Here is a 72,089-nt window from a genome sequence, read left to right on the forward strand (position 1 = left end):
GGATCAAAAGATTGAGTTTTGACTTTCACTGATTCAGTACTATATATCCCCTTAAATGGGCATAGAGGCTTCAGATAAATTTTATAAGGATATTTTTATTGACTTTCTCATTATAAAACTTATCGTAACATATTTCAAAGAACACATCATATATCAATGTCACTAAAAAAGCCACCACAACCACCCTCATTTTCATTAAAAGTTGTTGACAAATTTGGTGATAATTGTTGATTCTCTGATCAGAGATCAGGAGGAGTTGCCAGTAGTAACTGGCAGTGAGAGAAGAGAGACCATTAGACCCAGAATGGGTGAGTGGCACTGAGATTGGCACATACTTTCCATCACAAATTAGATAATATTCCTCTGCACAGACCCTGAGAAAGGTCAGCAAAGGTCCAGCATCTCTTATCATTCATCAATTGAGGAATATAGAGTCTATCTTCATTTTGAGTTTTTTTCATAAAATAAATTTTTGTTCTCTGATGTTCTGGTTCCCAGGCTCTGAGGACAACAATGCACAAATCCTTAGGGAAATTCAGGCTCCACTTATTGGCCCATCTCTGCACACAGCCTTCAGTACAGTCATGCTTTACAAACATGAAAACTACTTTTAGTATCATGTATCTTGAACTCCTCCTACTCCTTCTCTAACGTGTCATGATGGGATAGTAAAATTATTAATTTATGTGGAAAATTATTTCATGAATATCTCTTATACGAGGCCTGAGACAAAATGAGATTGACTTATTCACTTTATTGATAAAATTGTAAATAAAGGACTGGAGTTGTGGCTTAGTGGTAGAGCATTTCCCTAGCATGTGAGGCACTGGGTTCTATTCTCAGCACCACATATAAATACATAAGGTCCATAAACTAAACAAAAAGTGATTTTAAGAAAATTGTAAATTAAAAAAAGTTTCAAAAATTTAAAATAGATTCCTACACATTAAGGCAAACTTTTAGAGAACTGCATAAAGTTAATTTTGTGCCTGCTGAAACTTAACAAAGAACCCTGAGGAGGTTTTATTCACTTCAATGTCATAAGCAGTCTTCAACTTCCAAAGGGTCTGTTCACTTATTCCAGTTGAACTCAATCTGTAGAATGATGGAAGTGGTCTTAATTCCTTAAGACCATTATGCTTTGCTTTGCTCTTTGGGAATCTCCTCTTGGCTTCTAAGCCCAGTGGAAATGGGGGAACTTCTGAGCCCTTCAGTGTTTTGACTAAATCCTCATGCCATTTCCAGAATCACTCCACAGGGCTGGGGGGATCTCCAACAGAGTACTCTTTTGCTCTCAGTAAGAAGCAAATTATTGTTTAGATTGAGAAGACCAGCCTGGAGAAGACAGAGCTTGCAGAAAGTATCTGCCCCATTCCTGGTGTGTCAGAGAACTCGTTTATATCAGCCAATTGGCCCTGAAACCATCTCTACCCTCCTCTCTCATGTAGATGGCACACTGAGAAGGAAAAGTTGCATATTAAACCCACAAGTCCTGGAAGTGAACCACTATCAATAGGGAGGTTGTGTAAGTTCCAGTGAGGAGAGCTTCACTCAAACATCATAATCCTGAGGTAACCACACCTTATGACTGTGCACAGGGTGCCTCCAGGAGACTTAAAGCTGAATTTACTCTATGCTCAAGTTCACAGTCCACACATACACATGTCACACTAATCTGCATTGAGCCCATATGTTTTTTATACTTGGGTCTTCATAAAGCCATAGACTTAGAGCCCCCACAGTGAAGAACTCTAAAATCTCAAAGATGATGCAAAAGAGACTCATTGGACTATAGATCTAAGAATTAAGTTATGAATGAGCATATGTTTTTCTGTGACTAGGTCCCTCTGTTTGGAAAAACATCTTCAAGTAAAACATTTACATGAAAATCTACTGACCTGTGTTTCCTTACAAGGTTGAAAGGAGAAGTTCTGCATTAATCTGACAAGAGCAAGTTTCATGTTCATGAGAGCAAACCTCATGCCAATGCAATTTCGGGGGCCATTTCCAAAGGGCATGTACACATAAGGATCGATGCTGTCCTGGTTCTTCTTACTGAACCTGTTTCCACAATAGATGACAAGTCAACAAAACATTAAAACCACAACAGTTACTTGTTTTACAATGTCCCTTAGACACTCCCAAGCAATGGTGTAAAGGATGCCTTTCTGGGCTGATTTTTATTGAAATCCAGCTGTGGTTTTGCTATGAGAATTATTAAGCTACGGAATTTTTCCACCTACCCTCCTCCCTTAACCTATAGGATCTTTCAGTCATTTTGAGATGAGATTAATGCTGTTTAAAAGGAATCATGGTAAAATTGAGATAGTAAAGGAAACAACACAAACAAAAAATATAAGACATATAAAACATAAACACATAAAATGAAATGATATAGCAGTTATGTCAGTTTTGGCACATTCCATAAAATTTGAAAGCACACACACACACACACACACACACACATACACACACACACACACACACACACACACACACATGCATACACACAAACACAGTCATGGTGCCATATCTGAGGAGGATTAGTTTCAGCATCAGGCCACGACAAAATCTTGGGTGATGATGTCTCTTATAAAAATAATGAGGAAATATTTGTATACCCTAAGCACATACTGAAATATATTTTAAATCATCTCTGGATTGCATATAATAACTAATAAAATGTACATACTCTATAAACACTTATTGTATTAGACAGTTTATAGGGAAACAAGAAAAATGTTTATATTTAGTTGAAATCATAGATGCAAAACCTGTACATACAGAGTGTCATCAAGTGATAATGGAGAATTTACCATTTATTGTTAAACATTTGTTCAAAATAAAATAAATATCATACAATCTAGTTTTGCAAAAAGTCTATATTTATACAGAAATATGTTTCTGAGAACATAATCACATTATTAACTTGTGATTATTTAAAGAATTTGAGATACTGGATGGATATAGCATCCTTTTTATTCCTTGTCACAAATTTATAGCATTTTGCAAGAAAATGTCATGTTTGTAACATGAAAACAGCTTAAAATAAAAAGACATACATGAAAATGATTGCACAGTTACCTGTATGTCACCTATGCTAATAGATACAATGATATGCTTGAATCAGCCTAGCCCAGTTTGTTCCCTTTCCCGGGGTCCCTGTACCTTTCAGGGCGGAACTCCTCAGGCTCTGGCTAATACTTTGGGTCTTGATGAAGAACAAAGATTGGTATCATCACCAGTGTCCCCTTACTAATAAATACTCCATTGATTTCAATATCTTTCTTACAGATTCTGTCAATTCTGACACCAATTGGGTACAACCTGAGAGTTTCATTTACTACCATGTCCAGGTACTCCATCTGCATCAGGGTATCATAGATAACAGGTGCCTGAAGGGAAAAAATGCAATTTTGGGGAATTAAGGTTTGAAACTAACTTTAAACTCAGTCCATGCTGTATTATTAAAGTGTTAGAAGATCCCAAAATATACTCAGAATGGTGAAGGAGAGTAGTGCTTACAATTGACTAAGCATTGTAATAACAATCATGCCCATTTGACAACCATGTCCATGGCCCATTGAGAAGTGCAGAGCAGTTATGTACATAAGAGACCTTTGGGACAATCCCAAATTCAGTGTGTAATATTCTCAGCAGCATCATGTACTACTTTTTCTCATGTGAGGAAAAGTGACTAATAGCACCAAAAAGAGAATATGACAATTACACTCAGGCAAAATATGTGAAAGACACTGTCACCTTTCACTAGAAAACTCATGTATGTATTTCAAATAAATAGAACATAGAAAAAAGGAAATAACCATTCTACATCAGGTTTAGTTGAATAATCCTGCTTTGGTTATATATATATATATATATATATATATATATATATATATATATATATATATATATATAGAGATAACACTACATCATGTAAAAATGTGGGAGAAACTGGTAACTTCCACCCTAATATCATCAAAAGAAGGCTAAGTTTGGATGGCACCATGTCACACAATTTCAGTTCCAGAGAACATTCTAAGGAGGACAAGAAGCCACTCTCAGCCCCACCCTCTCTTGCTGGACCATTCTCCTTGTTGTTCTTCATGGCTTCATTGTGAGCTCTGAAGAAGAGGCTTTGTGCCCACTTCTCTGCCAAACCAGGCATGCCAGCCCCAGAGACCAGGTTTCTTCATATCCAATAGACTCTGTTTAGGAAGAGGTGTGAGGACAGCAGGCACAACATGTAGCTAATGCCTGTGTGTCACTGGAGAGGACACAAGGTAGAAGTAAAGAGTTTGTCTCAGGAGACAGAAAACCTGACTCATCCCGTGACTTCTTCTCTCTAATACATGACTAGAGTGTGAATATGTGTGGAGCAGAGCAGAGTTGGCCTGCCCACCAAGCCCAGGATCACTCAGCAGACAGCAGGGCAGGAGCTCATGCCACAGCTCAGCAGAGACAATGATCTGGACACTTGAGTGACACATGCTTACACTTCCTAGGTATCATCATGGTAACTGGTAATGGGTACAATTGAAATTTCATTCTTTTCAAAATTCCTTGTAGTTTTGTGAATAACATTTTCCCCAAAATGCTGTTTTCTTCTTCATTTGTTTCTTCAGAGCCTTTCCAAATAGAGCTGGTAAAAAGAATCAGTGACTATATTTTGGGTAAAGCCTCCTAGGAAGTGATGAGGAGGCAGTCTTGTTGAGGCTCTGCCTCTCTCCTCCCTCTCCAGGTACCATCTTCTCACCTTATTGGGCAAAGCCGCATCAATCTCCTGCTGCAGTTTGGTCTGGGCATCAGGATGGGTGGCCAGTTCATACAAAATGAAGGAATGAGCACTGCTAGTGGTCTCATAGCCAGCAAAAATGAAGATAATTGATTGGGCCACAAGCTCCAGATCAGACAGGGCTAATGGAAGAAGAAACACAATTTAGGTAAATCCAGAAAATCACAACATCAGGGTATAGGGCTGGGGATGTGGCTCAAGTGGTAGCGCGCTTGCCTGGCATGCATGCGGCCCGGGTTCGATCCTCAGCACCACATACAAACAAAGATGTTGTGTCTGCCAAAAAGCTGAAAAATAAATATTAAAAAATTCTCTCTCTCTCTCTCTCTTTAAAAAAAAACATCAGGGTATAGATGAAGAGAAATCCCATTAAAACCCACAGATCACCAGGCAGGACCATGGAAAAGCAGTTCAGGGTCATTCTCAGAGTGGTTTTCAGTCTAGTGTCTATCTGAAAGGGAGACAATGGAAAACTTTTTTTAATCCAGTTTTCTGAGGTCTACACCACACTTGGACTTGGCTACTAACTGTGCCATTCTCAGCACCACCAAAGATAGGTAATTTCAAGAGATACCATTTCTATCTAAGATACACAGTATGATCAATATGTCCCTTAGATTATCATGAATCTACTTTGTGTAAGTACAAAAGTGGATGATATTCTTGTGGAGGACAATTTTAATTATTCTAGGTAACATATAGCCTGAAATACTAATTTGATTGTTTCTAATACTAAGGTTTCAGTGTGTGGGAAATTGAAAAATCTTTAATCTAAGCATGTTGGAGGAAATGTACGGAAATATTGGGCAGTAAAAGGACTGTTGCTACTGAAAGCCTGGTTCATAGACAAGCAGCATCAATAGCATTTGGGAAATTATTAGAAACACAGAATCTCAAACCCATCCTAAAACTACCAAGTCAAAATATGAACTTACATTTTATGAACTTCCATAAAATGTGATGATTCTATTCTATTGAAAACTGTCAATAGAGCGGCAGTGGGCATCACATGTGGCGAAAAAGTGGGTCAGTTTTAGTAAAACACAACACTTATTCAGGCACGACTGAATTTCACCTTCCTTAGTACATTCTCTCTTTCTGCTCTACATCATGCACACCAAACAAATCTTCTCATAGAAGCTTACCTCTATGTTGATTTTTCTCTTGACAGAAGCTAAACACAATCATGAAATTAACTCATGTATCTTGGAATGCATCAGGACATTTAGATACCTGGGGCCCTGAAATTACATGGTCCCTATGCCAAACATGCAATTCAAGATAAAAACAGAATACACAAAACAAGTGTTTGAAAGGTATACAGAGTTCAGATTTACTGATTTTTTTTTCTATGATGTTTTTCTATGATGATGTCATGAGAGCATCTAATTATGAAATCTTTTATCCCAGTGAGTTTGAACCCCATGAAGTAGTACTATAAAGTCAATGTTTGGGCCAGGTGCTGTGGCACACACCTGTAATCCCAGTGGGAGGCTGAGGCAAGATATTCACGAGTCCTCAGCAACAACAAGGTGCTATATAACTCAATGAGACTCTGTCTCTAAATAAAATACAAAGTAGGGCTGAAGATGTGGCTCAGTGGTTGAGTACCCCTGAGTTCAATCCCTGGTACCCCACTCCCCAACGCAAAAAAAAAAAAAATTCAAGGTTTGAAGTTGGATGTTTGCATTTGTAGCTACCAACCATATGTGAATGTTTAAATTTTAATTAACTAAAGTCAATACACTTCAGTTCCTCAGTGGCACTAGCCACATGTCAAATGGTCAGTAGGCACATGTGTTTGATGGTTATTATATTGAAACAGTTAAAATATAGACTGTTTCCATCATCACAGAAAGCTGAATAGAACTAGGTAGATACATATAGGATAGATGAATGGATGGATGGATGGATGGATGGATGGATGGATGGATGGATGGATGGATGATAACACATGTGAACACAAAAATATGTACACTGGAGGGGCTGGAGTTATGGCTCAGTGGTAGAGTGCTCACCTCGCATGTGCAAGGCCCTGGGTTTGATTCTCAGCATCACATAAAAATAAATAAATAAAAAGAACATAATGTGTCCGTCTAAAACCCAAAAATGAATATTAAAAAAATTATGTACACTGGGGCTAGATTTGTGGCTCAGTGGTAAAGCACTCACCTAGCACACGTGAGGCACTGGGTTTGATCCTCAGCACCACATAAAAATAAAATAAAATATTGTGTACACCTACTACTAAAAAATAAAGATATTTAAAAAAATATGTACACTGGCAGGCTGTAGTAAGCCCAGCCCTCATCTCTAGAATTAATTGTTCAACATTCAGTAATTGTTTCATATGATTGTCAAGACAATGGGTACCAAAAATTAGAAGTGAAATGGGATCCATTGAAAAATCACCGATTCCAAAGCTGTCAGGAGAAACAGAGCAGAAACCTGGAATATCTTAAATCATAAAGCAAGAAAATACTTGGAAAATAAATGAAAAGGGCACAGAATATTCTGTATGTTCCTATAATGTAAATACATGTCAGAGAATGTACAAGACCAAGAGCAAACTCTAAGGAAATTTGTGGACTTTGAATGATAGAAGTGTGTCAATACAGGTTCCTGAACTGTGACAAATATAACTCTCTTGTGGTGGATATTAAGAGTGAAGCAGTGTATTCAAGACTACATGGAGAACCTCTATGTTTTCAGTTCAATATTGTTATGGATGTATAATTTCTCAGAATAAACAGAGGCTACTTTTTAAACAATCACAAGGAAAGGTGACAGAATAATAGAGAACTCAAGAGCCTACATGAAAGGGATTCCAGTGGACAAATAAGGGAGAAATTGAGCATCAAATAAAAATATTAAGAAAATAAGTTGAATAAAAATACCATGTGAGTGAAAGAAATACTATTTATATCAGCTTCAACATTGAATATGGCTCTAGGTGTCTTTCCAGAAAGTTCCTCAGGCTACTGTACATAATATCCAAGCATGGCCTTTCTGCAACTTGGTAGAAATGCTCTTCTTCCTGGGAAACCTGCTGAACATTTCAAGAACAACTCTTCCCACTGAGTTTCCCCATCAGTAGACAAGGTAGCAACCTTGGTTACCTTTATGAGACTCCACATCTTTGGAATTCTGAGAATTTATCATAAGCTGAAGAAAATCCACCCAATGCTAGAAACAGAGTGATTTCAAAGATAGAAGGTTAAGTATGAAGTCAGAAATAAATTAAGAGTGCAGAACTTATCTACCCTTCTGGGACTATGACTTCTTTAAGTACAGAAGTCCAGCTGGAGTTTCCTAAGCCATCAGTGAAGAAAAGTATCCATCTACAAACTTTGGAGATTAGGACGTTTCCCTGAGTGAAAACTGGCTGTGGTGTCCAACAGCTACTGGTCTTTGCTCTCCCTGCTTGTGAGCTCTGTGGATTCTGAACACAGCCTCCTGGCCAGAGAGTGGTTGGCTTTGTCTCCTGTTACATTTGTTTTCTCAGGGAGAAGTCCTTGACTGCAATATTTTGTTTTACTGCCTTAATTCTTCACCAAAGATGCCACAGATTAATCTCCTGCCATTTATAGAGCTTATCATTAGATTTTGGGCAAGCTTCTTGAAAGATCCCACCATGCTTGAAGCTATGAACTTGTACTGACACCTGGAGGGTCCATCCTGGCTCCCTGGCCTGCACACATCCTTGTGCTGGCCTTCATACATGAAACAAACCTTCACCTAAAGAACCCATGCCTGCTCCATTAGGGGCCAGACAGTACCTGCTACGCTGAGGATGCCTTCTGTGGAGAATTTGTAAAGTGAGAGGTTTGGAAATGCAATGATTCTTTGTCAATATAAAATCTGATAAAATTAAAGCACCAGGAAAAAATATTATGTTGAAATTTTATCTATTGAAGAGAAGGGATAAAATAAAATTTTTTTCCTCTAATTAAAAAATCATTTCAACTGATATATAAAAACATTAAGCTATACACATATTAACAAGGTACCTGATTACTTTGATATATATGCTGTTTGATGTTTATGTCAGTTTAGACACATCTTTAATTGCATTTATCATTTTCTGATAATGGATATTTCCAAAATCTATTTGGCTCAATTAATAGGAACAATTTTAAAATAGTGCAGCAATAAACATGGGAATACATATCTCTCTTTGACATACTGATTTCACTTTTTGTGGCTAGATAACCAGTAGTGAGATTGCTGGATCATATGATGGGCCTGTATTTGATTTCTGAGGGCCCTCCAGACAATTTTCCATAAAGGCTGTTCTAATTTACATTCCACTCAACAATGTACAAGGACTCATTTTTAGAGTATTTGGGACTTTTTCTATCAGCAATATTTTTGCCTTGACAAACTAAATTCCATGCCCATCATTTAATTGTAAATGTTTTCTCTTTGGTTCACTATTTTTCCAATATTTAAAATATATGATTTTATTTATTTTAATCTTTTTATTAGTTCTTTTTAGTTATGTATGAGAGTAGAGTCCATTTTGATGTTATTATAAAAGCTTGGAATACATCTTACTCTAAGTTCCCTCTCTGATTCATTCTTGTAACTCAATTACCAGATGCTAAATTCTTTATTCTCCCCAAATGAAAACCATCTACTATTCTCAACTAAGAGTTCTTCATCTACCTTTTAAAAATATGCAAAGAAGTATGGAAGTCAAACACCCACAGGCAAATAAGTTATCAAAAATTAACCTCCTCTGTAACCACCACCGGATTTTACCTGTTGTTTCTCTTGAAGGCGACTTTCTTTCATTCTGTTTATAGCTTTCTTTAAAACATTTGTGACATCCTTTGGAAATAGAGATATTCATTGCCTCATAAATCAGAGTAAGGAATGGAAAGATTGCTGAAGGGGAAAGAAAAAACAAAGGACACTTCAGTGAAAAATGTAAAATTTACCTGGAGCAATTACATCTTTTCTACCAATCAGAAAAGTGGAAGTCATAAGGGTTCCTAAAGAGGAACTGTTCCTGTTAGGACCACTGATTGGGCTCCAGGCCCCTGGCTGAGCAAGAGGAGGTCATATATAGGGCCAGCATCATAGCAGTGATATCAGTGGCCCCTTGTGCCTGTGTGGAGTGACCAAAGGAGCAAGATGAAAACCCTGACCCCTTTCCTCTTCATGTACTTGAATAGAGTGTCTTTGGATAATACTAGGCTTTAGTCTGGGACTGTGGTTAATCATGCTCTTCAAGAAAGAGCAGTCAGGATGGGATAAAGAGAATCCACCAGAGGAGGAATCCAGAAGGCATTATTAGAAAAAAAATTGGGAAACTCAATGTATGGGAAAATTGATCAATATTCACCTAAATAAACAGTGGATGAAAAAAGAAATATAAAGTGATATAGATAAAGTACAGAATGGAAAAAAGAAGGAATAATATATTAAACTTATGGACAGAAGAAAAAGCCATTATTGTGTAGCAGAAAATTGTTATGTATTAAATAAAAACAAAGATCGCAAATGAACAAACTTCACACAATAAATCATGAAAAAAAAGAGAACAAATTAAACGTAAAGAAAACAGAAGGAAGAAAATATTAAGGACCAAAGTGAAAGCTAATCAAAGAGAAAATAATGTCAATAGAAGAAATGAATAAAAACAAAAGCAATTATTTGAAAAATATCAGCAATGTTGCCACAGTAATAGCTAGACTGAGCCAGAAGTAAAGACTACAGTTACTAGTATTCAAAATGAAAAATAGGAAATACTGACATTATAAACATAGAAAGAAGTATAAAGATATTTTAACAATCAGATTATCACAACAACTATACAAATTACATAACTTAAATGAAATGGACAAATTCCTAGAAAAACACAAACAACAGAATCTGACAGAAAAAATAATAGACGATATACATAGACATACAACACATGATGAGATTAAAATAGAAATTAAGAACTTTTCTACAAAGAGCAGCTCAGGTCCAGATGTTCCATGGACAATTCCACCAAATATTCAAAGAACTAATACCAATTCTTTACTTCTTCACAAAATTTCATAGAAATATCTAGTATTTTCTAATATAGAATACAGTGAACACTTGTAAAAGATCCTAAAATGCCCATGTTAACCTAATCATAAGACTTAACCAAAGATAACACAGGACAACTACACACTGACATATCTTATAATTATGGATGCAAAATCTCAACTAGTATTAGCAAATTAAAACCAGTATCATATAAAAAGAATTATATACAACAAAAAAATCAGATTTGGAGGTCAGAAAAAATGGTGTATCAGCAGAACTCACAATAACCCAGCAGTCCCTGGAGACTGAATTAAAACAACAGTTCTGTGGGGAGATGGGAAGACTGTGGGGAAATGATAGCAAGCAACTCAGAAAACTAGCAATCAGGCAAAATCCAAAAATATCAACTTTTAGAATACAAAGAGAATTAATTCATGGGATAGATGGCAGCAGTTCTGGGTGTGCATTGGTTCCATGGGGGAGAGGAAGCTCCTCCCCAATGGGCCCAAATTACTCCCACCCAGTTTAAGATGAATGGTGCTGCTGTCCAACAAAATCATCATCTGAGAAGAAAATAAGCTCATCAGAGCTAGCTCAACAGAGAGACCAGGCACTCTCCAGCAGAGAGTAAAAGTGGGGAAGTGGCATCAGCTAAAGACATTCTCTGTTAGTACTTCCTGGGAGGGAGACTAGGAATCCCTGCCATTTACCCTTGCTTTTCATGTTTCACTCATTTTTCACTTTTTGCTCCTTTTTGTATTGTTTCTGGTATATTTTCTTTTTGAATACCAAGAAAAATGGCCACCTAATCCTTATCTTTTACTGTATTGGCGGGTGTCCAGATCATGCATCAATCTGGACACAGGAGTGGGACTACAACACAGAAAAGGAGAAGCTTTGTGGGGAAAGCTGCAGCTGTCTGACAGTCTGCAGAGTAAAATGTAAAGGGCACTTTGATTTGAAATTGGCAGTCTGACCATGGCTGCAGGAGATGGAAATAGGACAGATCAGGGTCAGGTTGAAAACCCTGGGCCTGTGATAGCATCCCACAGCACCTGTGCCACCTCCCCAAGCTCCAGAGGGTCTGAGGGATGGAGGGAAACATTTCACACACACAACCCAGCACAGGGACTCAGGCTTTCTGAAGGAGGGGTGTGAGACACCCACATCCTGTGCTGATTCTCTTTGTTTTCTAGAAGTTGACCAACAACCCTACCACACTCACATTCCTACCCCAGTCATAAGAACAAAGCCATTTTTAAACTGAAGTCTGCTCTGAATCATACAATACTCCCACAGCAGATGCTGCCAGGCAGAGGGGTCAGAGCTCAGCACACAGACTCCTCCATCAAGTTTGGCCAGCTTGGGCCAGAGCTGAAAAAAGACAAACAGCATGACATTGGTGTCACATAAAACCCTTTATAACTGGGAGATTCTAAAATCAAAACCCCACAAACCAATGTCTGCAAATTTAAAGCTTCAACAGGAATAAAACTGAAGCTCTATGAGTGGTCTTGCATTCACTATTGGAGATAAACTCCCAGTGTCTTCTCATTATGTATTTTTAGAATTCATATAATTTTATTTATTTTTTGAATGAAATGGATCCCATGTCAATTCTGCTTCTCTTTCACCTCCACTCCATTCTCCTGTGCTTCATTGTTTTTTCTCTCCTCCCTCTCCCAATTTTTCTTTATTTTTCTTTTTATTTTCTTTATGCTTTATCCTTCTAATACAGTTTGCCATACTATATTGCTAATGCTTAAGCTTTTCCACCTACTCTATGCTACTCCTCACTTACTTTTCTCTTTGGTTAATAGAGTTGCAGAGCTCATTACTAATAAATGCTATAGTATATGTTGATACATGATTTGCTATTAAGTTATTACTGTTACTGACACTGATTTTCTGAAAGTGGTACTTGTTCTTGAGCCCAAGACTGATTACATTGATTAGATGTGTTAAAGTTAAGATATATCTTCATATCGGGGCTTAAAATGATGAAATAAATATTCATTAAACTTCCCCACATACATGAGCAAAAGGAATCCATCTCAACATATACACAAATACAGAACCTCAGCAAACAGGCTGTCATCCTGTCTCCAAAAGCTTATTATCCTCCAATAGTAAATTCACAGATATTGCAGTTGATGAAATCCCAAGCAAATAATTTTAAAAGTTGATTGTTAACATTATCAATAAACTAAGACATGATCTAAGGAATGAACTCTGGGTGAGAACACAGGATGTGAAAGATATTCTGAAAAGACCAAACAAATTTGAGAAATAAAAATCTCAATAAATCAAATAAAAATTTAGCTGAATTCTTGCAAATATATTAGGTCACCTGGAAGATAAAACTTCACACTTGAAACATATAAACCTCAGTCAGCATTAAGGGAAACAAGAGGAAACCATGATCAGAATATCCATGAGCTCTGGGGTGACATAAAGGGGGCACATAATTCACCACAGTGAATTTCATCTTTTTTTTTATTTTTTTTATTTTATTTTTTTTATTGTTGGTCATTCAAAACATTACATAGTTCTTAATACATCATATTTCACAGTTTGATTCAAGTGGGTTATGAACTCCCAATTTTACCCCGTATACAGATTGCTGTATCACATCAGTAACCCTTCCATTGATTGATATATTGCCTTTCTAGTGTCTGATGTATTCTGCTGTCTGTCCTATTCTCTACTATCCCCCCTCCCCTCCCCTCCCCTCCCCTTTTCTCTCTCTACCCCTTCTACTGTAAATCATTTCTTCCATTTGTATTATCTTGTCTTACCCCTCCTTTCCTCTTATATGTCATTTTGTATAACCCTGAGGATCGCCTTCCATTACCATGCGATTTCCCTTCTCACTTCCTTTCCCTCCCACCTCTCAACCCTGTTAATGTAAATCTTCGTCACAAGCTCTTCGTCCCTACCCTGTCCTTGTTTCCTCCCCTTATATCAAAGGAGTCATTTGGTATTTGTTTTTTAAAGATTGACTAGCTTCACTTAGCATAATCTGCTCTAATGCCATCCATTTCCCTCCAAATTCTATGATTTTGTCATTTTTTAATGCAGAGTAATACTCCATTGTGTATAAATGCCACATTTTTTTTATCCATTCATCTATTGAAGGGCATCTAGGCTGATTCCACAATCTTGCTATCCTGAATTGTGCTGCTATGAACATCGATGTAGCAGTGTCCCTGTAGCATGCTCTTATTAGGTCTTTGGGGAATAGACCGAGAAGGGGAATAGCTGGGTCAAATGGTGGTTCCATTCCCAGCTTTCCAAGAAATCTCCATACTGCTTTCCAAATTGGCTGCACCAATTTGCAGTCCCACCAGCAATGAACAAGAGTGCCCTTTTCCCCGCATCCTCTCCAGCACTTATTGTTGTTTGACTTCCTAATGGCTGCCAATCTTACTGGAGTGAGATGGTATCTTAGGGTGGTTTTGATTTGCATTTCTCTGACTGCTAGCGATGGTGAGCATTTTTTCATGTACTTATTGATTGATTGTATGTCCTCATCTGAGAAGTGTCTGTTCAGGTCCTTGGCCCATTTATTGATTGGGTTATTTGTTATCTTATTGTCTAATTTTTTGAGTTCTTTATATATTCTGGTTATTAGGGCTCTATCTGAAGTGTGTGGAGTAAAGATTTGTTCCCAGGATGTAGGCTCCCTGTTTATATCTCTTATTGTTTCTTTTGCTGAGAAAAAACTTTTTAGTTTGAGTAAGTCCCATTTGTTGATTCTAGTTGTTAACTCTTGCGCTATGGGTGTCCTATTGAGGAATTTGGAGCCTGATCCCACAGTATGTAGATCATAGCCAACTTTTTCTTCTATCAGATGCCGTGTCTCTGATTTAATATCAAGCTCCTTGATCCATTTTGAGTTAACTTTTGTGCACGGCGAGAGATAGGGATTCAGATTCATTTTGATGCAGATGGATTTCCAGTTTTCCCAGCACCATTTGTTGAAGATGCTATCCTTCCTCCATTGCATGCTTTTAGCACTTTATCAAATATAAGATAGTTGTAGTTTTGTGGATTGGTTACTGTGTCCTCTATTCTGTACCATTGGTCCACCCGCCTGTTTTGGTACCAGTACCATGCTGTTTTTGTTACTATTGCTCTGTAGTATAGTTTGAAGTCTGGTATCGCTATACCGCCTGATTCACACTTCCTGCTTAGTATTGTTTTTGCTATTCTGGGTCTTTTATTGTTCCATATGAATTTCATGATTCTTTTATCTATTTCTACAAGAAATGCTGTTGGGATTTTGATTGGCATTGCATTGAACTTATAGAGAACTTTTGGTAATATCACCATTTTGATGATGTTAGTTCTGCCTATCCATGAGCAGGGTATATTTTTCCATCTTCTAAGGTCTTCTTCTATATCTTTCTTTAAGGTTCTGTAATTTTCATTGTATAAATCTTTCACCTCTTTTGTTAGGTTGATTCCCAAGTATTTTATTTTTTGGGGGGATATTGTGAATGGAGTAGTTGTCCTCATTTCCGTTTCAGAGGGTTTGTCGCTGATATACAGGAATGCCTTTGATTTATGCGTGTTGATCTTATATCCTGCCACTTTGCTGAATTCATTTATTGGCTCTAATAGCTTCTTTGTAGACCCTTTTGGGTCTGCTAGGTATAGAATCATATCATCTGCAAATAGTGATAATTTAAGTTCTTCTTTTCCTATTTTTATGCCTTTAATTTCTTTCGTCTGTCTAATTGCTCTGGCCAGTGTTTCAAGGACTATGTTGAACAGAAGTGGTGAGAGAGGGCATCTCTGTCTTGTACCAGATCTTAGAGGGAATGCCTTCAATTTTTCTCCATTCAGAATGATGCTGGCCTGTGGCTTATCATAGATTGCTTTTACAATGTTGAGGTATGATCCAGTTATCCCTAATTTTTCTAGAGTTTTGAACATAAAGGGATGCTGTACTTTGTCGAATGCTTTTTCTGCATCTATCGAGATGATCATATGGTTCTTATTTTTAAGTCTATTGATGTGGTGAATAACATTAATTGATTTCCGTATATTGAACCAGCCTTGCATCCCATGGATGAATCCTACTTGATCATGGTGTATAATTTTTTTGATATGTATCTGAATCCGATTCGCCAGAATTTTATTGAGGATTTTTGCGTCAAGGTTCATTAGAGATATTGGTCTGTAGTTTTCTTTCTTTGAAGTGTCTTTGTCTGGTTTCGGAATCAGGGTGATGTTGGCTTCGTAGAATGAATTTGGAAGTTTTCCCTCTTTTTCTATTTCCTGAAATAGCTTGAAAAGTATTGGTGTTAGTTCCTCTTTAAAGGTTTTGTAAAACTCTGCTGTATACCCATCCGGTCCTGGGCTTTTCTTAGTTGGTAATCTTTTGATGGTTTCTTCTATTTCCTCTATTGTTATTGGTCTGTTTAGGTTGTCTATATCCTCCTGACTCAATCTGGGCAGATCATAAGACTTAAGGAATTTATCTATGCCTTCACTATCTTCTATTTTATTGGAGTATAAGGATTCAAAATAATTTCTAATTATCTTCTGTATTTCTGAAGTGTCTGTTGTGATATTGCCTTTTTCATCCCGTATGCTAGTAATTTGGGTTCTCTCTCTTCTTCTCTTCGTTAGCATGGCTAAGGGTCTGTCAATTTTATTTATTTTTTCAAAGAACCAACTTTTAGTTTTGTCAATTTTTTCAATTGTTTCTTTTGTTTCCATTTCATTAATTTCAGCTCTGATTTTAATTATTTCTTGCCTTCTACTTCTTTTGCTATTGTTTTGCTCTTCTTTTTCTAGGATTTTGAGATGAAGTATGAGATCATTTATTTGTTGGTTTTTTCTTTTTTTGAGGAATGAACTCCAAGCAATGAATTTTCCTCTTAGAACTGCTTTCAATGTGTCCCATAGATTCCGATATGTTGTGTCTGTGTTTTCATTTGACTCTAGGAAGTTTTTAATTTCCTCCTTGATGTCTTCTAAAACCCATTGATCATTCAGCAACCTATTGTTCATTCTCCAAGTGATGCTTGATTTTTCCTTCCTTCTTTTATCATTGATTTTCAGTTTCATTCCATTATGATCAGATAAGATGCATGGTATTATCTCTACCCCTTTATATTGTCTAAGAGTTGCCCTGTGACATAATATATGGTCTATTTTTGAGAAGGTTCCATGTGCTGCTGAGAAAAAAGTGTAACTACTTGATGTTGGGTGGTATAGTCTATATATGTCAATTAAGTCTAGGTTGTTGATTGTGTTGTTGAGTTCTATAGTTTCCTTATTTAACTTTTGTTTGGTAGATCTGTGGAGTGGTGAGAGAGGTGAGTTGAAGTCTCCCATGATTATTGTATGGTGGTCTATTAGAGTCTTGAACTTGAGAAGAATTTGCTTGATGAACACAGCTGCACCATTATTTGGGGCATATATATTTATGATTGTTATGTCTTGTTGGTGTATGGTTCCCTTGAGCAGTATGAAGTGTCCTTCTTTATCCCTTTTGATTAACTTTGGCTTGAAATCTATTTTATTGGATATGAGTATGGACACTCCTGCTTGTTTCCGCAGTCCATATGAGTGGTATGTTTTTTCCCAACCTTTCACCTTCAGTCTATGAATATCTTTTCCTATCAGATGCGTCTCCTGTAGGCAGCATATTGTTGGGTCTTGTTTTGTGATCCATTCTACTAGCCTGTGTCTCTTAATTGGTGAGTTTAAGCCATTAACATTTAGGGTTATTATTGAGATATGGTTTGTTCTTCCAGCCATATTTGTTTATTAATGCTATTAAACCTGATTTGTTTTCCCCCCTTTACTGTCCTACCTCCCACTGTTGGTTTTCATTATTGTTTTCCATTTCCTCTTCCTGTAGTGTTTTGCCAAGGATTTTTTGAAGAGATGGTTTTCTAGCTGCAAATTCTTTTAACTTTTGTTTATCATGGAATGTTTTAATTTCATCGTCCATCCTGAAGCTTAATTTCGCCGGATACACGATTCTTGGTTGGAACCCAATTTCTTTTAGCGTTTGAAATATGTTATTCCAGGATCTTCTAGCTTTTAGAGTCTGTGTTGAGAGATCAGCTGTTATTCTGATTGGTTTACCCCTAAATGTAATCTGCTTCCTTTCTCTTGTAGCTTTTAAAATTCTCTCCTTATTCTGTATGTTTGACATCTTCATTATAATGTGTCTAGGTGTGGATCTCTTATGATTTTGCACATTCGGCGTCCTGTAGGCTTCTAAGATTTGGGATTCTGTCTCATTCTTCAAGTCTGGGAAGTTTTCACTGAACTTATTATTTCACTGAACAGATTGTTTATTCCTTTGGTTTGGAGCTCTGTGCCTTCCTGTATCCCAATGACTCTTAAGTTTGGTCTTTTGATATTATCCCATAGTTCTTGGATGTTCTGCTCATGGTTTCTTAGCAGACTTGCTGAGCTGTCTATGTTCTTTTCCAGTTGAAATACTTTGTCTTCATTGTCTGATGTTCTCTCTTCTAGGTGATCTACTCTGCTGGTAGTATTCTCAATTGAGTTTTTAAGTTGGTTTATTGTTTCCTGCATTTCTAGGATTTCTATTTGTTTGTTTTTTATTACCTCTATCTCCCTGTGAAATTGATCTTTTACTTCCTGGATTTGTTTGTCAATGTGGTCTTTCATTATCTGATTTTGCTGTCTCATGTCTTCCTTGAGACTCCAGATCATCTGAAGCATGTATATCCTGACCTCTCTATCTGACATTCCATCTGTTGCACCTATTACCTCTTCTAAAGTTGAGTTGACCTGCATTGCCTGTGGTCCTTTCTTTCCTTGTCTTTTCATACTGCTGGCGTTTCTTTCTGCTTGGTGAAACTGTTGTGTTTTTGAAATTTTCCCTCTATTTATTTATATTGCTCTTGTATGGTTGAAAGATCACCTTGCAGGGCAGGTAGTGGCTGTGATCCTCCTCCAATTTGTGTGATACGTCTGTTACACTGGCAGGCCCTAGGTCTGCTCTTCTGGTCGGTCAAAGGTCCGCTTACCCAGCAGGCACGAGGGGCACCTCTGTCACTCCGCAGGTTGCTGGGCCTGACCTCCCGATGGGTCGAAGGTTCGCTTAGCTTGCAGGCACTGGGGGAGGGGCCGGTTCCACCCCTCAGCAGGCCGCTCGGCCCGATCTGCCAGTGGTCACAGCCCCGCCTACCTTGTAGACACTGGGGGAGGGGACGGGCCTGCCCTTCAGCAAGCCGCCGGCCCTGTCCTACTTGTGGGTCCTGACTGCGTTCCCTGCAGGCGTGCGTAGCTGTTCTCTCACTTGGCAGGTTGCTGGACCTGACCCTCCCGTGGGTTGCAGGTTCGCCTAGCTTTCAGGCATTGAATTTCATCTTTTTGCATATCCATAATGCATTGATTAAAAAGAATGATAAATAAATAGAATAAAGACCAGTAGACTAAAGGAAAGGGAACAGGTTAGAGGGAGAGGAGAGGGACAGGGGAAGTACTAGAGACTGAATTAAAGCAAATTATATTCCATTCTTGTATAATCATGTCAGAATGAAGCTCAATATTATGTGTAATTATAATGCACTGGTCAAAAATTAAAACCACTGAAGTAGCAAAGAATAGGAGGAAATTTCTTCAACATCATTAATGTCATCTATGAAAATCCCAAACAGCATATGGTCAAGAAAAAACTAAAAGCATTTTCTTTAAAATAAGGAATAAGACAAAGTTGTCCACTGTCACCACTCTTAGTCAATATATCAACTGAAATCTTTGAGCAATGAGGTCAAAGAATGAAATAAAACGAATAGGAAAAAGAGAAGTCAAGTTGTTATTCTTTATAAAAGATGTGATCTTAAAATTCAAAGACAAAAAAACTGACAGAAGAATTGTAGTGTTGATAAGAAATAATCCCATGTGTCTATGGTTCAAAGAATTTTGAGAAAGGTGCCATGACAGTGAAAAATGGAAAAACCACTCTTTTCAATAAATGCTTTTGGTTCATTTGGACAGAGACATGCAAAAGATTAAAGTTGGGCCCTGAATTAATACTGTAAAAAACATCCAACTAAAAATGGACTGAAGATGTAAATATAAAATTAAACCAACTCTTAGGAAAAAAGCAAGAAATTAAACCTTTACAATTTTAGATCTGGAGTCTAAGATTGTGAAGCCAAAAGAAGGGAATAAAAACACAAAAATTTGGGCTGAGGATATGGCTCAAGCAGTAGCGCGCTTGCCTGGCGTGCATGTGGACTGGGTTCGATCCTCATCACCACATACAAACAAAGATGTTGTGTCCGCCAAAAACTAAAAAATATATATTAAAAAATTCTCTCTCTCTCTCTCTATAAAAAATTATATGTTATAAATATAAAAAGATGGTACTTCCAAATATACAATCAAAAAGTCAAACCAGACCTGTAGATGAGGAGAAAAAAATTGCAAAACACATCACATCAGGAGTCTGTATCCAGAATAAAGAAATCTTACAACTCGCCTACAAACAGAAATACAATTGTGACTTGAAAAGACCTTTATAGAAAGAAGACATAAAAATAGCTCAACTTGTTCAACATATTAGTTTATAAAAATTAAAATGAAACCCACAATGAGATGCCACAATACACCCAGGAGGATAGCTAGAAACAAAACAATGGGAAAAAGTAAGTGTTGGAAAGGATAGAGAGAAACAGCAGCACTTGTGCATTCCAGGTGGGAACTTGAGATGGGTATGGCTTTTGTGGAAAACATACTGACAGTTACTTTATTAGGTAAACATTAAATTGCTATACAGGGCAGCACTCCCTAGTAAATACATATACCCCCAAACAATGGAACATCTACATTCATCAAACTCTTCTCAATTTCAAGAGTAAAATAGACCACAACACAATGATACTGGATGACTTTAACCAGTATAGATATAATAGCTCTTCCAAACAAAGGCTAAACAAAGAAACTATAGAACTCAATAATGCAACCAATAACTTGGACTTAATAGACAAATAGAGAATATTTCACCCATTAAGGAGTAAATACACTTTCTTCTCAAGTGCACATGGATTCTTCTCTAAAATATACCATATATTATGCCACAAAGCAAATCTTAGCAAATACAAACAAACAGAGATAGTAATCTGCATTCTATCAGATAATGGAATTAAATTAGAAATCAATGATAAAATGAAAAATAGAAGGTACTCCAACACCTGGAAACTAAAAAATAATGCTATTGAATGAGCAAGAGATAGAAGAAGATATCAGAGAGGAGATTTAAAAATTCTTAAAGGTAAAGGAGAACACTGATACAACATATAGAAATCTCTGAGACACTATGAAGGCAGTACTAAGAAGAAAGTTCATTGCATGGAGTTCATTCCTTAAAAGAAGAAAAGTCACCAAATAAATGACCTAACATTACATCTCAAAGCCCCCCCAGAACAAGAACAAATCAAAACCCAAAGTAGTAGAAGACAGGAAATAATTAAAATTGGAGCTGAAATCAATGAAATTGAAACAAAAGAAACAACTGAAAAAATTGAGAAAATAAAAAGTTGGTTCTTTGAAAAAAAAATTTATAAATGCTTAGCCACACTAACAAAGAGAAAGAGAGAGAGAGAGAAATCTTAAATTACTAAAATCTGTGATGAAAAAGGAAATATCATGATGGACACTTCTGAAATACAGAAGATAATTAGAAGCTATTTTGAAAATTTATACTCCAATTAAATAGAAAATATCACAGACATCAATAAATTTCTAGAGTCATGATCTACCCAAACTGAATCAGGATCACATTCACAGGTTAAAAAGATCAATTTCAAGCAAGGAAACAAAAGACACCATCAAAAGGCTACATACAAAGAAGACCCCCGACCAGACAGATTCTCACAAGTCCTTCAAAAAAGACCTAATACCAATATTCCTCAAATTATTCCATGAAATAGTAAAAGAGGGAACACTTCCAAACTCATTCTATGAGGCCATTATCACCCTGATTCCCAAAATAGCCAAAGACACATCAACAAAAGAAAATTTCAGACCATTATCTCTAATGAACATAGATATAAGCATTCTCAATTAAATTCTGGCAAATCCCATACTACCAGAAGTGTTTTACACACTTAATGCAATCCCTATTAAAATCTCAGTGACATTCTTCATAGAAATAGAAAAAGCCATGGTAAAATGGGTTTCGAAAAATAAGAGACCCAGAATATCTAAAGCAATCCTTAGCAAGAAAAGTGAAGCAGGAGGCATCACAATACCAGAACTTAAACTATACTACAGAGCTATAGTAATAAAAAGGCATGGTATCTGCACCAAAATAAACTTGTTGACCAATGGTACAGAATAGAGGACACAGAGACAAACCGACATGAATATGTTTATATCATACCAGATAAAGGTGACACAAGCATTCACTGGAGAAAAGAGCCTATTCAATAAATGGTGCTGGCAAAATTGGAAATCCATATTGGCACCAAAACAGATTCGTAGATCAATGGTACAGAACAAAAGATATAGAGACAAACCTACAAGAATACAGTTATTTCATACTAGACAAAGGTGCCAAAAACATTCATTGGAAAAAAAAAGATGGTTGTTTCAACAAATGATGCAGGGAAAACTGGAAATCCATATGTAGGAAAATGAAATTAAGCCGCTCTCTCTCATCATGCACAAAACTTAATTCATTATGAATGAAGCACCTAGGAATTAGGCCAGAGACCTTGCACTTAATAGAAGAAAAAGTAGGCCAAAATTTTGATTATCTTGGATTAAATTCTGACTTCCTTAACAAGACTCCTAAAGTGAAAGAAATAAAATCAAGAATCAATAAATGGGATAGATTCAAACTAAAAAGCTTCTCAACAAAAGAAACGATAAGGTGAAGAGAGAGCCTAAAGAATGGGAGCAATTTTTTACAGCATACACATCATATAGAGCACTAATCTCCAGGATATATAAAGAACTGAAAAAATTAACACCAAGGAAACAAATAACCCAATCAATAAATAGCATATGTAACTGAACAGACACTTCTCAGAAGAAGCTATACAATTGGTCAACAAATATATGAAGAAAGGTTTAACTTCTCTAGTAAATACAGAAATGCAAATCAAAACTCCTCTCAAGATTTCATCTCACTTCTCTCAGAATGGCAGTTTTGAAGAATATAAGCAAAAATGTATATTGGTGAGTATGTGGGAGAAAAGGCATACTCTTACATTGCTGGTGGGAATGCAAATTGATGCAACCAATATGGAAAGCAGTATGGAGATTCCTCAGAAAAGTTGGAATGGAACCACCATTTGACCCAGCTATCCCACTCTTCAATTTATATCCAAAGGACTTAAAATCAGCATACCACAGGGACACAGCCACATCAATGTTTATAGAAGCTGAATTCACAATAGCTAAACTGTGTAACCAACTTGGATGCCCTTCAGTAGATGAATGAATAAAGAAACTATGGTGCATATACACAATGACATATTATTCAGCATTAAAAAAGAATAAAATAATGAAATTTTCAGATAAATGGATGGATTTGGAGAATACAATGCTCAGTGAAGTAACCCAATCCCCCAAAAATCTAAGGCCAAATATTTTCTCCCATAATTGGTTGCTGATCCGTAATGGGGTGGTCATTGGAGGAATGGAGGAACTTCGGAGAGGGCAAAGGAAAGAAAAGGGAAGGGAAGGGTTATGGGTATAGGAATGATGGTGTAATAATATGGACATCATTACCCTAGGTACATGTATGATGACACAAATGGTGTGAATCTACTTTATGTAAAAGTACAGAAATGGAAACTTGCACTCCATTTGTGTATTATGTAGTGAAATGCATTCTGCTGTCATGCATAACTAATTAGAACAAATAAATAAATAATTTCTTTTAAAAAAGGAATGAAGTACTGACACATGCTTCAGGATGGAAGAATTTGAAAACATAATGATAAATGAAAGAAGTAAGACATGACTTTTAGGATTCCATTAATAGAAAATTCACAGTATCAGCAAATCTATAGAGTCAGAAAATAGATTCATGGTTGCTTAGGCTTGGGGAATAAGAGTTAATATGAATGATAGCCTTCTTCTGAGTTGATAAATGGTCACTAGTGATGGCTGCATATATCTTTGTACTGAAAACCATTTAATTGTATAAGTTAAGTAGGGTAATCCAAAGGTATATTAATTATGTATCAATAATACTCTTATTTAAAAAGAGAATGAATGAATAACATGGTAGTTCACATACTTATTGAGAAGAGCAAAGTGTCAAAGAAATCAAGTCATAAGAGTCTCTTGACTTTCTCCACAAAGGGATCTTGTGGGTTGTTGAGCGAATCACTCCAAATGATGTAGCAGTGATCACATCCATGCTGTAGGCCCCAAAGATGCTGAATAGAGAAAGATTTAGAAAGTTAAAACAGTGCCTCTTCCCAATCCTTCCACTACACATGCAGCAAGGAGTAGGAGTAAGTTCATGTGCCCAAGCAAGACAAGCAGAGAGCCACACACTGTCAACAGTTATCTGCTGGACCATCAGATGAGTCTATGATCCCTTCACACTGACCAAGAGGTCTTTATGAGTTTCAAATGTGGTACTGCCCTTGTGCTAGGAGTCATGGGGACGTGAGGTGACTTAGACTCACCTCTGAACTCAAGAAGTTCACCCACACAGGGATAAGATCCATAATCAGACAAACTACAGTAGCACAAATAGAATGCAGATGATGACAGTTGTATACAAACTGAGCTTCAGCAGGACAAGGGTGGAATAACTGAGTCTTCTTAGAGGGCTCAAAAAGGTGACTGTGACCTTGACAGTATTTTGTCTTCTAGTATATCCAAAGTCATAAATAGCAGCCAAACAAACCTTGGTTGATACAGGAAAGGTCCTTTCTCCCCCAGATGCCCTGTCTCCTCCTGGGAATAGCCCTTTCTTAGTTTGGAGTTTTGACTCCAAACTTGCTTTTGTCTGCTCATTGTACAAGCTCAACATTTGGAATTCGGTTCTGTGGCAGGCAGTTGGAGGGGCTCCTGGTGGAGCTTGGAATGCCCGAGCTGCCCTGCTACTTACTCTTTCAAGTTGATCAACTTGCCCTTCTCTGATTCCAGTCTCATGTTTTTCACCAGCACATCTCCATACTGGTTAATGATGGGGAACATCTACGCACAAAACACAAAATCACCCATAGTTAAGTGAGAGACTCAGTCCCCAAGGTTATGGTTTTCCCAGGATAAAGAAGTATGAGACATTTATAATGAATCTTACTATATCTCTTCTAAAACATAAAGACAAAAGAACATGTTTAGGAAGTTCAAATTCAGAGAACTATCCCTTTAAAGGGACTACTATCTATCTCATTTTCTACCTATCCCCAGGTTTATTCTCTAAGTTTTCAATGAAGAGCCCTCCTTACCTCCTTGAGTTTTCCACTGGTGAAGGTTGGAGATAGCAGTGTTCTTATTTTCTTCCACTCTTTATCCTCAGACAAGGAGATGGCTTTTTTCATAAATCCCATTGGACCAAGATTCTAGCACCCAAAGGAAAAGAGATTTTATCCTACATAAATGTTGAGGTCTCCACAGTTGCAAAAGTTGTTAATTAAGTATCATTTATTAAAAAAATATTTAGTGACTGCCTACTAGGTAGCTGGCCCTATGTCAGACACTCAATAATATTTATTCCAAGTGACATAACCTCCTGAGGGTTTGAAAGAGATACCCAGGTACCTCACACCGCTTTTAGACTTTATATTCCAACCTTTGTTTAGATGCAAAATTTCCACTTGGTTGGAAACTTTTTCCAGGGGAATAGACAGGAAGAAGATCTAAGAAGACATAGTACAAACTCCAGGGCTATGCAGAGCAGAAATGGGTTGGTGACAGATACCAGATGTTCTTGGTCAACTGTATGTTACCTAAGATCAGTTCTGTCTTTACATGCATTTACAGCATAAGTGTCTTGATAAAAGGGTGCCTAGGTATGATAATTTTAAAAATAATAATATTTGAAACTTAAAGGATTTCGAATATAAGTGTAATACAGGAAAAAAACACAAGTTTTTAATGGAAGTTGTTTCAGTATTTTCTAAAAGGGCAGAGGAGAAAAGGAAGATAATTCTATTTTTCACCTGGGTGCTAGACTTCCAAAGTAAAACCCTTGAAATTTAGTTCTGTCACCTAAAATATATTTTTGTGTTAAAATGTATGTTTCCATCCAGGCACAGTGGTGCATGCCTGAAATCCCAGCAGCTCAGGAATCTGAGACAGGAGGATCACAAGTTCAAAGCCAGCCTCAGCAGTGTTGAGGTGCTAAGCAACTCAGTGAGACCCTGTCTCTAAATAAAGTACAACATAGGACCAGGAATTTGGCTCAGTGGTCTAGTGTCCCTGAGTTCAATCCCCAGTACCCCACTACTACCAAAAAATGTATGCTTCAAGCACTCATTCAATGTAAACATTTAGGGGATTAGGAGCAGAGGGAAGCTTCTTCAATTTGACAGAGATTATATAAAAAACAATTTTCAGCTAACAATGTACATACTGGTGGCAAACTGAATGCTTTCTCCCAAGCATCAGGAAATAATTCAACAATGTCTTCTCAGTCATACACAGAAACACAAGTAAGAACGTTCATCTGAGTGTAGATTAGTGATATATACATGTTGGGAAGGGGTATGTAAAGGCAAGTAAGTAGAGGCTGGATTTGAGTAATGTGCAATATATGCATGTATTGAAGATCGCAGCAAATCCAATTATCATGCACAATTATCATATATTAATCAAAGTTTTTAAATTTTGGTTTGAACCCCAGGTCTTGTGCCTGAAAGGCAAGCATTCTACCAACTGAGCTATATCCCTAGCCCTCAAAGTTTTTAAAAAGTGAAGATAGAGATTGTATGGGAATCCACACACACACAGCCTCATCTAAAATTGGGGTGAACTTTGGAAGATTAAAGTCTATATCCTTCAAAAGAAATGTTCACTCTCATAGCTGTTATTCCACCTCACACTGGAACTCCCAGCTGATGTCAGAGGAAAAGAAAAACAAATAAATAAAAGAAATACAGATAGGATTTTCCCTATTTATAGGTGCAATTTTTGTCCAATGTGGTCAACACACAAGAAATCAGGTACATTTCTAAGGTTAATGAAAATTGGTGAAAACACATTAAAAACACAATCTAAATCTACACAAATTTAGGCATGTGATACATTTGGACAGAGCTGCACACTCATTCATATAGGCACACAAAATGGAAAAATGAAAATAAAAAGCCTAGATTGTATTAATTTCCTGTTAATATAGGAACAAGAACTTAATAAATTTATAGTCATGTAAGAAATTATCATTGGGTAAAACAGAATAAATTATACATGAAACTGCCTGGTAATTGTTTTTGGCAAGGAATGCCCTCTGAATTTGTAAATATCTCAGGATAAAAATTGAGTTAATAAATTAAATAAATAAATAAATAAATAAATAAAAAATGTTACTTTGGATTAGACAAAGGGGAACAAAGGGAAGGGTGAGGGGATCGGAATAGGAAAGACTGTAGAATTAATCAGACACAACTTTCCTATGTTCATATGTGAATACACAACTAGTGAAAATCCACATTATGCACAAACACAAGGATGGATGTTGTACTTCATGTATGTATAATATGTCAAAATACATTCTAGAGTCATGTATAACTAAAAAGAACAAATAAAAACTTAAAAATATAAATAAATGTTATAATGTTGAAAAGTGAGTGCTTACCCGTCGGTTGGTGAAGACAGAATAACATTCTTTGATGAGCACTGTTTTGATAATGCTGGGCTCTGCAGTAGCCAAAACAGGTTGTGAACCATGAAACAGGCTGTGTTGGGAAAGCAAAGCTAATTAAATCGAACAGGCCAGATTCTGCAGCAGGAATCCAGACTTTGATCCTGATGTTACCTATTCTACCTGCCTACTCCTACAATACATAGCAACATAAAGTTCTAGTTGGGGATTCTTAATAGCATAAAGGGTAATGTAGGTAAAGTAGGTATGAAGAGAAACTTAGAGACAAAATACACCTTCTAAGAGATCATAATTAGAAATAGCATTGGAACACTGGTTAAATCTAGATGGTGAATACAATAGTTATGCCTATGGTACTTTCCATAACTTATTTATTTGTTTATTTATTTACTTGTTTAGTTATTTTTTTAATTACAGGTGGACAGAAGCCTTTATTTGTCTATTTTTATGTGGTGATAAGGGATAAAACCCAGTGCCTCATTGTTCTATGCAAGCGCTCTGCCACTGAGCTACAGCCTCAGCCCATAGTCTCCACAACTTTTTACATGGAAAAATATAGGTTTGTGAAAAATTGAAGGCAGATAATTGACTAACATCTCACAAGTACTAAGTTTTGCAAGTGGTAGCTGAAACGGGGCCTTTGGAGATCCAGTGGGGCATGTTGTGTCCTTGGATCACATGGTATCTATGGGCCATGTCAACTGAGCAGAACACTCTGGCCAGCCCTGTGGCTTTCTGGGGATTGATGAGAGAAGATGGAGATGAAAAGTCAAAGTCTTCTACCACTATTTTTAGTGTAGAGCAAAATGATTATACCTCATCTATGGCTCCCACCAAACCCCCACCAGCTCTGAAAGGGAATAGTTGCTATAGTTAACTGAGGCCACCCTCCAATATAAACCCTATCAATCCACCAGGGAACTCACTGGTGGAACTACATCCTATGTCTGGTCTTAACATCAAATGGATGAAGGAGAGGAAGAAATGCTTCATTGAATAGTCAACACTGAAAACTTAAAAAATGGCATATGAGCAACAATAATTATGACAATTAAAAAGAAGAAAGTAAAGGAAATGAAAAAAAGCTTAGCAGAAATGGTTTCCCATCTGCTTTAGAGTACCTCCCAGCCTTTTGTTCAAAAGCATACATTGAATCTGAAATTTAAATAAGGGAATTTTGTCTTTAAATTAAAAGGAAATCAGTGGACAAAAGAGATGATGGCATAGATTTATAAGTCCATGATTTTTTCTTAAAAAAAGTTCTCAAATAATACATTTTATTCATCTAAAGGATTAAAAAAGAAAGAAAAATGGGGAAGATAGGAATAGCCAGACATTGGACACAAAGTAAGGCTGGAGACTCTAGGTCATCAAAAGTAGGAGAAAAGCCAAAACATGCAACATTCTCAACCTAAGTCAGACTGTAGACCCAGACTCCTGGTGACATGCAGGATCACTGGCAGGCAATCCTCCAAGAACTTTGCAGCACAGAGGGTTGCATCCCAAAAGTTCTGGGCTGAGGTTGTCCTCATGCATTGGGGTGCCACATCATAACAAGTCTACCAAAGAGAAATTTCCAGAATACTCACCCCCATGTTTTTCCATACTTTTTATAACATTCTCTGTCAAAATTAGACACAACCTAGGAAGAAGAACAAAATGAAATTACATTATTGTTGCAAATGTACTGACATTGCATCAAATGACCCAAATCCCATGAATTCGGGCTTGATGTTCCTAACAGGTGGTTAGAGAGAAGCTCTTATTCAGAAGCTTCTGAGGAGAAAAGAGAAAATATGCAATATTTGAAATAAAACATGTAAAGTCACTTGAATTTTCTCTAAGTATTATACATAATCTACCAATTACCCTTATCAATGAATACAACATGCTTCTCTTCTGCATTATTTCTTTGTCTGCTTGTGTTGTCTTAGAAATACTGGGACCTTCTGAATTATCACCTCCATAGGCATGTGAGGAATCCCAGGGTGAGGGAAAATGAGTGCATCCCAGGACCATGCATGATCTTTTCTCTCCTCATCAAGTATGATTTTAATTTATCTCATGTTTTCTGGTAGAATTCTGGTAGAATTAGGGAGTAAAGATGCCAGCAAACTCTTTTAGCCTAGGAGATTTATGTTGTCACAATCATGTTGTTGAGTAAGTAAGTGACATAGTGAGCAAATAAAAGTGAATTTGCCTTCCTGTTTTGGGGCTTAACTTGGAAGAGGGGAGATGCTACCTCTCTGCACATAGTACACAGATAGTTAGACACTGGCTGTGAGTTTTCATCATAGAAACTAAGCAATTAATCTTCCTCATGCTAAGTTTCATGTGTAATATTTTAACTGTGCAAATAAAGCATCCCAGAGGTATGAGTGTATCTTCCTAGAATCTGCCCTGAGGAAAAAAAGAAAACACTGTGAGGATGCTCATAGTCTGAACAGAAAGTCCACAGCTTACACTGTTGATGTGCCAGAGTCCTGAGCTCATTAACAGAAGTGAACCTGACACTATGAGGAGTTGTAAACAGAGCCCCAGGGTAAACCTGACTGAACTTTGGATGGTCCCTCACACAGTTTCTGAAGCTTGAAATCTCAAAACTTCTTTCATGGAGCTAAATTTCTACTGATGAAACTAAGCAGGTATTTGCAACCAAAAGAGGCAAAACAGGGAGCTCAAATGACACTCACCTGGCGATAATTAAGAAGAGTTCTTAAAAAAGGCAGAGGTTTTGGCCCTGGAATTCCCAGCTTCTTAAAATATCCATGTGAATACGTCCCATATCTATAAAGTGGAAGAGAAATCCAGGTCAAGGGATTGTGACTGTGTGTACATAGTGGCTCATGAGTCACTGATTCAAGAATGGGAACAGTGAAGCCAGGCAGGTAACATGTAGGCCCTAAATAACAACAAAAACTCCAATGGCCCTAATTACATCTGCTCATCATCTCCTCTCTCACATTCCCTGAGAGAACACAAGTCATAATAATTAGCTCAAAGCAGCTGATTATTGTTAAGTTCCATATTTAGGCTCCAAATGCTACAGTTAATATTTGATATAAGTCCCCAAACATGAGTTTGAAAACTCCTGAGTCATTCAGATTAGATTTCTTCCAGGTCACTTCACTCACTGGTGTCAGTTTAGGAAGTTGACTTGATGCCATCATGTTGGCCCTCTAGTGGCCTCCAGTGGGGGCCATCCCCATTCTGGGACTTCTTAACTGAGCAGACAGGAGTATTCTCCCACTTTTTCATAACTCCCATCTGGATGCCTTTTATTGCATCTCTGGTCCACATTTTCCTTACTCATCTGCTGTAAGAGATTAAGAACACTGGCATATGGGGAAACTGTTGAGTAAGAATAACCAGCTGGGAAGGTATATTTAAAGACACGTGCAATCTACATCATGGATGTATGTATTAGATTAATATTCCTTCAATTTTTCAAAAAAGATGAAGTCATGTTTAAACAGGTTGGTTTTCACAAATACAGAATCCAAGGGTCCTATTTTGACCTTCAGAAGAAATGTGAGGAACTTACCTCAAAGAAATTGTATTATTGAGCAGAATAAAATTAAAACATTTTCATTAATTTTAAAATGCCACTGGAGGGAAAATAGATGCAACAAAAGCCTGAATACTACCCTTTACTTTAATTGTTACAACCAGGTTTATATTTTCTATTTTCACATCATTATGAATACCTAGTCTTGTAAAAGTGGATTTAAGATAGAAGTCAAAGGTCTCCTTGGGGCAATGTCTTCTACCTCAGTCAGAAATAACTGTTCTCTTCCCCTGCTCCTTGAAACCAGGAATCCCACAATTTTAAAAAATATTTTTATAGTTGTAGGCGGACACAATACATTTTATTTATTTATTTATTTTTTTGTGGTGCTGAGGATTGAACCCAGTGCCTCACATATGCCAGATGAGCTCTCTACCAGTGAGCCACAACCCCAAACCAGGATTCCAACTATTTAAAGGAATTCTTCTACTAGATGGTTTTATTCATGCTCCTGTACTGGAATTTCATAAGCAAATATTTAAAATACAAAATGAGCTTGGAAACTTCTGTCTCTTGAAGCTGTCATTAGATTTCAATTCAAGGGAGAAACAAATCTCTACACTGATGCTAACTTAAGGCATAAAACTTCCAAATTTCTCCCAGGTCTTTGCTCAATAGTTTTATTATTCAGAAGTACTTGCATATTGCAGAGTGGAGGATTTGATTTTTTAGAGGGAGGGCTGTTCCAGTGAAAGGGAAGAGAACAGAGGGAAGAACTGAATCTGAGCCTGTGGTAGCACCTGGGATGCACTTGGTGTATTTTACAAATGGTGCTGGGACATGGGAAAAAGGAGCAGGAACCACCTGTTCCACAGGAGAGAAGCTCCTACACATCGCTTGTAGTGCACATAGAACACAAAAGATAAACAATGACACAGAAACTTGTGAAGACCCCTCTATACCCCCAGAATTCTGAAAGTTTGCAAAGTGTGCATCACTTTCTTTCCAGATATGTGATCTAGAAATGCCAAGCTTGCCTTCTGTGAGCAGGTGTGATTCAATGAAGTCATACTGGCATATTTATATGCTGGAAAAGGAGGTGGGGCTGAGTGTTCAACCAATAGAAAAAACTATTGGTGCTCTAGCCACTATTGAAGAAGCCAGGTGCCCTCTCCACCTTGGCAGTTGGCAGTGAGACATGGGGACATGCCTATTTTGATCTTTGAGTTCAGATTTTATAACAAATTATCTATAAAAACTTCAATGGTGCTGGGGTTGTGGCTCAGTGGTAGAGTGCTCATGAGGCACTGGGTTCAAACTTCAGCACCATATAAAAATGAAATAAAGATATTATGCCTACCTACAATTAAAAAATAAATATTTTTTTTTAAAAAAACTTTGATCAGTGTTATCATTATGCCCAAAGGTTATTGCTTCTTATCATAAACTCAAGTGAAACATTAGAATTAAATGTCCTCTACTCCATTTTTTTTTTCTGCGTGGATGTTCTCATTACAAAATCCTTGAATTCTACCCAAAAAGGTTATATCTAAATAACTGCTCATGCACTTTCCTCTGCTTACAATGCCCTCATGCCCCATAAAAGACTTTTTAAAAAATATTTTTTAGTTGTTGCTGAAAATTTTATTTATTTATTTATTTATTTATTTATATGCAGTGCTGAGAATCAAACCCAGGCCCTCACACATGCTAGGCAAGCCCTCTACCACTGAGTCACAGCCCAAGCCCAGAAGACTATTAATCATCCTTCAAAACCCAGCTCAGTCAAAACTTCATCTGGTAGAGGCTTTCAACACCACCTCTTCACATGGAGCCACTTCCTCCCCTGGACAACTTCTAGTATCCCTGGAACACATTTCTCTTGTTGTTGTTCTCTTAACTGACCTACAACATTGTTGGATTCCACCTTTGTTTAACTTTCCAGAATGTGAACTTCTCTGGATCAGGATCTCTGTACTATCCACTATTATGCCCCTAGTCCCTAGCAGAGCTCTTTACAAAGAGCTGGTATCTGGGACGTTTGGTCATTGAGTCAGGTGAGACTGCTGAGTCTCTGCAAGTTCTTTCCCTGTGTGTCTTTGCTGACCACTTCATCTTCCTTGTTTATTAATACAGAAAGATGATTTGTCTTGTTTGGGCCACAGCCACCTTCCCAGCACATTAGGCTACTTTCTGTGTAGCCAGTAAGTGATCCCTGCAGTAGCCAGTAAGTATATTTTATAGAAAAAATAGCCTCTGTCTCTGAAAATAATGCATGTCCATGATCAATGGGTGTGAAAGGAAGAAGAGAACAGCATCCTGCATGGCCAGGTGAACCACAAATATCTACCCACCCATATCATGGCAGATATCACCACAGAGAGCACATCCAGCACCAGAACTCCAAAAAGATGATCCTAGATTTCTCATTAACCAAGAGGTGTCTGAGCAGGTGGCTTCCTGCTTTTTGGTCAATAGGTGGTTGTGGGTGGAGAGCAGACCTTGGGAGCTGGTTTAGGAGAAGTCTTGTAAGAACAATTGTCACTTGTGAGACTCTCAATAGATTCCAGATGTGAGTGATGCCAGGTATGAGCGTTTGAAAATTATATCAGCTCATTATCTCAACTCTGATTCAAATTTTTTTTCTGATTAGCTTGAGAAGTGGAGGATTAGGTAACAAAGTCTCCAAGTTCTCAAACATAACAGAATAATAAGACATTCAACTCTTGTGTGCTTCCTTCTCTTTTTCTTCTTACTCTGCACCAACTGGTACTCATCCTTCACCAACTCTTCCCACATCTCTGACATGCATTCAAAGAAGGAGAGATTACAGTGTCATTTGATAACTATTGACAATTAACAGCCTTGAAACAGACTGAATTTGGAGGCACCCCACTGAAATTGGGAATGACTTCCTCATGCTAAGAGTTGAAGCTGGAGGACCTTGGGGCTTCCACCTCCCACCCTGACAGGCACCAAAGAAAATGGAAATGGGGATTTCCTTCCTTCTGGGACAACACAGACTAACTAAATCTGCATCTGTGCATTTATTGCCTTTTTTTCCAGATTGCTTCTTCTTCAGATCAACCAAATATACACATGTCTATCACATGGCTTTTGTTTCTGTAAATTATAATTGTGTCTGTGGGATAGGTAAGGAGAAGCAATCTAACCGCTTTCTCCTGAGTTGATGGAACTGCATCAAGTTCAATACTCATTTTACCATCTTTTGTCTATTTATTATGTGGATAGGCAGCCAAATCCAGCCAGCTAGGATCAAGGTAGCTCCCAGGGTTAGGCTGTCAGTAATAATCTTACCATAACCCCAAATCTTTTTTATATTTTCTGTATATAAAACCTCTATGGAACTAATATAATTTCATCTTCCTTCAAGTAATGTATTTGGCTCTTATGATGAAATAACTAGGGCTATTATGATTTTCCCCCTGTCTTTCATAGCTCTGATCCTTGTTGGACTGGTTGGGATTTGTGCCAACAAGGATGAGTTAGTCATTCCTTGAGATGAAAAACACATCCAGTGCTGGGGCCCAACCTATGCAAAAGTTCTTGTTCTGCAAAGGGCAATCAAAGAAGCCATGCTCTAGCCAGGCAGGGTGGCAAACATCTGTAGTCCCAGCTTTTCAAGAGGATGAGGCAGGAGGATACCTTGAGCCCAGGAATTCAAGGAAGGTCAGGCAACACAGGGAAAAGTCATGACACACACACACACACACACACACACACACACACACAGAAGAAAGAGAGAGGGAGAGAGAGAGAGGCATGTTCCTCATGAACTTAATTCCATAGAAGGTAATATCATCAAACACAAAGATATTTACATGCTAAATTTTTGCTGTGCATGTGCAGGAAAACATTATGTGCCAGAAGACTGCCCTCATGACTGTCCTTTGTTGAACTCTCCAGTGCCCTTTGTTGAACTCCCCAGCAGTGTTTGACATAGGTGACCTGTATTGTCAGGTTTTGGTTGATGTGACAAGAGATGAGAAATTAAACCAATATATGACCCAGATATATCATCCCTCATATTTATCCATCAGAATTAATTAGCATACTATAGCAACATATGCATATCCATATTTACGGTAGCATACTTCACAATTACTAAGTTATAGAACCAACCTAGGTGTCCATCAACTGGATAAATAAAATATGGTATATGTAATCAGTGGAGTTTTGCTCAGCCATAAACACAAATAGAGTTATGCCATTTGCAAGAAAATTAACAGAAACGGAGAATGATTTAGTCAGTTCTTTTTTCTTCTGTGACTAAAGGTCCCAGCTAGTAGAATTGTATGGGGAGGAAAAGTTTATCTAAGGGCTCATGGTTTCAGATGTCTTAGTTTATAGAAGGCCAGCTGTATTCCTTGGGGCTCAAGGTGAGGCAGAACATCATGGTGGAAATTTGTGGCAGAGGGAACCAGCTCTTATGATGATCAGAAAGGAGAGAGAGAGAGAGAGAGAGAGAGAGAGAGAGAGAGAGAGAGAGAGAGAGAGAGAAGTATTCACTTGCCAGATACTAATATATACCCCAAAGCCATACCCCCAATGAATCACTTCCTCCAGCCCCACTCCACTTGCCTACAGTCCCCATTCAATTAATCCAATCAGGGACTAATTCACTGATTAGGTTAAGACTATGCTATATAACCCAAACATTTCTCCTCCATACCTTCTTGCATTGTCTCACACCTCAACCTTTGGGGAACACTACACACCCAAACCATAACAGAGAACATTATACTAAGTAAGATAAGCCAGATTCAGAAAGTCAAGGATTATATGTTTTTTTATAATATGTGGAAACTAGAGAGAAAAAAGGAAAGAAAGGGAACCCAGGTAAACAGAAGAGGGACCAGTAGAGAAATGGAATTTGTGGATAGAAAAGGGGGAGCAAAGGGAGGGATATGAGAATGAAATCGACAATGTATGCTATGTGCATATATGAATATAACACAATAAAAATCACTCATCTATCTAATTATAATGCACAAATAAAAATTTAAAAACCATAAGAGAAAAAAAAACTGTGAAATGTTAAATAAAGAAGAAAAGATATATTTGGACTCATAGTTTAAGAGATTTCAGTCCATAGTCACTTGGATCCATTGATTCTGGGCTGTGGTGAGGCAAATTGCCATGGCAGAAGTGCACCATGGAGCAAAGTTGCTCCCCTCATGGTGACTGGGAAGCATAAGGAGGGAAAGGTAGGGGCAAAGGATTTGATTAGCTTTTCCAGGATCTGCACCTGGTGACCTAACTCCAACTAGGCCCTAGGCCCTGTCCTCTCTACCACCTTCTGATAATGCCATACAATTGTGAATCCATCTATGGATCATTCACAGATGAGATTAGGGAAGCTCATGATCATACCACCTTCCCAAAATCTCCATCTCTGCACATGGATGCATTGGGAACCAAGCTGTTAACCCTTGAGCCTTTGGGAACATTCCAGTGCCAAACCATATCATGTGATTCTGCAATCTGTATTTGGAGTAAAAATGGGAGTTCATAACTCTCTTGAAACTAATGTCTGAAATATGATATGTCAAGAGCCGTGTAAGGTTTTGAACAACCAATAAAAAAAAATAAAAAATAAAAAAAATAAAAAAAAATTAAAAAAAAACCATATCATGATATTTCCTTTATCCCTTAACTCCCTCCTACTTTGTAAGTTATGAAAGCAGTATCCACAGGACTTGTGGGGTTGGTTGTGTGAGAACTTGAGTATGCTTAGCTCTAATTCCTCATCTGACTGTAGAAGGGGGTCAGTAAATGCCCTTCAAATCACAGGACCCCAAGGATCACCTGCCTCTCTCTACCTCTATGATTCTCTTGTCTTTTCAAAAACATGCCAACTCCACATTATCCTCTTTATCTTGCATATCACTGAGAGTCCCCCAGACCCTCAATTCCAGCCAGCAACCAAGAACTCCTGAGGGTAGGATGAAGCACAAAGACAGCAGAATAGACTGGGCCTTGAAGAAGACATCTGCCAAGGATGTCCTAGCTTTAAAATTCTAAAGTGGTTTCTCAACTAGGGGTACAGAGTAAAGGGCATCATACACATGCACCCAAACACATATTTGCCCAGAAACACAAATGCATTAACACACACACACACACACACACACACACACACACACACACATTTTTTTTAGTAGTAGTGATTGAGCCTAAGGTTGCTTAAACATCCAGTCACATCCCCAGCACATTTTATTTTTTTAAATTTTGAGGCAAGCTCTCACTATGTTGCTTACAGCCTTGCTAAGAATCTGCCTTCAAACCTTCAAACACATGATACTCCTGCCTTATCCTCCAGAGCCCCTGGGATTACAGATGTGCATCACTGTGCCCACACACAGAATGTACCTCAAGCAACAATAGTGTTACTGAAAGCTCAGTCTTGTCCCTGATGTCAATTCAATAAAAGGAATGGTTTTGAGAAAAGAAGAAAGTTTTATTGTTCTACTGGGGAAGGAGAAGAATAGGGGACTCCTGTCCCAGAGGCTGTGATTCTGCCCATCAGGGAGAACAAAGGGTTTGGGTTGTTTTTTGTTTGTTTACTTTTTTTTTGTAGTGGTAGATGGACAGAATGCCTCTATTTTATGTTTATTTTTATGTGGTGCTAAGAACTGAAAGCAGTGCCTCATATATGCTAGGCAAGTGCTCTGACTCAACCAATAACAGAGGGTTTTTAAAGACATAATCCATTCCAGGTGTTCCCTGTGAGAGGTTCAGTTCACCTGTTAATTTGGGAGATAGCCATTCTTAAGGCACAAGTCCTGAAATCTGAATTACTTTGTTCCTGTGGTGGGTGTATGCTCAAAGACAGATGGATTACTCAGCCTAGGATGGGAAAAGATTATTTTGTTCCCCACCCCCAGGTTATGAAGACAGAGAGGTTGAAGAGGAAAATAAAATCCTGTCCATTTTAAGATAAGCCTCAGTAGCAAAGCAGCCAAAGACTATATTCAAAGCATGAAATGGATGACTGATACAATAGGTCAAATTTTTGTCTAAAAAAATTTAACTTTTTTTCTATTTCCTGAAATAACTTGAAGAGTATTTCTTCTAAAGAAGAACTAATACAGTTCTTCTTTAAAGGTCTTGTAGAACTGTGTATCCATCTGGTCCTGGGCATTTCTTGGTTGGTAAGCTTCTGATGGCGTCTTCTATTTCATCACTTGATATTGGTCTGTTTAAATTGTGTATATCTTCCTGATTCAATTGGGCAAATCGTATTACTTAAGAAATTTATTGGGGCTGGGGTTGTAGCTCAGTGGTAGACTGCTTGCCTAGCATACCTGAAGCACAGGGTTCGATTCTCAGCACCACATACAAATAAATAAAAAGATCCATTGACAACTAAAAACAATTTTTAAAAAAGAAATTTATCAATGCCTTCAATGTCTTCTATTTTAATGGAGTATAAGTTTTCAAAATAATTTCTAATTATCCTCTGTATTTCTGTAGTGTTTGTTGTGATATTACCTTTTTCATCACGAATGCTGGTAATTTGAGTTTTCTCTCTATTTCTCTTCATTAGCATAACTAAGGGCCTGTCGATTTTATTTATTTTTTCAAAGAAACAACTTTTTGTTTTGTCAATTTTTTCAATTGTTTCGTTTTGATTTCATTGATTTCAGCTCTAATTTTAATTATTTCTTGCCTTCTACTGCTTTTGCTGCTGATTTGTTCCTGTTTTTCTAGGGAATTGAGATGTAATGTGAGGTCATTTATTTGTTTGCTTTTTTTTTTTTTTCTTTTAAGGAATGAACTCTATGCAATGAACCTTCCTCTTAGTACTGCTTTCATAGTGTCCTGGATTTTGGTATGTTTTGTCTATGTTCTCATTTACCTCTTAGAATTTTTTTTATCTCCTCCTTGTTGTCTTCTGCAACCCATTGTTCGTTCCGTAGCGTATTGTTTAGTCACAAGGTGATGGAAAAATATTTATTTTTTATTTTGTTGTTGATTTCCAATTTCATTTCATTACGATCTGATAAGATGCATGATTGTATCTCTACTTTTTTGTATTTTCTAAGAGTTGCTTTGTGGTATATTATAGGGTCTATTTTGGAGAAGGATGCATGTGTTGCCGAGAAGAAAGTGTATCTGTTTGATGCAGATTGAAATATTCTATATATGTCAGTTAAGTCTAAGTTATTGATTGTATTATTGAGTTCTAGAGTTTACTTATTCAATATTTGTTTGGAAGATATATCCAGTGCTGAGAGAGGTGTGATAAAGTCACCCAAAATTATTGTGTTGTGTTCAATTTGAACTTGAGAAGAGTTTGTTTGATGAACATAGCTGCACCATTGTTTGGGGCATATATGTTTATGATTGTTATGTCTTGTTGTTGTATGGTTCCCTTCAGCAGAAGGTAATGTCCATCTTTTTCCCTTTTGATTAACTTTGGCTTGAAGTCTACTTTATTTAACATGAGAATTGACACCCCTGCTTGGTTCTGCAGCCCATGTGAGTGGAATGATTTTCCCCAACCTTTCACCTTCAGTCTGTGTATGTCTTTTTCTATCAGATGAGTTTCCTGTAGGCAACATATTGTTCTTTTTTTTCAATACAGTGTGCTAGCCTATGTCTTTAGATTGGTGAGTTCAAGCCATTAAAATTCAGGGTTATTATTGAGACATGGTATTCCCAGCCATGTTTGTTTATTTTGGTTATTTAACTTGACTTGATTTTCTTCTTTGATTAGTTTTTCCTTTAGGGTACTACCTCCCTCTACTGATTTTCATTGTTGTTTTTCATTTCCTCTTCATGGAATATTTTTCCAAGGATGTTTTGTAGAGCCAATTTTCTAGCTAAAAATTCTTTTAACTTTTGTTTATCATGGAAGGTTTTTATTTCATCTTCAAATCTAAAGGTTAATTTTGCTGGATACAAGATTCTTGATTGGCACCCATTTTTTTCAGAACTTGATATATGTTGTTCCAAGATCTTCTCTCTGTATTTGTGGCATTGGGGTCTCAGGTGGCCTAGAACTACAGCCAATATCTCTCTGGGGCCTCCAAATTTTAAGGCACTATTCTAAATCCCAAATAAAACTCTGTGTCTTTTTGAAGTAAAGGCAAAGGATTTATTCTGGCCAGGGCCAAGGGAGCACAAAGCTGCCAGTTCTTCAGTCCAAGATATTAAGTGCTGGTTGGGAGCAGGTTAAAAACATACAAAAAAAGCACAAAGTAGGGAGGCAGGAGAGGCAAGTACAATCATAAGTACATTCATTTTATAAAGTGGAAAGCACCAGGTTCTCAGAATTGGCACCTTTTTGTGCATAGTCAGGAAGCAAGCTTGCATTAGTTCTACAGTTAAGGACATTGTTGTAAGGGAGCAAGTTGGTAAGGGTGGCAATTTCAGATTCTGTGTGAATGGGCTCATGCAGAAATGGGGGCCAATTCGGCTCAGGGTGAATTGTCTGAGCAAAATTGGGTCAGACTGACAGAATTTTCAAATCATCCCATAAAAAATCCATTTATAGTTTTTTTTAAATTAACATCCTGTGGAAACATGTGATGCTGCTACCCACTGTGCCACACCCATGCATGCATGTTCCATGTTCAGTGAGATTCATTCCACTCTTCTTCCCTTTTTATGTCCCTTCTTCTTCCTCCTCAACTCCTCCATCTACTCTCCTGAACTTTCCTCTATTTTTTATTAGTTGTTCAAAACATTACAAAGCTCTTGACATATTATATTTCATACATTTGATTCAAGCAGATTATGCACTCCCATTTTTTGATGAAATTACCTCTCCCTTCTTTTGTTCCCTCTCTCTTTTTCTTCTTCTTTTTTTTTTTTTAATCTCCATCTTACTTGCCTTATTTTGGATTACCTTCCCCCTAGGAGAGAGAACCTTTGAACTTTAATGTTTTGGGACTGGATTATTTCACTTAACATGACTTATCTTTATTTTACCCTTTAGCTTTGATAACCTATAACAGAAAGGAGCAAAGACATACTAACAAAAATAACTATTTTATAGAATATTTTTAGTGTTGTTCATATATTTATTTTTATTTTTCATTTATTTTTTTTTTCAAATTTTATTTTATTTAATTTTTTTCTTTTTTTTATTGTTGGTTGTTCAAAACATTACATAGTTATATATTTTATTTTTGGTTGTTCAAAATATTACATAGTTCTTTATATATCATATTTCAAACTTTGATTCAAGTGGGTTATGAACTCCCATTTTTACCCTGTATACAGATTGCAGAATCACATCAGTTACACTTCCATTGATTTACATATTGCCATACTCATGTCTGTTGTATTCTGCTGCCTTTCCTATCCTCTACTATCCCCCCTCCCCTCCCCTCCCCTCTTCTCTCTCTACCCCCTCTACTGTAATTCATTTCTCCCCCTTGTATTATTTTTCCCTTTTCCCTCACTTCCTCTTGTATGTAATTTTGTATAACTCTGAGGGTCTCCTTCCATTTCCATGCAATTTTCCTTCTCTCTCCCTTTCCCTCCCACCTCTCATCCCTGTTTAATGTTAGTCTTCTTCTCATGCTCTTCTTCCCTACTCTGTTCTTAGTTACTCTCCTTAAATCAAAGAAGACATTTGGCATTTGTTTTTTAGGGATTGGCTAGCTTCATTTAGCATAATCTGCTCTAATAGCATCCATTTCCCTCCAAATTCTATGATTTTGTCATTTTTAATGCAGAGTAATACTGCATTGTGTATAAATGCCACATTTTTTTAATCCATTCGTCTATTGAAGTGCATCAAGGTTGCTTCCACAGTCTTGCTATTGTGAATTGTGCTGCTATGAACATCGATGTAGCAGTGTCCCTGTAGCATGCTCTTTTTAGGTCTTTAGGGAATAGACCCAGAAGAGGAATAGCTGGGTCAAATGGTGGTTCCATTCCCAGCTTTCCAAGAAATCTCCATACTGCTTTCCAAATTGGCTGCACCAATTTGCAGTCCCACCAACAATGTACAAGTGTACCCTTTTCTCCACATCCTCACCAGCACTTGTTGTTGTTTGACTTCATAATGGCTGCCAATCTTACTGGAGTGAGATGGTATCTTAGGGTGGATTTGATTTGCATTTCTCTGACTGCTAGAGATGGTGAGCATTTTTCCATGTACTTGGTGATTGATTGTATGTCCTCCTCTGAGAAGGGTCTGTTCAGGTCCTTGGCCCATTTGTTGATTGGGTTATTTGTTATCTTATTGTCTAATTTTTTGAGTTCTTTGTATACTCTGGATATTAGGGTTGTATCTGAAGTGTGAGGAGTAAAGATTTGTTCCCAGGATGTAGGCTCCCTATTTACCTCTATTATTGTTTCTCTTGCTGAGAAAAAACTTTTTAGTTTGAGAAAGTCCCATTTGTTGATTCTAGATAGTAACTCTTGTGCTATGGGTGTCCTATTTAGGAATTTGGAGCCCGACCCCACAGTATGTAGGTCGTAGCCAACTTTTTCTTCCATCAGACGCAGAGTCTCTGATTTGATATCAAGCTCCTTGATCCATTTTGAGTTAACTTTTGTGCACGGCGAGAGGAGGGGATTCAGTTTCATTTTGTTGCATATGGATTTCCAGTTTTCCCAGGACCATTTGTTGAAGATGCTATCCTTCCTCCATTGCATGCTTTTAGCTCCTTTATCAAATATAAGATAGTTGTAACTTTGTGGATTAGTCTCCGTGTCCTCTATTCTGTACCATTGGTCCACCCGCCTGTTTTGGTACCAGTACCATGCTGTTTTTGTTACTATTGCTCTGTAATATAGTTTGAAATCTGGTGTCACTATATCGCCTGATTCACACTTCCTGCTTAGAATTGCTTTTGCTATTCTGGGTCTTTTATTTTTCCATAAGAATTTCATGTTTGCTTTATGTATTTCTACAAGAAATGCCATTGGGATTTTGATTGGCATTGCATTAAACCTATAGAAAACTTTTGGTAATAATAGAAAACTTTTGATCTTAGTTCTGCCTAGCCATTAACAGGGTATATTTTTCCATCTTCTAAGATCTTCTTCTACTTCTCTCTTTAGGATTCTGTAGTTTTCATTGTATAAATCTTTCACCTCTTTTGTTAGGTTGATTCCCAAGTATTTTACTTGTTTTGAGGATATTGTGAATGGAGTGTTTTTTCTCATTTCTGTTTCAGAAGTTTTGTCACTGATATACAGAAATGCCTTTGATTAATGCGTGTTGATTGTATATCCTGCCACATTGCTGAATTCATTTATTAGTTCTAGTAGTTTTTTTGTTGACCCTTTTGGGTCTTCTAAGTATAGAATCATGTCATCTGCAAATAGTGATAATTTAAGTTCTTCTTTTCCTATTTTTATGCCTTTAATTTCTTTTTTTTTTTTATTGGACGTTCATAACATTACATAGTTCTTAATACATCATATTACACGGTTGATTCACGTGGATTATGAACTCCCGCTCTTACCCCGTATACAAATTGCTGTATCACATCAGTTTCCCTTCCATTGATTGACATATTGCCTTTCTAGTTTCTGATGTATTCTGCTGTCTGTCCAATTCTCTACTATCCCCCCTCCCTTCCCCTCCCCTCCCCTCCCCTCCCCTTTTCTCTCTCTACCCCTTCTACTGTAAATCATTTCTTCCATTTGTATTATCTTGTCTTGCCCCTCCTTTCCTCTTATATGACATTTTGTATAACCCTGAGGATCGCCTTCCATTTCCATGCAATTTCCCTTCTCACTCCCTTTCCCTCCCACCTCTCATCCCTATTTAATGTAAATCTTATTCTCAAGCTCTTCGTCCCTGCCCTGTCCTTGTTTACTCCCCTTATATCAAAGGAGTCATTTGGTATTTGTTTTTTAAAGATTGACTAGCTTCACTTAGCATAATCTGCTCTAATGCCATCCATTTCCCTCCAAATTCTATGATTTTGTCGTTTCTTAATGCAGAGTAATACTCCATAGTATATAAATGCCACATTTTTTTTATCCATTCATCTATTGAAGGGCATCTAGGCTGGTTCCACAGTCTTGCTATCGTGAATTGAGCTGCTATGAACATCGATGTAGCAGTGTCCCTGTAGCATGCTCTTGTTAGGGCTTTAGGGAATAGACCGAGAAGGGGAATAGCTGGGTCAAATGGTGGTTCCATTCCCAGCTTTCCAAGAAATCTCCATACTGTTTTCCAAATTGGCTGCACCAATTTGCAGTCCCACCAGCAATGAACAAGAGTGCCCTTTTCCCCGCATCCTCTCCAGCACTTATTGTTGTTTGACTTCCTAATGGCTGCCAGTCTTACTGGAGTGAGATGGTATCTTAGGGTAGTTTTGATTTGCATTTCTCTGACTGCTAGCGATGGTGAGCATTTTTTCATGTACTTATTGATTGATTGTATGTCCTCCTCTGAGAAGTGTCTGTTCAGGTCCTTTGCCCATTTATTGATTGGGTTATTTGTTATCTTATTGTCTAATTTTTTGAGTTCTTTGTATATTCTGGTTATTAGGGCTCTATCTGAAGTGTGTGGAGTAAAGATTTGTTCCCAGGATGTAGGCTCCCTGTTTATCTCTCTTATTGTTTCTTTTGCTGAGAAAAAACTTTTTAGTTTGAGTAAGTCCCATATGTTGATTCTATTTGTTAACTCTAGCGCTATGGGTGTCCTATTGAGGAATTTGGAGCCCGATCCCACAGCGTGTAGATCATAACCAACTTTTTCTTCTATCAGATGCCGTGTCTCTGATTTAATATCAAGCTCCTTGATCCATTTTGAGTTAACTTTTGTGCACGGCGAGAGATATGGATTCAGATTCATTTTGGTGCAAATGGATTTCCAGTTTTCCCAGCACCATTTGTTGAAGATGCTATCCTTCCTCCATTGCATGCTTTTAGCCCCTTTATCAAAAATAAGATAGTTGTAGTTTTGTGGATTGGTTATTGTGTCCTCTATTCTGTACCATTGGTCCACCCGCCTGTTTTGGTACCAGTACCATGCTGTTTTTGTTACTATTGCTCTGTAGTATAGTTTGAAGTCTGGTATCTCTATACCGCCTGATTCACACTTCCTGCTTAGTATTGTTTTTGCTATTCTGGGTCTTTTATTATTCCATATGAATTTCATGATTCTTTTATCGATTTCTACAAGATATGCTGTTGGGATTTTGATTGGCATTGCATTGAACTTATATAGGACTTTTGGTAATATCGCCATTTTGATGATGTTGGTTCTGCCTATCCATGAGCAGGGTATATTTTTCCATCTTCTAAGGTCTTCTTCTATGTCTTTCTTTAGGGTTCTGTAATTTTCATTGTATAAATCTTTCACCTCTTTTGTTAGGTTGATTCCCAAGTATTTTACTTGTTTTGAGGATATTGTGAATGGAGTGTTTTTTCTCATTTCTGTTTCAGAAGTTTTGTCACTGATATACAGGAATGCCTTTGATTTATGCGTGTTGATCTTATATCCTGCCACTTTGCTGAATTCATTTATTAGCTCTAATAGCTTCTTTGTAGACCCTTTTGGTTCTGCTAGGTATAGAATCATATCATCTGCAAATAGTGATAATTTAAGTTCTTCTTTTCCTATTTTTATGCCTTTAATTTCTTTCATCTGTCTAATTGCTCTGGCCAGTGTTTCGAGAAGTATATTGAATAAAAGTGGTGACAGAGGGCATCCCTGTCTTGTTCCAGATTTTAGAGGGAATGCCTTCAATTTTTCTCCATTCAGAATGATGCTAGCATAGATAGCTTTTACAATGTTGAGGTAAGTTCCTGTTATCTCTAGTTTTTCTAATGTCTGGAACATAAAGGGATGCTGTACTTTGTCGAATGCTTTTTCTGCATCTATCGAGATGATCATATGGTTCTTATTTGTGAGTCTATTGTTGTGGTGAATAACATTTATTGATTTCTGTATATTGAACCATCCTTGCATCCCAGGGATGAATCCCACTTGATCATGGTGCACAATTTTTTGATGTGCCTTTGTATCCAATTCACCAGAATTTTATTGAGGATTTTTGCATCTATGTTCATCAGAAATATTGGTCCGTAGTTTTTTTTTTTTTTTTTTTTTTTGAGGTGTCTTTGTCTGGTTTCGGAATCAGGCTGATGTTGGCCTCATAGAATGAATTTGGAAGAGCTCCCTCTTTTTCTATTTCCTGAAATAACTTGAAAAGTATTGGTATTAATTCTTCTTTAAAGGTTTTGTAAAACTCTGCTCTATACCCATCCAGTCCTGGGCTTTTCTTGGTTGGAAGTCTTTTGATTGCTTCTTCTATTTCATCCATTGATATTGGTCTGTTCAAATTGTGTGTATCCTCCTGATTCAGTCTGGGCAAATCATACGACTTAAGAAATTTATCGATGTCTTCACTATCTTCTATTTTATTGGAATATAGGTTTTCAAAATAATTTCTAATTGTCTTCTGTATTTTTGTAGCATCTGTTGTGATATTGCCTTTTTCATCTCGTATTTTAGTAATTTGAGTTCTCTCTCTTCTTCTCTTCATTAGCATGGCAAAGGGTCTGTCAATCTTATTTATTTTTTTGAAGAACCAACTTTTAGTTTTGTTAATTTTTTCAATAGTTTCTTTTGTTTCAATTTCGTTGATTTCCGCTCTGATTTTAATCATTTCTTGCCTTCTGCTACATTTGCTGTTGTTTTGCTCTTCCTTTTCTAGGGCTTTGAGATGAAGTATGAGCTCATTTATTTGTTGGTTTTTCCTCTTTTTGAGGAATGACCTCCAGGCAATTAATTTCTCTCTTAAAACTGCTTTCATTGTGTCCCATAGATTCCAATATGTTGTGTCTGTATTTTCGTTTATCTCTAAGAATTTTTTGATTTCCTCCTTTATGTCTTCTGTAACCCATTGATCAGTCAGTAACATATTGTTCATTTTCAATGTGATGTAGGATTTTTCCTTTCTTCTTTTATCATTGATTTCCAGTTTCAACAAGATGAAAATGAAAATGAAAAAAAACCCCAAATTAAAAAAAAATCATAAATGGAGTCTTAGAGTTTGATTAACTTCTCTTCCAGTAGGTGGAGCTGTGCCCACTGGGCCAAGCTTGTCCTCTCAATTGGGGGGAACCAATCACTGTGCAGCAGCTCTTCCTCCCAGACTGCGCAGGTCTCGAATCCTGGGTGCCTAGGGCCTTCTCTTGTGTCTAGACACTTCCCTTCTTATCCTCAAGCCAGGCCCAGGTCACTGGTGATGCTCACCACAATATTGGCTACTCGCCAGGTCTGCTGCTCCCGGGAGCTCTGTTTTCATGAACGCATGGGCACACTCTCCCTGTTTGTCATTCCCTTGGACCCTAAGTTTGTAGAGCTTGGGGCTGAGAACCCCCAGCGAATTTGCTTGCCCTCCGGTAGCCACGCCCCCTGTAGCTGGTGCAAGGGACCTCAGTTGTCAGCACTGGTGGGAGCGGTAGCTGGGAGTTCCATGCTGTGAGTCTCGCGCCACTCCTGATTCCCTCGTTCTGGCTATAACGCTCACGGGAGAGCTGGGAGGGGGGAGGGGCCCTTAAGGTTTCCCTGCTGTGTGGAGAGGGATGGCTAGGGGATTACACACCAGTTTCCGCTGGTTTCAATGAAGTTTTCTCCTCTGCCACATTTTGGTGATGTCAGTTCTCCGCCATGGTGGTATCCCATGCAAATGGTGACAGTTCGTTCCCTTTCACGGGTGACCAATGCAAAGGATGGGTCCTGACTGTCTCTCCCAGCCCCGTTTCAATCCTGTAGCCACTGCCTATGAAGGCTTGGTTGGCATTTACTTCCGTAGGATCAGAAGGGCTGACCAGTTGATTTGGCTAGATCATTAGTGCTGAGTCATTGCGGTTTGGCTGGGAGAAGTAGGCGAACGAGAGCTTGAATGCAGCGGATCCCGGCTCAGATCCACCTGAACTTACAGGGATAAAGGATGAGGCATAGGTGATACATTCTGTTAGGTAGGTAGAGTGGATGCCAAGGTCTTACAAGGGAAGACATGCAGGTGCCCAGGCATCACACTCAATTCAACTCTACCAAAGTTTCTGGATGCCAACTCTGTATCAAGTATTCTGCTAGGGACTAGGGACATAACAGTAAATGATACCCAATAATATAATATAAATGGAGGTGGGGGAGACAGGTAGAAATTACCCAGAGGAAGACACAATTTTATTTGTTGGAGGCTACTGCTGTGGAAACTTTCTACTAGAATGATTTTGTGCCTGAGTTGTGTTTTGAAGTGTGATTAGGAGCCTTCTATGGGGCACAGAGTCAATTTAGGCTGAGGAAACTACTTGGGTAATGATCTGTAGATGTGACTTGTTGGATTGAATTCAAGTATTTTGGAACGAAGGGAGCAATAGAGAAAAGAGCAAGTCAGGAAATTTAATGTCAGTGGGCTCACTTAAATATCTAATATGAGTAAAAGATATTTGGCATTTGGACAACACTAAGAGAATTGCATATTGATTTTACCCAGAACATGCACTCAGAGGAGGTCAGAGTAGGGGTGTTTATGACCCTTTTCCAACTGCCAGGGTGCAGAGAGCATTCAACCCCTCCAACTTCAGGTGGGGCACAGGTGGCCCTACTCCTGGCCAACATACTATCTCCATCTCCTCTTCTGTAATGTAAAAATGCAGGTTGCCCTCACCAAATACATCTGGGCACAGAAGGGAAGCTCCGCAGGGACAGCTGTGCATAGGGCAGCCCTAAAGGTTTTCATCTTTAGCTGACAGGAAAACTCAGCATAGAGAATTGCCTGTGGGAAGCTGTGATAGACCTGATCCCCCACTTCTCCATGGAGACCTGGATCCTCTTCACAATCAGCCTGGTGTTCCTCTGTCTGTGAGTAGCTGTCCAGGCCCTTCTCCTCTGTAACCCTGGAATTGGGGTGGTTATCAGGGCCTTATTTTTTTAATGTGTTTGGACAGTCAAAAGAGATAATGCTTGAAATGCATAAGCTCCTGTTAATATTAACCAGATCCTTAATATCTGCTTGAGTTTCTATCCCTTCCCCCAACTTTCTATTTCTGTGTCTACAGGGGTTATTGAAAAAAAATAGTTCCTGGGATGATCTGATTAACTGAATTTTAGGCCCAGAACAATGATCCAGAATACAATGGAGGCAAATTATATATATATATATCCTGACTGCCATGTGCAGTAGGAACCTCACCCCTTTCTCTATTCCCTTTGGGAATTCTGGGTTATTTGGAGATTTGTCTTATTATCTTTACCTTCTTCATTATGTCTGCTGGAATAGATGTGTGGCTGCCTTGTGGATATTGGTGTTTCCTGTTCTCCTCCCTCCTAATCCCCATCATCATTTATAAAAAGCTCCACAGTGCACCGCATACCTAGTGGGAGCGTCACATTCCACCTTCCCTCTTTTCTGTGATCTTCACCTGGGACCTCCATTCCCTCCTAGAACTCAATTTCTACACCGTGCAATATGCAGAACTATTTACCTCTCAATGTTGAACTTTTAGAGCAGAGACAGCTGTTGGAAATATGAAGGGGGAATCCCAGAGCCCAGCTGGGCCTTGCTGAGGAATGCCTGTGGGTCCTTCAAATACAAGTCTTTTCCTGAAATAAATTTTATGATATTTTACAAGAGTTCCTGGATTTTTACAGAATATTTGACACACTGTCTGCTTTAAAAGCTCATCTCTGGAGAAGAAGATGTTAATTTAACCATCTGAAACACATCAAGGTTTCTCGTTTGGTATTGCACAGTGCATCTCTTGCTATGAACAGGAAGAAACGAACTTCAAAGGGCACCTCTATTGTAACTGAAAGTTCTCTTGGAGAACATTCCTTTCATACACATAGAACTTTTCATACTTTCCCCATTTGTCACTCTGGGACCAACCTTCTGGGAATAACAGCTACAGGCTTCACCAGTTGCTGGCAGCCTCTTCCCTCTCTTTTCTTTCTTACTTTTGCCCCATGTCGGCCACATTGGAGTAAGAGGTTTGTGGGATCCAGAACCCACAGCTGTGGGTATCAGAACATGACATATCAAAGATGAGTTGCAGGCAGGCCTGCCCTAAGGAGCATCAGCCCTAATGGGTTTCATACAGAGGTAGTTGATGGACAGAGGCTGCAAATGAATGGTTTTGTAACTGACCCTCTTTATAAGTGTGAGCATGGCTGGCACTGTGCTGACCATGCAAGCATCATTGGTTGTAGATTTCATGAGGAGATGAATGGCCTCAACATTGGTTCCTTGGTAACCCATTTTTGTGCCCAGTGTCACTCAGGTGTAATTTGGAAAATCAGCCTTCCCTATAAATCAAATCATATGGACTGTCTGACGACAGCAATTTGAGTATCTCTAAAGGTGTTCAGATTTATCTGATGTCATGGGAAGCCTTGGACCCAGTTGTCATTCTATGCAAATAAGAGCACTGTGAGCAATCCCAGATCTTTCTGGGAAGACAGATCTAAGGGCAGACCCTAAAATAGGAGCATGCTTCAGAGAAAAGAAAAATTATAAAACCCTCAAGAACAAATTGTAAGATCGATGTTACCGCAGGTGTTTCATGACTTTGTGATGTTGAGAAGATGCAATTAAGCAAAATCTTATCATTTGAGGAAAAGAAAAAATCTACTTCAATTATTATTATATGAATGAGAATCATAACTTCATGGAATAATCTATTTCACCAATTGACATAGGCAAATCAAATGCCCCGGGAGAATTTTAGTCTGAACCTTTCAGGAACACTTTAGTTTGGGGATGCTTATCAACTATTTATTATAGGATGGGAACATAAAGAATTCAGGTTCTTTTAGGTAATCCTGAGTTCCAACAGGTCCCTCAGTGGAGGTGGAGGAGGAGAGTGTGAGTGAATGCAATTATTGCTTTGGGGATTTTGCTGTCATTTTATCACCTACATGTCACCTCCCTGGCTTGACTGCTCTGGTTCCTGAGTCTGTGACAGGCAAGCCCCACATACTTTCACAATTCCTGTGAATTGGCTTTCTCTTTTACAGTATAGCTATGGGACCTCCTCGTGTGGACTTTTAATGGAGATGGGGATTCTGGGACCTCTGTTGTTTGGGGAAACTATTCTGGCTTACTGCAAGGTAAGTTCCCGTTTTGCTTCTCCTTGTTGCAAAGATCCACTTAGTTCCATTTAGATGGTGCTCCTTGGGAAGAAGTGCTGAGGTTTCAGAAACTGTGTATTGGCTCCACAGAGTACACCCAGGATTTTCCTGGGGCTCTAACCTCATTTCTTTGGAGCCTAGTGTTTGCCTCAGGTTCACAGCCAAAATCTCTGGCACATTCAGAGGATTTTGTTTGTTCCAGTGAAGGACTCCATGCATTTTCTCTCTGAAAAAGCAACAATTTCCTCTCCATTTATCCCAAATGAACTTTTCAGTAGATGTGTCCCAAAATCCACATTTCTGCGACCTAGTTTTGTGTAGTTAAAATTCACAATTACCTTTTAACAATGGAAAGATTTATTCTTAACTTTCCGAAGTGAAAACTCAGGGCAAGTGTTGAACTTGCCCTGTCCTTGTGTAAAGGTGGCAGCTCTCCCTCTCTCCATGCTGAGTGGGAACTCGGGAGACAATTGTCTAGATATTAGTAAACCATTCTTTCAATTGTACACATTTATGGTTGTTTTGATCCATTTCCCCTTCTGCTTATGATTTTAGAGCTTATGATTTATGTGTATGGTTTTGAATCATAGTAACAGCCACTTAGGTTTAATGTAGTGACTTGTGGTTTTGAACTATAAGTGGTGTGCTCCAACCCTGGAGTGGGTCAAGTACTGAAGATTTCTCTTGGCCTTCTCTTGGCCCACCAGCTTGTGAATAAAAGTTACAATTCTTACATTGAGTGTGACTCAGTGATTTATTGTAATCTCATTATAAATACAAAGCATTAATTTTCAAAAAGTAGAAATAAATAGAAATAAGACTAGTAGAATAGAGAAAGGTAACAGAGGGAAGGACAATGGGAGGGACAGAGAAATTACTAGGGTCTGCAGTGGGTCAGATTATGATATCTGCATTTCTTAAGCCTCCCATGCACATCAATTTTAATGGAAATCCTGTGTTGATAGCAACTCAGAGTTTCTTTATAGGAAGTATGAGAGGGCAGAAGTGGACTCTTCACAAGCTCTCTGGTGAGTCAGTGGAAGGGGTTAGTTGGGGTAGATGATGCCCTGTGTGACTCCTGAAAGTTGGATAGAATTCACTTTTTGAAAAACACGTTGGGTCATTTCAAGAGAAGACTAGCCTGTACAGACAAAGGAAAACAAGAACATGTCACCTTTAGGGAGCTTGGGATGTGATAAATGATAACAATCCCTTAAAACATCTAATGGAAGTATAGAGTGAGACAGACTGAAGAGGCCTGTGTGTCCTGGTGAAGAAGAATCAGGTGTTGCTGAAGGCAATTTGGTTTTATTCTGTAGGTGTTGATAGCATTTTGAAAGATTTTAGCACAAGAGAAATGTTAGCTGGGCATTGTGGTACACTCCTGTAATCCAAGTGACTCAGGAGGCTGAGGCAAGAGGATCACAAGTCTAAAGCCAGCCTTAGCAACTTAGTGAGGTCCTAACCTATTTAGCAAGACCGGATTCAAAATAAAAAGTAAAAAGTCTGAGTACAAAAATCAATAAATAAATATTAAAAGACCCATTTTACAAGGATATGCCTGGTGTTGAGCAGGGTATTCCCTGGATAAGAGCAGCCTGCAGTCCCATCAAGCAAGTTAGAAGCTCACTGTCCCATGTGGAGGGGAGAGTGTGCAGGCTTTGCAGTCCTTTTCAACATGACCCCCCTGATGCTCATCTTCTCCTTACTCATTTTCTCTTTCATGAATTCTGATTTCTCTTTGATTTATTGGCTTTGTCCTCATTTGCTTCCTGCTTTCCTGACTATCAAAATGATTCAGATTATGAAATGACTGAACTATTTCTACCTCTGACTGTCTGCTGACTCCAGAAATTCAGTGAATTCACATTTAGTAATAAACTAAAGGCTGTCTGTGGATTTGTGTTCACAAGCAGTTCTGCACCATTTCGTAACTATGTTGGGAGTATTCTGGGAGGGGTGGAAAGAAATATATAACCTATGTGAGGCTGACATATCAACCAAGTTTTTGAGAGAATCCCTTACACCTTCAGAAGAATTTGGAATTACAAGTTCTGGCTCCAGGGCCCCACTTCAGGATTAAATTGCCTCAGCAATTTTCTTCTTCAGTGTTGGTTTCACAGCTATAACAGGGGAATTAAAACAACCCAACACTTGTTGTCTCACAGAGTAGAAATAGGATCCATCATTAAGAGACATGTAAATGAGCTTTCTAAACTATGAGGTACTCTGTTCTCTTATTGGTTATTTTCAAAAGAAGAAAGGCTCAGGGATGGAGTAGGAAGTGAGCAGCCATGATGAAGTCTTCTTACTCTTAACCTCAAAATCTTCAGAAGGTTTCCTCTTCCAGAGTGAGGAGGGGAGATAGGATGTCCCCCATGGAGCTAAAATGGTATCTTCAACTTGTGCCTTTGTAGGAGACAGAGCTCTGGGCACAACACTTTCAGAAGATCTGGGCCACATTCCATTCCCTTAACTCATCCTGTGTGGCAGAAGGTGAGGCTGAGCCCAAGTTGCAAGGTTAAGACCCTGGGCACTAGAGTTAGATGATTTAAATTATAACAGTGGCTCTGGTAGTAATTAGCTAGGTAACCATGGGTGGGTGAGTTAAACTTTGTGATACTTAGTTTACTCATTCATAAAATAATGACTATAATCACACAAATTTCATAGAGTTGTTGGATGGATTGTGCCAGTTAATGAAGCAGAAGTTATTAGAAAAAAAAACACACACTAGGAAAGACATTAGAACTAATTGAACATCACCTTCCTATGTTCATATATTAATACAAGACCAATGAAACTCCACATCATGTACAACCACAAGAATGTTATTCTAATTAAAAAGTTACACTCCATGTATGTGTAATGTCAAAACACACTCTACTGTCATGTATATCTAAAAAGACCAAATAAAAAATATAGATAAGTAAATAAATGGTAGCTATTCTTTCCTGAGTTATTGATTCCTGTATGTGGTTATTGCACCCCCAATTGAGATACCCTCTCTAGATTTTATAGCTCAGGACATCTGTGGCAGGTGTGTCAACTTTCAGTTCCAGATTATTTCACCTTTTATGCATCCTGATCATAGGATCTCTTGGTTTCTGCATGAACTGGAGAAATTTGGGGACTATAACATAGAAGATAATTAGAATAATGAGGAAGGTGTGTGTTTCATGCCAAGTATGAGATAGGCAGGCAATGCTGAGTGGGTCTTGTGATTGAGATAACAAGGCTTTTGGACCTCTTAGGTCAATTTCTCCCTTGTGAGGAAAGAGATCCAGGCACAACCAATGCCTCACACTTTCCATGCCTCTAGTCCCATTGATTCTGTTGTTTTTATATTTTTCAAAGGAGGAGTGATTTGAGGAAAAGAAAGGATGAATGAATCAAATCCTGCTGCAAGCTTCAGTAAAAAATTCTTCTACTTCACAGAATTTATCCCAATTTGTAATTCAAAATCTGTATTAGTGGAAATTTTGTTGTTGCTGTTTAGTGTCTATTTCCCCCAGGAAAAGTTAAACTTCATGAAGGCCAAGGTTGTGCCTGGCTTTTGTGTGATGCATGGCTTAGATCCTAAATCCTGATCTGAGCCATGCATTACAAGTGCAGGCATGCAGCCCAGTCACCCTGCAGTGACACTGAGGTGAGGTACATACTTTCTCCAGTGCCAAGAGGGAATGTCCCTAGACCTGACCCTCTCCTCACAACACAAACACAAAGGCCAGAGGATTTGGCCATTCCCTTTCCCAGCCACAAAGCTTAGATACTGCCTGCCCCCCAAAACTGGCAAGATGAATATAGTTCCTACTTTGAAGAAAGGGCATTTGAGAACTGAGTTACACAAATCATCTTTCTCCTTTCTTTCATTTCTTTCCTTTTTCTTTTTGCATATTTAAGATTATGACCTCTGATTTTTCAATGTAAAACATAAACCAAGACCATGAGCAATATACTTGTCAGTGAAAGTCAGAACAGGCTTCTCAAAGAGATGTCACTTGTGCTGACGAAAAACAAGGGAATGGATCATCCCGTGGCAAGAAAGAAGCTCCACCATTCAAGATTGGTAGGATGCTGTTTCTAATTCCACTATGATTACTTTATTTGGCATCCTGAAATTGCCTGTTTATGGGGTGTGCCTTTCTCAAATCATCATGATATCTGGGGCTGAGTTTCTACTTAACCAAGTACTTAGAGCAGAGATTTATAGCTAAACAGTGAACCAACTTGGTGCCCTTCAACAGATAAATGGATAAAGAAAATGTGTTATATATACACAACGGAATATTACTCAGCCTAAGGGAATGAAATTATGACATTTTTCAGTAAATGAATGGAGCTGGAAAATATTGTGCTAAGCCAATCCCAGAAAAACCAAAGGGTGAATGTTTTCTCTGATATGCGAATGCAAATACACAATAAAATTCTGATGTTAGGGAAGAATAGAATTACTTTGGATTAGGTAGAAAGGAGTGAAGGGAGGGGAGGGGATATGAGGTAATAAGGATAGTAGAATGAATCTACTGCTTGTACACTATGTAGAGATACGTGTGTTGTATAATCATTTGCATAGAGTAATAATGTGTGATTAATTCTATTACTCTTCTCTTTTTAATGTTTTATTTTGAGACAGGTTCTAGCTATATTGCGTAGGACCTCACTGAATTTCTGAGGCTAGTTTTGAATGTGCAATCCTCCATCCTCAGCCTCCAGAGTCTTGGGGAATACAGGCAAAATATAAATTGTTCTACTGTTTGAGATAAATAAGGAAAGACTCTATGTACCAAATAGATGCTATAGGAGATTTGTTTTGTAGGCTAAGCAGGAATCTTTTATGAGGCACAAAATCATACTAGGCAGACAAAACTGTGTGGGCTAAGATTTAAGAATGTTTGATGAAACATTTTGTTATGATAAAGTCTGTTTTTAACAACAGCAGCTATTTTGCAGACACAAAATAAGGAGATTTAATGCTAGTGGCTTTGCTTCGGTTTCTCATGATATCAAATAACCTATGACATTACCAATTACACAGTGATTAATGGATTTCCCAAAATATATGAACTAAAAGTATTACAGGAGTTCCAGGCCAGGTACAAAAACCAGGTCTGGCCACTCACCCCCGAAAACAAACCCAAACAGTAATTGTGAAAATCAAGAAAATAACTTTAATACCAGCCACAATGGGAATGCATGTTTTAGGCATATCTTCAGGGTGCTGACATGAACTGAAGGTTTATGTAGAAGAAGAATTGCAGAAGTGGGGAAGAAGTATGCATTTTAAAGTATTATTGGCCAAACTGTAGTCTGATGGATTATTATCTCAGTTCTCGCACTCTGAGAAGTCCTTATCTCTTGAAGTAGGTAAATTTAACTTAATGCACAGTATGTTCATGTACCAGACCTGAAATGCTAGAAGGGGCATTATAGGTCCCATGAAATGATTGCTCCTATTGAGGGAAGAGTCTCCTCATTGTGATCTGTCTATAATGCTCTGTCATTTCTGGAAGGAATTGAACAATGACTGAAAACTTCTAGGCACCACACCAGGTCTCTGAAACAAGGTACTGTAAAAGCTGATGATTAAATGTCCCCTCCATCTTGCCTCAGTTTTCAAGGGGGTATCAAATATAGCTAAATATAGGTAAATTTGGGTTAATAAATGTGGTATTTCCAGTTTTTAGATGAGCACTTCTTAAATGATTAACATATCTATGTGCAGAGCTGAGCAGTCAAAAATGTTAAGTTAGTAAATGATACCCAGTGAAGGCAGAACACCAAGCTTTATCCTGCTTTTAGTTACCCATTGAACAGCTGTGGACTTCAGAGTCACTGCATTTACCAAAGGTAGCTTCTTGAAGTTCCTATTATAAAAGGTCAAAGTAAGACAGTGCACGATTTTTTGCCAACTGCAAAGAGGGCACCTGACCCTCCAATTTCAGGAAATGGAGAGAGTGGCCTTTCCTCTGACTGAAACTCTTGCCCCACCTCATTTCCCAGCACATAAACTGGCCTTGCACAACTTGGCACAGAAGGCATGCTCTGCAGGCACAGTTCTCCAAACAGCATCCCCCAGAGCTGAAAGGAAAATTCAGAAGACAGAAGTATTGAAGGAAAATGGTGATGGATCTGATCCCAAATTCTTCCATAGAGACCTGAGTCCTCCTAGCTATCAGCCTTGTGCTTCTCTACCTATGAGGAGCTACATTAGAAACACCAACCTGATTAGGCCCCCAACTCCAGGGTTCCAGAGGAGAGGAGGCTAGACAGCAATTAAGAGTGAAATTCAGACACAAGTCCATACAGGTTATATTGGACTTCTGTCTGAAGTTCACTCTTAATTGCTGTCTAGCCTCCTCTCCTCTGGAACCCTGGAGTTGGAGGCCTAATCAGGTTCCTGTTTCCCTTATGTTTGGAAGATCAAAGAGATGATGTCATTGAAATTGCTATAAACACTTAGGAAGTTCCTGTTCATCTTAGGCAGACTTCTGGAGCTCCTCCCCACCTCTAAATCCATATTCCTGTGGGTAGAGGGATTGGTGGTTTGTTCCTGGGGATGATCTGATTGGCTCTGAGTTTGCACCTAGTGTAATGAACCAGAATTAAACATATACAGCTAATGAATGAGTTATTACCATGCACAGTGGAAAATTCACCCTTTGGAGTTTTGGGAAATTCGGGGGCAACCAGTTTGCTTGGGTTTTGCCTTTATCCTCTGGGTTTTCTATCTTCTGCAAAACAAATGTAAAAGGAATAGCTCCTATGCATGTGGTGATTCCTTACTCCTCCTGCCCCCAGCACTATTTATAGAATGTACCAATTATACCTGAGACTCCCCAGGAGGCTAACTGCACAAATTCCTGTTTTCTGTGAACCACTCCTGGCGCTCCCTCCCTCCTACAACTCAATTCTTACACTAAGCAATACACAATACTGTTTCTTTCCAAATGATGAGTATTTAGAGCAGAGGATACTTGACAGAAATTTTAAGAAGTCTTATTCTTGCTTTATATTGATTAACATCAGTAAAGAGATGCATTTCCCCCTATATGAAATCTGCAAGAAGCCTGAAAAACACCCCAAAGACAATTTGATTTTATAGTTTTTTCTCTATACTCCAGCATGAAAACATGAATAAATATCATCTCATAGGAAATGCTCTTAATAATGAGATCATGATATCTTGAAGTAGAGGGAGAGACATTACTTTGATGTGTGTGTAGGAGAGATTCCATGCCGGTTATATTGGACTTCTGTCTGAATTTCACTCGTAAGAGTAGAGAATCACAATAGCATGAAAAAGTTTCAATTCTCTGAAATTAAAGGTATTAATTCAGGGTGTTATGGTGACATAATCCTCTCTTCAATAACATTTTCTAATAAATTGATGTAGCTTAATTTTCTTGTATTTAGATACATGATTTGTACAGAAGTGTATGAAACCTATACTGTCTTCAACATTCTCCTCTAAAGATGTAGCATCAAGTTTTTATTGCAACTGTTTGTAATTCATCATGAGTTCTTATTTTATGTTGCATATTTTCTGCTGTGTCAACAGGACTGTACCTGAACTTTGGAAGGTTCTTCCATGTAGCTGAATGGAATTGCAGGGCTATTGAGCCATTTATACTTACCACACTCTCCTTCTCTGCCACTATGGGGCCACCTATACAGAACTAGATGTTTCATGATTAAAGCAGCTGGCAGAAATCTCTTCTTCACCTTTTCTTCTTTTCCTAGTCTCTCATCTTTGAGTAATGCTGTGGAAGGGCAGGGGTTTTAGGATCCAGAATACCCAGGAATGGGGCTATTCAACTTAACACATCTGAGTTGCTGACTATTCAGCCCAAGGGGCACCAGCCTTTGTAGATTTTCTTACAAAGAGAGTTAATGTATGGTATCCTCTGCTCTAAATACTCATGTATGGAGGCAATAAACAAATTGCTTCGTGATTGACCACTTTGGTGAACATGAGCATGTCTGGCTTTGTGAGCCATTTGACCATCTCCAGTTGAAGAAACACACTCAATAAGGAGAGGAGTGGTCTGGAGATGATTTTTCAGTCATTCATTCCTCAAAGTAGCACTTAAAGGATGTAAGGGAAATCAGCCTTCATTATGGCTCAAGTCAATCTTATTATCTGACAACAGACTTTGGTGTCACTCAACAGATTTCACATTTGTGTTAAGCCAATGGAGTCTCATTTTTTAAAATGATACATTTTTTTATTCAATAGAAATAAGAATACTATGACTGTTTCTAAGTGCCCATGTGAAGTCAGATTTAAAGTAGTGCTGGATGATGAACCAGGGACATGGCATAGTGAGAAGAAAAAAGATAAATGTTTTGTGAACAAATTGCAAGGAAAAAATGTCACCATATTCTCTCAGTGGATTCCCTGTAATTGAGTGAACTTGGTTACCCAAAATCTCATCATCAAAATCATGTCAAAACATCTGTTCTCCCCACCATTTTTTTTTACCTAGAGTAGGAATCTGCACATTAAGGAAGAGTCAAGAGACCAAAGAGACATAGCAAACAAAACGCCCTGGCAGAACACCAGTATGGACCTCTCAGGAGCACAGAAATTTTAACTTATGGGAATGTTTATCAAGTATGAACCCAAGAATTTGGGCCATGAAGACTAAACTTCTTTTAGCTAATTATTGTGCTTTTGGGGTTGGGAGGGGGTGTTCTCTAACTGGAGTTGGAAAGGACAGAATATGACGATGGAGTTTTCATTATTATGTGTCACCTACATGTTATCTCCCTCACTGCCTGGTCCAGCATAGATCCACACACTGTCAGAATTATCTGTTGACCAATGGCTAGTTCTTGTTCCCATCACATGCCATGAGGCAGCTGCCCTTGTGCCAGTGGAGTCAGAGACACTAGTGTGAGTGAGACTCATCTCTCAGATCAAAGAGAAGAGAAGAGAAGAGAGAGAGAGGGAGAGAGAGAGAGAGAGAGAGAGAGAGAGAGAGAGAGAGACCCATAAGTGAACAAATTACAGCAACGAATGAAGTGTGGATGATTAAGAGGGGTTACAAGATGGCGGGCCAGAGGGAGGTAGAATTCTGCATTGCTCAGTAACCTGGGGTTCAAGTTGTGAGAATATGGCTTCTCTGCCAGCAATATTCCTGCCCCATGCAGGAAGCACCTTGCCTTTCCAGGGCTCCAGGCCTCAAGATCAGAGTAGGTCTCCCAAATACTAGCCCACACAAGACTACTGGATACCTGAGTGAGACCATCCATGGCAGTGGCAGCAGCACCCACAAAGAAGGTCTGGGACGTCTGAATAGTATATTACATTATGTTGTACATTCTTTTAATACTATTTTATTTTTTAAATTTTAAAAATCTGTTTTCTTTTTTCCTTAAGGTTCTTCTATTTTAACATTTTTTACTTTTCTTGATATATCTGTGTGTTTGTTTTATGTACTCTACTATCTTCCCACTTAATTATCTACCCAAAGGTACTTTCCATCCTTCTACTAATTTTCCTTTTTAGATTTCTCTTTCAGACTTTCTAAGGTATAACAACTCTATATCCTCACCTCCTACCTCCTCACCATATCATCCTATTCCTCACCCCAGGTTCCTTGCCTACCATCAGAATCTGTAAATCCTTTTATAAGCCTACTGAGTATATTATAGAAGTTAATTCACCATTTTTGTACATTGTGAACAAACTGTAGCAAACATTTGGGTTTTTAGGATATATATTTGTTTATATGGGATCTGATAACATTGTCCTTCATTTCAAAGAAGAGGTATTGGGTTCTTACAGGGGCACAATAAGCCTATACGGTAAAATAGGTACCACCTATATACACAGTGCTAGAAGGAAAGACACACAAGCAATATGAAAAGACAAAGGAAGAAAGTGTCTGAAACAAATAAAGACACTGCATTATTAGAATCCATGGCTAGCACAGCAGAAGATATTACAGAGAAGGGGTTCAGGATGTACATAATTAAAATGTTCTGTGAACTGAGAGATGATATAAGAGCAAATACAGGCAGCAAAAGATCATTTTTGAAAAAGAGCTACATCAACAAATAGAGGAAGCAAAAGATTACTTCAATGGGGATAGAGGCTTCAAAAAAAAAAAAACAGACAGAAATCTTGCAATGAAAGAAACAATAAACCAAATTAAAAGTTCAATTGAGAGCATCACCAATAGATTAGACCACTTGGAAGACAGGACCTCAGACAATGAAGACAAAATATATAATCTTGAATGAAGACCGCACAATGAAAATGGTAAGAAACCATGAGCAGAAGATAGAAGAAATATGGGATAGAATAAAAAAATTTAAGAGATATTGGGATAGAGGAAGGAATGGAGTTCCAAATTAAAGGTATGAGCAATCTGTTCAATGAAATAATATCAGAAAAATTTCCAAACATTAAGAATGAATTGGAAAACCAAATTCAAGATGTTTACAAGGTGCCAAATGTACAAAATTATAACGGATCCACACCAAGGCACATTATAATGAAAATGCCTTATATACAGAATAAGGAGAGAATATTAAAGTCATGAGAGAAAGGAATCAGATTGCATATAGGTGGAAACCGATTAGAATATGTGCAGAGTTTTAACCCAGACCCTGAAAGTTATAAGGTCCTGTAACAACATATATCAAGCTCTGAAAGAAAATGGATGCCACAACCAAGAGTCTTATATCCAGAAAAACTAAGCTTTAGATTTGATGATGAAAGTAAAACCTTCCATGATAAACAGAAGTTAAAAGATTTTACAACTCAAAAGTCTCTACTACAGAACATCCTTGGCAAAATATTCTATGAAAAGGAATTGAAAAACAACAGTAAAATCAGAAAAGGGAGGCATTATACTAAAGGAAAAACTAATCAAAGGAGAAACCAAGACAAGTTAAATACCAAAAATAAACAAAAATGGCTAGAAATACAAATTATGTCTCAATAATTACCCTGAATGTTAATGGTCTAAACTCACCAATCAAAAGACATAGACTGGCAGATTGGATTTAAAAAAAACCGACTCAACAATATGCTGCCTCTAAGAGATTCATCTCATTGGAAAAGCCATTCATAGACTGAAGGGGGAAAGTTGGAAAAAATCATACCACTCACATGGACTCTGGGAGCAAGTAGAAGTTTCCATCCTCATATCAAATAAAGTAGACTTCAAGCCAAAGTTAATCAAAAGGGATAGAGATGGACATTACATACTGCTCAAGGGAACCATTCACCAAAAAACATAAAAATCATAAATATATATGCCCAAAACAATGGTGCAGCTATATTCATCAAACAAATTCTTCTCAAGTTCAAGAGTCAAATAGGCCACAACATAATAATTTTGGGTGACTTTAACACACTTCTTTCATCACTAGATAGATTTCCAAACAAAAGCTGAACAAACAAACTCTAGAACTCAATAGTACAATCAATTACTTAGACTTAACTGTCATATATAGAATATTTTAATCTTTTTTTTTGAATATTTTAATCTTTAACAAGAGAGTATACTTTCTTCTCAACAGCACGTGGATCCTTCTCTAAAATAGACCATATAATATTCCCAAAGCAACTCTTAGAAAACATAAAAAAGTGGAGATACTACCCTGAATTTATCAGATTAAAATGGAATGACATTAGAAATCAATGATAAAATAAGAAATAAAATCCACTCCAACACCTGAAAACTAAACAATATGCTATTGAATGAACAATGAGTTACAGAAGACATCGGGAGGAGATTAAAAAGTTTTTAGAGGTGAATGAGAACACAGATACTACATATCAAAATCTCTGGGACACTATGAAAGCAGTTCTAAGATGAAACCTCATTGCATGGAGTTTATTTCTTAAGAAAAGAAAAAGTCAACAAATAAGTGAATTAACACATCTCAAAGCCCTAGAACAGGAAGAACAAATCAACACCAAAAGCATCAGAAGACAGGATATAATTAAAATCAGAGCTGAAATAAATGAAATTGAAACAAAAGAAACAACTGAAAAAATTAACAGAAAAAAAGTTGGTTCTTTGAAAAACAAATAAATTTGACAGACACTTAGCCATTATAATGAAGAGAAGGAGAGAGAAAACTCAAATTAATAACATACTTGATGAAAAGGAAAATATCATAACAGATACTACAGAAATACAGAAGAAAATTAGAAAGTATTTTTAAAATATATACCCTAATAAAATAGAAAATATCAAAGGCACCAATAAATTTCTAGAGTCATATAATTTGTCCAAATTGAATCAGGATGATCTACAGAATTTAAACCAATCAATTTCAAGTGATAAAATAGCAGACACCACAAAATCTACCAACCAAGAAAAGCCCAGGAATGGATGGATACACATCCAAGTTTTACAAGACCTTTAAAGAAGAACTAATACCAATACTCTACAATTTATTTCAGGAAATAGAAAAGAGGCAACACTTCCAAACTCATTCTATGAAGCCAATATCACTCTGATTCCAAAACCAGGCAAAGACACATCAAAAAAAGAACACTTCAGACCAATATCTCTAATGAATATAGATACAAAAATTCTCAAAAAAATTCTGGCATCGAATACAAAAACATATCAAAAAGATACTGTGCCACAATCAAGTGGGGTTCATCCCAGGGATGCAAGGTTGGTTCAACATACAGAAATCAATAAATGTATTTCATCACATCAATAGACTTAAAGATAAGAACCATATGATCGTCTCAACAGATGAAGAAGAAGCATTTGATAAAATACAGCATGGCTTCATGTTCAAAATCCTATAAACACTAGGGATAACAGGAACATATAATAACTTTGTAAAAGCTATCTATGCTAAGCCCCAGGCCAACATGATTCTAAATCGAGAAAAATTGAAAGAATTCCCTCTAAAAACTGGAACAAGACAGGGATGCCCGATTTCACCACTTCTATTTAACATAGTTCTTGAAACACTGAGCAGAGCAATTATACAGATGAAAGAGATTAAAGGGTTTAATTTCATTTTGTTGCATATGTATTTCCAGTTTTCCCAGCACCATCTGTTGAAGAGGCTATCTTTTCTCCAATGCATGTTTTTGGCACCTTTGTCTAATATAAGATAATTGTAATTTTGTGGGTTAGTCTCTGTGTCATCTATTCTGTACCATTGGTCTACCAGTCTGTTTTGGTGCCAATACCGTGCTGTTTTTGTTATTATTGCTCTGTAGTATAGTTTAAGGTCTGGTATAGAGATGTCATCTGATTCACTTTTCCTGCTAAGGATTGCTTTAGCTATTCTGGGTCTCTTATTTTTCCAGATGAATTTCATGATTGCTTTTTCTATTTCTTTGAGGAATACCATTGTGATTTTGATTGGAATTGCATTAAATCTGAATAGTGCTTTTGGTGGTATGGTCATTTTGATAATATTAATTCTGCCTATCCAAGAGCAAGGTAGATATTTCTATCTTCTAAGGTCGTCTGTGATTTTCTTTCTTCAGGGTTCTGTAGTTTTTATTTGTGTAGATTTTTTACCTCTTTAATTTGATTCCCAAGTATCTTATTTTTTTTGAAATTATTGTAAATGGGTAGCTTTCTTTCTCAGAGGATTTGTCACTGATATATAGAAATGCCTCTGATTTATGGGTGTTGATTTTATATCCTGCTACTTTGCTGAATTCATTTACTAGTTCTAGAAGCTTTCTGGTGGAGCTTTTTGGGTCTTCTGGGTATAGAATCATATCGTGAGCAGGCTGGGGATGTGGCTCAAGCGGTAGCGCGCTTGCCTGGCATGCGTGCGACCCGGGTTCGATCCTCAGCACCACATACCAACAAAGATGTTGTGTCCGCCGAGAACTAAAAAATAAATATTAAAAAATTCTCTCTCTCTCTCTCTCTCTCTCTCTCTCTCTCTCTCTCTCTCTCTCTCCCTCTCTCACTCTCTCTTTAAAAAAAAAGAATCATATCGTGAGCAGATGGTGCTAATTAAGTTCTTCTTTTCCTATACATATCCCTTTAATTTCTTTTGACTCTCTAATTGCTGTGGCCAGTGTTTTAAGAACTATGTTGAATATAACTGGTGAAAGAGGACATCCCTGTCTTGTTCCAGTTTTTGGAGGGAATGCTGTTAATTTTTCTCCATTTAAGATGATGTTGGCCTGAGGCTTAGCATAGATAGCCTTTATGATGTTGAGATATGTTCTTGTTATCCCTAGTTTTTCTACTGTTTTGAACATGAAGCTATGCTGTATTTTGTCAAATGTTTTTTTTTTCTGCACATATTGAAATGATCATATGATTTTAATCCTTGAGTCTATTGTTATGATGATTAAATTTATTTATTTCCATATGTTGAATGAACCTTGCATCCTGGGATGAATCCCACTTGATCATGGTGCACGATCTTTTTGATATGATTTTGTATTTGATTTGCCAGAATTTTATTGAGAATTTTTGCATCTATTTTCATTAGAGATATTGGTGTCTTTGCCTGGTTTTGGGATCAGGGTGATATTGGCCTCAGGAAATGAGTTTGGAAGTGCTGCAATGATAGTCTTTCTAAATATGGTGCTGGAACAACTGGACGGTCACAGGTCAACAAAACGAGACAACAAAACTGAACCTTATCTTGTTTAACAATGAACATGACATAGATCATAGATTTAAATGCAAAGCATAAAAGTACAATTTTTAGAAGAGAAAAAAGAAAAACAGAAGTCAGAAGTAAAGAATTTTCAGATATTATGCTTAAACCACAAAGAAATATTAATATATTAGTCTCCTCCAAATAAAACAATATTTGCTTTTATGAAGACCCTGTTAAAATAAGTCTGGATTCCTGGGGGTAGCTCTAACTGCAGAATCTGGCTTATTAGTTTTAATCAGCTCTTCTTTTCCATTACCGGTTGTGTGATGATCCACAGTCTGTGTTGGTTATTGCAGATCCAGAGATGATCAAAACAGTGATGCTTTGTTTTCACAAATCAGCTGTAAGCATCATTTTTTTAAATGATTTTTTTAAAATTAGATTTGCATCTTAAAATGAATATACCTTCACAGAGAATTGCTCGAAAAAATGTACAGGAATGTTTCATATACAATTTCTCCTGCATTCCAGCAATTATTAGCACATTGCTTATCTATGGATACATTCTATTCCTCTTATTATAGTAACTAGAAATTGACATTGATACAATTTGCAGAACGTATTTAGATTTCACCAGTTTTTTTTTTTATGTGCCTCCTGCATGTGTATCTATGTATGTCTGCAAATTTGCTACTGTGGATAGATTCATGAAACTGTCATCTTAGTCCAGACAAAGTGTTCCCCAAGGCTCTGTCTTACTAGTCTTTTAGAGTCCTTATGTGCATATTTGTCTTTTATTGTTTGGCATGTAGCTATTCAGTTGTGCCAGTTTCATTTTTGAAGAGTGTCTGCCCCATTCAGTGGCAATTGCACCTTTCTCAAAATTCCACAGGTCATACACAGGTGGGTTTCTTTATGAACTCCAAATCATATTGCATTTATCTACATGTTACCCATCTGCCAGGACCAATAATTCTGTGTTTCACTTAATAAAGAACCACCAAAACTCTTTTCTCTAATAGTTCTACCATTTTGCTTTATCACTAAAAATGTATTTTTGCTTTGCATTAAGTTTTTAAATCAAGAAATGTGAATCCTTCACTTTATTCTTGATTTACTTGGACTGCACTGAAATGAGTATCCCATGGTGTGTACTTGAAGCTTGTTTGCAGGGGAGGAGGAACTGAGTAATTTGGGGAATCTAGTTTTGAAGATAACATGGGAATACTCTATCTAGGGGCTAGTTAATAATACAGAGTTAATTCTTACAGTCCCTGATTTGTTCATTACAGAATCCAGATCTCTGTAGCCCCTTTCTGTGCAACTCTTTTGAGAAGACAGTCTTAGTGTCTTCTTTCCCAGTGGCCACTTTTCTGTTTTTTTTTTCCCATGTGTTGTATTATAGAAATGATAGCAGGTAATTTCCACACTCAGTCTTGTTGGTGTTTCAATTCTATGAACCACACAAAATAGCGTGTCAGGAGATTTTATATGGACCAATATAAAGAACCATGAATTTTCCTGCATTTCATTTACTCCCATGTTTTATTCACTCACTGCCCTCCTCTCATCACGATCATATTTGAGCTATTCTTGTTTCTCTTTTTTCAACTCAGATATTAAGATGCCTTGCTTCACTGCACTTACCTTGACTCTATATCGAGGCTTGTTGTTTAAGTAGAGGAAACATTTTATCACTTGCTTCAAAACCTACAGGCTATTACTGGTGCCTTCCTTCTATCAAAATTGAAGTGAGGTAGGTGGACTAGATAAAGGGTAATGAGAAGCGGGAGATGGTACATGATAAGGGAAGAACAGCAGAGTGAATCTGAACTAACTTTCACATATATGAATATATGTAAAATACATATATGATTATACCACATACATGGATATTCCACAAGGAACCTCACCATAATGTATATCCACAAGTTTCTATTTTAAAAAGCCTAAAAGTAAATAGTAGAAAGATCAGTACAGCAGAAGAAAGAAAAGAGAAAGGGAAGAAGGAAGGGAAAGGGAAATACTGTGGACTGAATTCGGACAAATTACATTCCATGCTTTGTAATTATGTCAAAATTAATCCTAATGTTAGACATAAATAAAAAGAAAAAAATGCAACACATTCTGTTTTATGTCACTTGCATTGAATATTGATTAATACAAATCCTAAACTTAAGTTGACATAGTTGTGTCTGTAACCCCTAAGGAGTAAAAGACCCCTCATGCTTGTTATCACTATGTAATCAGTACACTTCTTGGAATGCAGCAGGCTCTCATAAAATATTTCTCAAACAATGAATAAATCATATAAATGCCAAGACTGCCTAAATTAAAACTATATTCTGTCATAAAGGGAGGTACCAGATAAAAGTAATAGCCTATAGGTTTTCAAGAAAGTAATAACATGTTTCCTCTACTTAAACAACAAGCCATGATATAGAGTCAAGGTAAGCTCAGTGAAGCAAGGCATTTTAATATCTGAGTTGAGAAAAGAGAAACAGTCTGAATGTCTTCTTGGCTAGTTGCCACTTTCTGTTTTTTTTCCCCATGTGTTGTATTATAGAAATGATAGCAGGTAATTCCCACACTCAGTCTTGTTTGTGCTTCAAAACAAGAAACAAGAATAGCTCAAATATGCTTATGATGAGAGGAGGGCAGTGAGTGAATAAAATATGGAAGTAAATGAAATACAGGGAATGCACTTTTCTTTCTATTGGTCCATATAAAATCTCCTAACATGCTATTTTGTGTGGTCCATAGAAATGAAGCACCAATAAGACTGAGAATGGGAATTACCTGCTGCCAATTCTATAATATAAGACATGAGAAAAACAGTAATGTGGCCACTGGGCAAAACGACACTCAGATTGTCTTCTCAAAAGAGTAGCACGGAAAGGGGCTACAGAGACCTGGATTCTGTAATGAACAAAACAAATCAGGGACTGTAGGATCCGTTACTCTGTATTATTAACTAGCCCCTAGAGAGAGTACTCCCATGTTATATTCAGAACCAGATTCCCCAATTACCCAGTTTCCCCACCCCTGCAAACAAACTTCAAGTACAGCACCATGGGATACTCACTTCAGTGCACATGGTACAGACTAATTGGTATCTTGGGTAATGGTGCCCAGAAGACATCCGGTGTGTCTTCTGAGTGGGAATCCCTGATGCCATCAGGTCTTCAGATTTCTATTCACCTCTGCTGACATCAGAGGTCCTGAGGACCTGGAGGATGTTTCATCCTCGTGGAGCATGAACCTCTTCCCTCATGACTGGCTCAGGTCAAGACAGTCTGGCCTCTTCTGACCCCTTTGATTACTGTTGAGGAAACATCTCTGTGGTATGGAAGAAGCTTAGTAACTGCATAACACATACATACTTGTATGTTACTACTAGGGAATGAGGGTAAATCTATGATGAGAGTGCTATAGTGATCCAAAACCACAGAGACTGCAAAGATGATTTTTGTTGGACTCTGGGAGCATTGAGGATTAACCTGTTATTATGTTTAGTCTCTTACTCAGGTAACATGGATGGCCATTTCTATTTCCCAGGCTCTCAATCTGGTAATGGAAGGAAGTTCAAATATAAGTTCAGAGTCAAGAGGAAACATATGCACCACCGGTTCCAATTAGTAGGGGCCAAATGTGTTCAGTTTTACTTAATCTGTCTGATAGGGCTCAAAATATAAACACAGATTTTCAGAGGGTCCTAGAACACCATGTCCTGTTGTTTGTGTGATGCTCCATCACTAGGATAATTAGTGGAAACCATGAAGAGTGAGCTGGACAAATATTCTCTCTGGTATTCTGCTAGAAGATGCAGCTTCCAGGGTAGAGGAGGAGTCTGAGGAGTACTTCAGCAAGTACTTTTGTGGAAGACCAATAGCCAATGTGTGGCTGGGAGGAGTGTTCTTCTCAATCCATCTCACTTCTGTGCACAAATCTCTGCAGAGAAAATTGCAGGTAAGATAGTGTTGGGGCTTGAGGTGTTCAGAAGCCTTTATTAGAAACTAGGGCATTGTGAGATTATCCTTTAGTCAATGGTGACATTTCATCAGTACATGAGGATGCTTCCTGAGAAGATAGAGAAAAACATAATTTAAGGGGTACAAGAATGGGTTGCCTAAGGAAGAAAGAGAGTAGAGGCATATCATGGAAAACTTATGCCAAGGGGGTTCATAGAGATAGTCAGAAACTATTGAAGAAAGAGAAAGAGATGTGTTTCAATAATTAGGTAGAAAAGATGTATGCAGATCATGTCAACTGAGTTGAAGTAATCAGGGGAACCAGGGTTGAAATTGTTCTCTTAGTCCATAGAAGCTGAGCAGGAAGTAACAGTGTGACACGACTGTCATTATAATCCTAGAGCGACCCTTGGACAGAAGAAAAATAAATGTGAACTCGTTTTTACTGGTAGAATTGAAATTTGATTAGAATGCATTAAGTCCTGTGTTTTTTGCTTTAATTTTTGAAGTTTATTTTTTATACTCACATAATTATTTTTAGTTACTGGTAGTTACTCTTATAATTGTCATGAGTACTTTTCTTCATTGGTGGTGGTTCTTTCCTGTTAATGAACATCAATGAATCAGAATATGTGAAAGTACAGGAATATATTTAGGAGGTAAGACACAAGAAGTGATAGAAGGCTCTACTTAGTTTATGACTTTTTTGAGTCTAATTTCCTCATGGAGATCAACTTCTTATTCTGATTAGTGTTTGTGGGAGAACTGGAGAGAGGGCAGATTGGCAAGGGTGGCTGAATCAACATGAAAAACCTAGTTTTGTTAGCATTTTTTTGTCATCTGTTGACTCACAAATCGACCCAGGACATAGGTATGGTTGCTTTGTTTTGTGTCAGCACAGCACTGATGCATTCTTTAAAAATTTTGCTCAATGTTCAAATAAAGACACATAAGATATCCTTCTACCTAATATAATATGAGTATTCTATGTATAATCTAAGATGTCATCAACTTTTCCCAAGTAGAGTATATAAAATATACAACCCTTTCCTCATTAAGGGAAAAAATCCTTTTTTTGTATGTTGTGTGATATTTATTCTATTTCTATGGATTCATACTCCTTCATTTATATCTAGTTATTTGAGATATGATTTTAGGTATTATTCACACCTCATGTTTGATAAGAGGATGACAATGAAATAAACGCTTAATTTGTGTAATATAAATATACAAATTCTTATCACCATTAAGAATAAATGCACAAAGTATGGCAGTTTGTGTTCCTGGGGGTTGTCCACATGGTCATTACTGGTCTTTTAACTATCCTGTTTCACTCCACAGTCCATACTGCCTTGGTTCACAGCTGGTCACTGTTCCTGGTCAGTTGGATGACCCAAACCTTCATCTCTGAAGGATCTGAGCCCTTCTCAGTGTGACCTGACTTGGGCTTTAGTTTCCTATTGCCCTCCATCATAGGACTGGGGAGTTTGAAGAGACACCGAGAAAATGTCCTATGTCACACTTGCTCTTCCTCTCTGTATTGTGTAGTAGCAACTCAGTTTCCCTTCCTAGTCAGAATCAATCACTCCATGCCATAGAGTGACCTTCTTCACCTGTTGATTCAGCTATAATGAGCATCCTAAAGTGGCAGCAGGACAATCTCAACCTTCAGAAAATGGAATCACTTTGTGTCTGTGAAGTAGAATCCCTTCCTTTGTAGCTAAGAATTTTCTAAAGCAGGAGAACTGAAAAGTACAGGAAAAAATAATGTTGGTGGGTCATAGACATTAATCTTATAGGGAGAGAACGCACTCTCATTTCTATCCATCGAATTCTTGGGGTATGATCCTATGAATCCTTGCTGTGAGGGAAGGAGTACCATAAATTAGATGCAGGCGTGGAGCATGTACCACACCCTGGAGGACATTGCCCCAGCAATGAGTGGTGTTGCCACCTAGGTTTTGCTTGAAGCGGAGTCTTACCAGGGTATTTCACCATTCTATCAGGTTCTGTGTTTCAGGAAGATGGAGGACCTATGTTAAGTATAACAAATCCCATGAACACAGGCCATATTGCACAATTGTTTGCTGTGAATCAAGCTCCTTGATCAGGAGCAATGCTTCGTGGAATACTCTCATGGCGAATAAAGCATTCTGTGAGTCCAGAGATGGTAGTTCTGGCAGCAGCACTTCAAGTGACGAAGCAAAATCCATACCCAGAGTGAGTGTCCTGTCCAGGAAAAAAAGGAATGTCCCTTTCATGTTGAATGTGGTCCAATATCATCAATGTGCTGTGGAGAGGCTGGCTGATCACCCCAGGACTGG

The 72,089-nt window shown here is 37.8% G+C and overlaps 1 pseudogene; it reads right to left on the reverse strand.

Moving 5' to 3' along the window:
• Window positions 1-1,396: 1,396 nt before the first annotated feature.
• On the reverse strand, window positions 1,397-30,793 carry LOC144256965 (cytochrome P450 3A9-like; annotated as a pseudogene).
• Between the last annotated feature and the right edge of the window lie 41,296 nt (window positions 30,794-72,089).

This window comes from Urocitellus parryii, chromosome 9 (assembly GCF_045843805.1).
Source record: "Urocitellus parryii isolate mUroPar1 chromosome 9, mUroPar1.hap1, whole genome shotgun sequence".
NCBI lineage: Eukaryota > Metazoa > Chordata > Mammalia > Rodentia > Sciuridae > Urocitellus > Urocitellus parryii.